The sequence below is a fragment of the Sabethes cyaneus genome, chromosome 2 (genome assembly GCF_943734655.1).
Source record: "Sabethes cyaneus chromosome 2, idSabCyanKW18_F2, whole genome shotgun sequence".
NCBI lineage: Eukaryota > Metazoa > Arthropoda > Insecta > Diptera > Culicidae > Sabethes > Sabethes cyaneus.
In genome coordinates, this window is record NC_071354.1 from 109942895 (window position 1) to 110013988 (window position 71094).

At 38.2% G+C, this 71094-nt stretch overlaps 1 protein-coding gene across 1 annotated transcript; it reads left to right on the forward strand.

Annotated features, from left to right (window-relative positions):
• Positions 1-33937: 33937 nt before the first annotated feature.
• LOC128738315 (26S proteasome regulatory subunit 7) lies at positions 33938-60652 on the forward strand. Its single transcript, XM_053833353.1, has 5 exons — positions 33938-34260; positions 34321-34358; positions 34433-34606; positions 34657-34796; positions 59721-60652. Exons 1-5 carry the CDS (start codon positions 34188-34190, stop codon positions 60598-60600), a joined length of 1305 nt encoding a protein of 434 aa, XP_053689328.1. The 5' UTR covers positions 33938-34187; the 3' UTR covers positions 60601-60652.
• Positions 60653-71094: the final 10442 nt, after the last annotated feature.

Below are 71094 nucleotides of genomic sequence, written 5' to 3' on the forward strand. Positions count from 1 at the left end.
CGGTGCTGCCACCTTCCCAAGTTTGTTCTATTTGTGAAGTCTGTGCACAGGTTTGTTAAAGAGTGAAAAGGATAGACAAAACTTTGCACCAAATCTTCACAAACTTTCCATATGGCAGTTCCATGAGAGTACAAGAGATCGATTTGTGCTTACATAGCGAATTGTTGGCCCTCAGCTGATTGAATTGAAATACTTCATCGTAGCGTTTGGCGATATTTACTATCAGTTTCTTACTTTTTTAAAAGCCCTCGATGGTTTTTTTTTCTTTTTTTTTTATTGGGGCATATATTCGATTACATAAAATACTTAAGGGTATCGCCAGAGTGCAAGCGACATGCGACGCGACGCGACATTTCTTGCTGTAGTTATACGCGCAGCCCTTTTTCGCCCGAAGCAGGATTGTGCACTTAGCAACATGAGAGCGAAGTCGTGTCGCGTTTACTCTGTACGGGGCCTAAGAGTAACTATCCTATATCATATTGTGTGTTCAATCACAAGTGGTGACTTTTCAACACTATTAGAATTGCATTATATACTATTATTCTGATTTCTTATGATTTGTTACGACAATTAAGATTATTTAGCAGTAGGGATTACAACCTAAATGTAAGAGAAAAAAAAAATATAAATCTTAACCTAATATCTAACCTAGCTAACTTATGATCTATAAAGAGACCTAATCATAGCAATAGAGGATTGCAACGATTTTTGTCGGAAATTTGAAATAATTTTGTTTGACATAGTTTCTAGGGTTTCAACACCAGTAAGTCTATGTAATTCTAATGTAGTAAGCCAAGGAGGACGCTTCAAAATCATTTTCAAAATTTTATTTTGAATCCTCTGAAGACTCTTCTTCCTTGTAATACAACAACTTGACCAAATCGGAACGGCATATAACATCGCCGGTCTAAAAATTTGTTTGTAAATCAAAAGTTTATTTTTCAGACAAAGTCTAGAATTGCTGTTAATGAGAGGATATAAATATTTCATATATTTATTACATTTTGCTTGAATACTTTCGATGTGGTCTTTAAAAGTAAGTTTTTTATCATAAATTAATCCCAAATATTTAACTTGGTCAGACCAACTCAAAGCAACTCCATTCATCTTGATAATGTGATTGCTATTTGGCTTAAGGGAAGAAGCTCTAGGCTTATGAGGAAAAATAATTAATTGAGTTTTACAAGCATTGGGAGAAATTTTCCACTTTTGCAAGTATTTGGAGAAAATATCCAAGCTTTTCTGCAGTCGACTACATATGACACGAAGACTTTTTCCTTTTACGGAAATGCTTGTATCGTCGCAGAATAACGACTTTGTGCAGCCAGCCGGTAATTTAGGAAGATCAGATGTGTATATGTTATACAGGATTGGGCCCAAGATCGACCCTTGAGGCACACCTGCTTTAACAGGAAATTTATCAGATTTAGAATTCTGATAGACAACCTGTAAAAATCGATCAGTTAAATAATTTTGTAAAATTTTTACAATGTAAATTGGAAAGTTAAAATTTAGCAATTTCGTGATTAAACCTTTATGCCACACACTGTCGAATGCTTTTTCTATGTCTAGAAGAGCAACTCCAGTAGAATAGCCGTCGGCTTTATTAGCTCGTATCATATTAGTAACTCTGTGCAATTGATGAGTAGTGGAATGCCCATGTCGAAAACCAAATTGTTCATCTGCAAAAATGGAATGTTCAGTAATATGTGACATCATTCTGTTAAGAATTATTCTCGCAAATAATTTACTTATGGATGAAAGTAAACTAATTGGCCTATAGCTTGAAGCCTCCGCTGGATTTTTATCTGGTTTCAAAATAGGTGTAATCTTAGCAGTTTTCCATAAGTTAGGAAAATATGCTAATTTAAAACAGTTATTAAATATTTTAACCAAAAGTTGATAAGCGATTTCAGGGAGTTTTTTAATTAAAATGTAAAATATCCCATCGTCGCCAGGAGCTTTCATATTCTTGAATTTTTTGATAATTGAACGAACCTCATCCAACCCAGATAACACAAAATCGTAATAGAAAGTTCACATTAAATCGTTTTCATGTCAAATTCACATTGGAATTATATAATGATTAGAGTATGTCAAATCGAAGTGAACAATAAGTTGTTTTGCAGTCGTGCGTATCTTCATATACAATTCATGACTGTGAATTATAAAGCAGGATAGACAATTGCAATATTTGATTATATCTTAACCATATATTCAGGAGTATTTAGTTGCGTGTTATAAAAACTGCGCAAAATAGAATTACAAATAGTTGTCAAAATTTTCGCACGTATATCGCCTCCACTTAGGTACATATATGCTCTTATATGGCGTGAAATATAACTTTTTCGTTCAGATATGATAAAGGTATACGAACCTCAGTTGCAATCGAGATATACAAACCAAATGGTTTACTGGGAAGTCAGTTTCAAATACTTCATTAGGTGAGACGTTATAAGTAGAAATTTGATCATATTTTTGTGAGACATCGTTTTCAACTGAGCTCACCACGTTTAAATTAAAATTATGAACATTTTCAAACTGCTGACCAAGTCTTTGAGCCTTTTGTTCATTTGTTAATAGAATATGATCGCCATCTTTAATTGCTGGAATAGGTTTTGATGGTTTCTTCAGAATTTTTGACAATTTCCAGAAAGGTTTTGAATAAGGCTTCAACTGCTCAATCTTATTCGCAAACTTTTCATTCCTCAAAGCAGTAAATTTTTGTTTTATCTCTTTTTGTAATTCTTTATAAATAATTTTCATAGCAGGGTCTCGAGTTCGTTGATATTGACGCCTACGTACATTTTTCAGCCTAATAAGCAATTGAAGATTGTCATCAACAATTGGAGTATCTAATTTCATTTGGACCTTCGGAACAGAATTGTCCCTGGCTTCAATAATAGCACTTCTCAAAGCTTCCAAAGCTGAATCAATATTGGTTTTACTTTGCAAACTTACTTCATGATTCAAATGATTCTCAATATGAGACCTGTATCTTTCCCAATTGGCCTTGTGATAATTAATCACAGATTTAATAGGGTTTAAAATTGTCTCATGTGATAAACAAAAAGTGATTGGGAGATGATCCGAATCAAAATCAGCATGAGTAATTAACTCGCTGCACGCATGACTTTGGTCGGTTAGAACCAAATCAATTGTAGAAGGATTTCTTGTAGAAGAAAAACATGTAGGCCCATTTGGACATAAAATGAAATAGTATCCAGATGAGCAATCATTAAAAATAATTTTTCCGTTAGAATTACATTGAGCAATATTCCATGATCGGTGTTTAGCATTAAAGTCACCGATAATTAGAAATTTTGAGCGATTCCTTGTAAGTTTTTGCAAGTCGCCTTTCAGAAAATTTATTTGTTCGTTTGTACACTGGTAAGGGAGATACGCAGCCGCAACGAATAATATTCCAAGTTCCGTTTGAACTTCAATCCCCAAAGCTTCAATAACTTTTGTTTCAAGATGAGGAAGAGTGCGATGTTTAATTTCACGGTGGATAACAATAGCAACTCCACCGCCAGAACTATGAATTCTATCGAACCTATGTACCACGTAGTTGGGGTTATATTTTAGTTTGATATTTGGCTTTAAAAAAGTTTCGGTAATAACTGCAATGTACACTTTATTGACATTAATTGTACATAATTGTAAAACTCATCTTCGTTCGCTTTTAATGAACGAGCGTTCCAATAAAGAAATTTTATTGAATTATTTAAAGTCATTGCTGAACTTCAACTTCATTACAATTTCATATGTATAATTTGTTCCAATTCGAATAGCTTCGCTCATGGAACTTGCTTGCAACAAAGAAGTCATTAGAGTAGACATTGCTTGTTGCAAAAATAAAAGTTTATCCTGGGTAATCATACCTAGGTCGTCATTAATGGCATCGTCCCTAGGTAGCCCAGGATTAATGTTTTTTGACGTAGGACTACGTCTTACGGCAAGTTTTGAGATAGGGTGTCATTCCAAAAAATCAAAAAATGCGAGCGTCACGAAAAATGAAAGGTTTTAAGCGCTAATAGCTCAGCGGTTTTCCGATCGATTTTCAATATTCTTACACCAATCGATCGGAAAATCTTTTAAGAATTGACCCAAACGCAGAAAAATATGGATTCTTGATGTTGAAAATTGAAAATAATGAACCTATGTTTTACAAGAATTCTCGCTTCGTGATTAGTGATGTCCGATTTTTTCAATTAATCGATTAGTTAATAATCGATTACTTTTTAGGCAGCCAATAATCGACATCGATTAATCGGCGCTGCATAATCGATTAATCGAAATAATCGATTAGTTATAACCTTTACGTCCCCGACACTAGAGTGGCTATATACAGAGTGGCGACAAGTCATCCCAAATGTATGCAATGCGGGTTTTCCAAGGTTTTTCTTTCTCTTTCCTGCATACGCGTTGGATAGGTCGTCTGCTCGATTGGAATGACACTGACAGATAATTATCATTCCAATTTTGACATTGTCGCCACTCTGTATATAGTCACTCTACCCGACACCAAAAAATAACTTTGCGTCCCGTAGTACTATCCACGAGTGTTTTGGAATGTGCCAGACTTAGGCTAGTTACATAGAAAACGAGAAGACCGCATTTTTTAGGTTTTGTATAGAAAAAGTCGCAGGGTATTACCCAGTTTTCTAAAAATTCCTTACAAAATTCCGTGTCTGACAGACTGACAAATTTCGAATTATTTTTTGACGGTGGCACGGTTAATATCTAGATTAAGTTTAGTTTGGTTTTTAGGCTTCAGCGTAGTATTTAAACCGACCCTCTGCGTGCAAACTGGATGATTAAAAGCAAAGCCTTTGGGTTAAACATCCTTTCTAAGATTTGACCCATCTTTATCGACAGACTTCACAGCCAACTATTAGAGTACAAGGCAGTTACGGGGCTATTGCAACAATCCTACTGACTCTATCTAGGAGCACCACCTAGCTGAGATTTGAACATACGACTGCTGGTTTCTTAGATCAGCATCGTACCTCGAAACCAACGAACTGGCTGATTGTGTGTGGTTAATTTAGAAGGTAAGCGCCTGCCACTGTAATAATTAAATTTGTTAGAAATTGTCAAATAATAAAATTTTAAATAATCCGCCATAATCGATCGGCCAGTTAATCGATTATCAAATAATCGGAACATAAAGCAATCGATTAAAAATTAATCGATTATTTTAGCGGATAATCGATTAGTTCGATTAATGGAGAAGTAATCGGACATCACTATTCGTGATTGGTTGAAAGATTCTTTACGATGATCTAAACCTATACCAACTTGATATCTGTGCTTGGGAAGTAAGCCAAAACAAGTGACAAAGTTTCCTCATTTCAACAAGATTTCTTAACACCGCTGTTCAACCTAGACCATTTTTATGTCCTTGCTTGGGAAGTACGCCAGAGAGAGTGACAAAGCCCCCTCGTGCCAACAGATTTCTTACCAACGCGATTAAACCTAGTCCAATCTGATGTCTGTGTTAGGGAAGTGTGCCAGAAAAAATGACACAAGTTCGTTGTCCCAACAGATCACAAATTCTTTACTGCGTGACGATTAAACCTCGGCAAATTTGATATCTGTGTTGGAAAAATGTGCTACAGCTGTAGCGTTCGGTTATAATACGGCTCTGTATGAATACGCATGCTTGCCGTTTCATTAGAAGTGTAGTGAAAAGATGTGCTGTTGATAAAATAGGATTGAATTGGTAAAATTCCTTCAACGTGGGAAATCATGGATAATAAAAACAATCTTTAATTTCAGTAAGGCAGCAGGAAAGTAATAGTTTGTGTTCTTGATTTTGTTAAATTGTTTTCAAATGCACAATCTTTTGAGAATTGAACGTATGCAATGTTACTACTTTGATAAATGTTACATACAACGCATGTAGCATGTATACATGAAGAATCGAATGATTAAAAGCATGAATACATACTACTATCACTACAAAGAGACTTACGTAGTCCTGCGTCACCTATATATGCGGTCGTGTCTTGTACACAACCCCTCTGATTTTTTCGAACTGCCTGGAATAACAGGTATGTCTAAGTTTCCGGCTAAGACCGAAGCATATGATTTACCTGACCTAGCTTATACGGGTAGGTAATTCACAGGTTCTGCACTCACTACCGGTGGAATTTTCTCACGCTTAGGATTTTATTTACCCTGATTTCTTCGCTGTAAAATAGCGATTCTAACAGGAACAGGGCAATCAAAAGAATTACTTTTATGATTGTTACTACAATTTGCGCATTTGTGTTGGTTTTGCTCCTTCACTGGACAATCGTCCTTTTTGTGTGAAGGATTGCTGCAAATCATGCACTTGGAGTCCAAGTGACAATTTTTTGTGCCGTGACCATATTTTTGACATGAGCGACACTGAGTTAAATGAGGAATATTTCCTCCAAACTTTTTGTATAGTTCCCACTTTACACGCACGTGAAATAAAACACGTGCCTTTTCTAAAATATTTAAACTATTTATCTGATTTCGGTTAAAATGAACCAGGTAAAATTGCTGTGAAATGCCCCCGGTTTCCCGAATTTGACGTTTTTTCTTCATTTGAATTACTTGGATAGGGGAAACGCCAAGTAATTCTGTTAATTCAAATTTGACCTCATCAACGGATTGATCGGTTGATAGACCTTTTAAAACAGCCTGAATGGCCTTTCATTCCGGCTGTCGAATGTATAAAATTTATACAACTTTTCAGTTAAATACTGAATAAGCAAATTAAATGAGTCTTCCGTTTCGGCCAGCACGCGACACTCGCCTCTACGGCCGATTTGATAATTGACCTTAGCGGTAGGAACTCGCAAAGAAAGCTCCTTCCGAAAATTTTGAAATTCGGTAATTCTTGCTCGGAGAGAACGGAAAATTGATTTTCACTAGCAACGCTAGAATTTAAAAAGGGTATATCCCTCTTTCTCTTCCCGAGGCGAGCTTTCTTACTTCGACCTGACATTTAGAAGAAATAAAATAGTTTTTCAAAAATAGGTAGACAAAAATAGATACACTAAAAATTTTTAGCCTTTCGGTAGCCTTTAGAAAGACTGATTACACACGTGGTGAATTTATAGGTAACCTAACCAACAGGCACCGCAAAAGAAATAATTTTAAACTCTGGGTAAAAACCAGGAGCTAGTAAAATATTGTAACGTTGTGCCGAAAAAAATAAGTTTTTTTGTTTGATAATTAAGTTATTTAAAATATGAGATCGATAGTATTTAACTATAAACCTAACGGTTCATGTCTTGGCTGAGCATGAGAATGCCACCCAAATGGTTTGAGTCCCGGCTACTCCTAGCGGAAAATATATTCCTATGAGTACTAAAAAAATACGTTAAAATCTCGCGATTTAGATCTGTAGATTTAAGTAGCCATATTTAAATTAAAACCCGAAATTCAATTGAGAACAATTGAACGGAAAGTCGTTTAAAAGAAAGGGAGCGAGATGGAAGCGGACATTTTCGCAACGGATCTAACTGCGCAGAGACGCACATTTAAGTTCAATTTTATAGTGAATAGATTCAAAGGAATTGAGCTAGTGCTATTCAAATTATTTTAAAAGGTGTGTAAAAGATTAATTGTGTGAATTTGTTCTATTGTTTTATAATTGTTAACGTGCTATTTTAAAATTTTATAGTTTGGCGGTGCGTAAGCAGAATTTCGACTGGCGTCCGTATTCTTAATACGGTTTATAGCAGAACAAGGTAAATTTTTGTTTTTCCTTTTTTATTATATGATTGTAATTGTATGTACGTTCGGTTTGGACAGCGCTCGTCCAACGGGCGTTTTATTCTGGGTTTCTACGTTCGGCCATTTCTTCGTTTGAGTTCGTGTGCTAATAAAAGGTCCGCCCTGAGGGGTAGCCAAACGGAGGCGTTGGTAAGTTCGCTCAATCCGTTGCGAAATTTTCACGGCGGTCGTCAATTGCCGCTCGTGGTTTCCGACCCAACCATTTACGTTACAACCTTTCGTGGGTCGAAGTCCGAGAGTCGGTCCTCGTTTCGTGCGTCGCCAATTGCGCACCGAGGTACCGAGTCCGAAGCAAGGGTTCATTTCATTCGCGGCGGTCGGCAGCGGAATCTTCCCAGATAACACAAAATCGTAATAGAAAGTTCACATTAAATCGTTTTCATGTCTTTTTCATATTGGAGTTGTATAATGATTAGAGTATGTCAAATCGAAGTGAACAATAAGTTGTTTTGCAGTCGTGCGTGTCTTCATATACAATTCATGACTGTGAATTATAAAGCAGGATAGACAATTGCAATATTTGATTATATCTATATCATATATTCAGGAGTATTTAGTTGCGTGTTATAAAAACAGCGCAAAATAGAATTACAAATGGTTGTCAAAATTTTCGCACGTATATCGCCTCCACTTTGGTACATATATGCTCTTATATGGCGTGAAATATAACTTTTTCGTTCAGATATGATTTCGTATACCTCAGATGCAATCGAGATATACAAACCAAATGGTTTACTGGGTTAGTACGCGAGGGCCATCAGCGAGTACGTTCAGCCCTTGCGGAAGACTGCCCGGGAATCACGCGACAATTGCGTCGTCGTGAACACTCTCGTTGATACAAGTCGATAGCTATCTGTCCAACCACGCCACCCTCCGCAACTTTAGTTAGACCATTTAGCACACGAACAGACCACACGCCCACCGTCTCGAGCAGCGCCGACTGGCAACGTCAAACGCCACTGAAGGTTCGGTGGTCTACCCGGATCACACCAGGCCGCCGTCGTCGACTACTACAAAACCCTGCGCGCAGGTAGGTGGAAACCCTCCCTGAATAGTGTTGCCTGTACAAGAGTAATGTGCAATTCGAACGAACAATAAAGCTAGGTTAAAGTTAACTTGAGTTGAAAGTTGTGCACACGAAAATTTGTCTTTTGCTGGTATACCGCCATAATTCCGTTTAGCGGCCATACGAACTATAAATCGCATTCGATAAGTTAACTCTAAACGATAGAATAAACTCACACACCGAAGCTACGTTTTTAAATTCAAATATCGGTAAATCCCCTTTGTGCGTTTCCGTTCAGAAAGTCGTCCGTTGAGTCTGCAGTTGAGCCGTGCGAGTCGTCCCTGGAGAGTTCTCAAAATAATAGTCGGGCAAACACACGACCGGTGGTCTCCCCTATTCGGGAGTGGCGCAAAAGCCACCGAGTTAATCATAAAACTTTCTCCCGATCTCGTCACGGTTACAATATGCGACCGATCTGAACGACAGCTCGAATCGCACTGAAGCCCTCGATGGTTGTTTCAAACTCATCAAGGCGTACAATTTGGCATTTCCTTATGAATCAGCAAGCTCGTGGAGTCTGCTGAGGCATACTGTTTACAACTTTGATCCCGAAGGACATAGTCAGGCCAAAATTTTGTCGATCAAAAAGGTAATAACCGTTAAACATTAGCATGTACCGTTGTCGAACATTGGGATGTACGTGGGAGTCTCTTTCCTACGATCATTATTTTCGTCATCTTCAACGAACGCATGATTCATTGAACAGATACGAGTGTATTTTTGATTGCGGTCGTAAAATGACGTCGATACACAGTCTTCGAAATCATATGAAATCTTGCCAAAAACAAACTGAGAACGTAAATGCAATGTGTTTGGATGAACCTATTGACAATAAAGTACACACACAGTATCTCGCAAAACAATTAGAGTATGAAACAGCGATTAGTATATGTGACTCATCTAGCCCAAGCAAAAATAGTAATACTGTTTTAGAAATACCTGATTTCATGAATACTGTCATTGCAACTAACATAAGCAGCAATTTAAGTGATGCGGTTTTGAAAATGACGATGAAGTGGTTGAGTGATAGCACAATTCCAAGAAAAGTTGCGTTTGATATTAATAAAGATATTCACTTGAATGTTATCCAGCCACTGAGTGAAGCAATAAATCTGGCATATAGGGTAAAGAACTAGTTTTAAGCAGTCTAAGCGGGTCACTGATTGTTTTACCTTTTTACAAGCGATGGGTTTACTAAGTGGGGGATATCAGCATACCAATCTTCTTGCTATCTTTAGTTCTTCAAGCTTTTACCATTGGAAGACACTATTGTTGAGCTAAGCTTTTGATATTTCGCATTAAAAGTTGGAGCGGTGGAACTAATTTTGAACACACCGAACCCATTTTCACCCGCAAGGTGCTATTTTAAGCAATCCTGAAATCTGAATTTTTTTACGTCCCGTTAAAAAATCCCTCGAACTTTTCCCTCTATTCAGTAAGTTCGCGTTCCTATTCGCGACCTACTAATCGGCATCTGATGCGTAATCGGCATAGCGTATCGGCATAGATGCGTAAAATACCATCTATCTAAATTGTTTATCGGGGCATACACTTACCGCACCGTTCGGCAAACGGTATTCGTCGTCTCTTTCATTCTCTAGAGTTCTTATGGGAAACTGCGAGTTTGACCTCTCACTCGCTGTTCATAAGGATGGTGGGAGAACAAAAGAGGCAAACATAGAAGTGCACACGGTTAGTGATGTCCGATTACTTCTCGATTAATCGAACTAATCGATTATCCGCTAAAATAATCGATTAATTTTTAATCGATTGCTTTATGTTCCGATTATTTGATAATCGATTAACTGGCCGATCGATTATGGCGGATTATTTAAAATTTTATTATTTGACAATTTCTAACAAATTTAATTATTACAGTGGCAGGCGCTTACCTTCTAAATTAACCACACACAATCAGCCAGTTCGTTGGTTTCGAGGTACGATGCTGATCTAAGAAACCAGCAGTCGTATGTTCAAATCTCAGCTAGGTGGTGCTCCTAGATAGAGTCAGTAGGATTGTTGCAATAGCCCCGTAACTGCCTTGTACTCTAATAGTTGGCTGTGAAGTCTGTCGATAAAGATGGGTCAAATCTTAGAAAGGATGTTTAACCCAAAGGCTTTGCTTTTAATCATCCAGTTTGCACGCAGAGGGTCGGTTTAAATCACCCCATCGGCAGACAACCATGTTTTCGCCGCCAACATCTCGTGTGTGCGAAAATGAGATAGCATGTCAGCACTGCGTTTCACTCAACTGCCAGCAATTTGATTTGGGCCCGCTGTCAAATTTTGAGCCCCGGACATGCTGTCGCTGACGTTTACTGCAGTTTGATATAGAGATGTCGATGGGGTGGTTTAAATACTACGCTGAAGCCTAAAAACCAAACTAAACTTAATCTAGATATTAACCGTGCCACCGTCAAAAAATAATTCGAAATTTGTCAGTCTGTCAGACACGGAATTTTGTAAGGAATTTTTAGAAAACTGGGTAATACCCTGCGACTTTTTCTATACAAAACCTAAAAAATGCGGTCTTCTCGTTTTCTATGTAACTAGCCTAAGTCTGGCACATTCCAAAACACTCGTGGATAGTACTACGGGACGCAAAGTTATTTTTTGGTGTCGGGTAGAGTGACTATATACAGAGTGGCGACAATGTCAAAATTGGAATGATAATTATCTGTCAGTGTCATTCCAATCGAGCAGACGACCTATCCAACGCGTATGCAGGAAAGAGAAAGAAAAACCTTGGAAAACCCGCATTGCATACATTTGGGATGACTTGTCGCCACTCTGTATATAGCCACTCTAGTGTCGGGGACGTAAAGGTTATAACTAATCGATTATTTCGATTAATCGATTATGCAGCGCCGATTAATCGATGTCGATTATTGGCTGCCTAAAAAGTAATCGATTATTAACTAATCGATTAACTGAAAAAATCGGACATCACTACACACGGTCTAACTTTAGAACAGTGTTGTCAAAGCAAATAACATTGAAACACATCGTTGCTTTATTAAATCACTGAGAAAATCTTCGAAAATTATTGAAAAAGCTGTCTTTTGTGTTGTTTTTAATAAAGAAAAATTAATTATGAACATACATTTCTCTTGAAAGTATTGAACCACGTTTTCACCATAGGAGGTTTCAGTTAATTTCAAACTTAAAATTCTTATTTCCAGAACCGAAACAGTGTCTTGGCAACACGATAGTTCATCAGTTGTGCTGCAGCTGCTGCTAGTGGTGAACAGGCTCCGTCAATTCAGAATTTGTTTTCAGTTTTGTTAGAAAATAATAAAACTTTTGGCTAGTGACAAAGCCTTAGATAATAGAAAAATCAGAGGGGTTGTGTACAAGACACGACCGCATATATAGGTGACGCAGGACTACGTAAGTCTCTTTGTAGTGACAGTAGCAACATATATACATGCTACATGCGTTGTATGTAACATTTATCAAAGTAGTAACATTGCATACGTTCAATTCTCAAAAGATTGTGCATTTGAAAACAATTTAACAAAATCAAGAACACAAACTATTGCTTTCCTGCTATCTTACTAAAATTAATGATTGTTTTTATTACCCATGGTTCTCCACGTTGAAGGGATTTTACCAATTCAATCCTATTTTATCAACAGCATATCTTTTCACTACACTTCTAATGAAACAGCAAGCATGCGTATTCATACAGAGTCGTATTGTAACCGAACACTACAGCTGTAGCACATTTTTCCAACACAGATATCAAATTCGCCTAGGTTTAATCGTCTCGCAGTAAAGAATTTGCGATCTGTTGGGACAACGAACTTGTGTCATTTTTTCTGGCACACTTCCCTAACACAGACATCAAATTGGACTAGGTTTAATCGCGTTCGTAAGAAATCTGTTGGCACGAGGGGGCTTTGTCACTCTTTCTGGCGTACTTCCCAAGCAAGGACATCAAAATGGTCTACCCAGGTAACCAATAAGCATTAAAATAAGCAGTAAATCAGTCGTTTATTAGCATCCCTGGCGTTTTATACTGCAGGTTGTTGTTTATCAGCTTTTTGACTGCATAACTGTTGTAAATTGGCATGCACAATTCTATTTAAATTCTTCTTGTTGGTAACTAACTGCAAATAAGCATTGTCAGCACTATAAGAGGGCTAGCAGTAAAGTAGCCGCATATTTTGCCAAAATAGCATTTAAGTAGCATTTAAGGCAACTTAAATACTTATTGGCTTGCTTTTAAATTGCATTGGAAATGCTTATTGGTTACCTGGGTAGGTTTAACCGCGGTGTTAAGAAATCTTGTTGAAATGAGGAAACTTTGACACTTGTTTTGGCTTACTTCTCAAGCACAGATATCAAATTGGTATAGGTTTAGATCATCGCAAAGAATCTTCCAACCAATCACGAAGCGAGAATTCTGGTAAAACATAAATTCATTATTTTCAATTTTTCAATAGTTCATCATCAAGAATCCACACTTTTCTTCATTTAGGTCAATTCTTAGAAGATGTTCCGATCGATTGGTGTAAGAATATTAAAAATCGATAGGAAAACCGCTGAGCTATTAGCGATCAAAACCTTTCATTTTTTGGAATGACACCCTATCTCAAAACTTGCCGTAAGACGTAGTCCTACGTCAAAAAAGAGACTGAATAATATGGTATGTGACAATTGAGTGCTTGACTTTCAGAGTGGTTGTAATCAGTGCTGAAAATTTGATGAATTCGTTAGTAGCGAGGTGGCGATTGCTGAAGAGCAGCTGAAAAATGTACGTTTTTGGACAACAATTTTTAATTCATCATATTTCTTGTCGGAAACCCAGTAAATTGTGTTTTTGTGAATCAAATGTATGGTTAAGTGATTTGTGAAGATGATCCTATCAAAAGATCTTGAAAATATGAATAAAAAAGTGCATTTTCGGATCATTTATGTTCAACTGATTAAAATAGGTAACACTGCTTAACTCGTTCCTTACCCTACTAACGATATAATGTCAAAAGAATGTAATGAATTGCTTACCAGTGTGTTGCAAACATATGATTATACTACAGAGTACAAATGCAAGCAGCAGCTTAAGAAACAAGGACTTTTTGAGGATCCTGTATTTTTTACCTTAAACGTTGATGTTATTTCTGAACATAAACAATCAATTAGGGTATACAGTGGACCCCCGTTCGTTTGAACGATTCCTCATGCAAACTAACGGAGTTAGTTTTTAATTTGAACAACTGGTAACCCTAAATATGCTGGAACTTGTGTGAACTGGCTGCCCTGCTCTTTGTTATTGTTTTGGTGGTTTGATTCAGTTGGCAGTTGCAAGCAGCGAATATTCATTCTCCGATCAGATTTCTACCATAACCGTTGGGAAAACGCAATGTGAAACAGATTAAACACGCTAGATCAGCACAAAAAAACCCGATTTAATCCACCTAGTGGTGAAAGGAACCTTTGTTATACGGTCTTACTTGCTATTTGAGATAGAAATCGACACGTCTTCGGAACATAATTCATCTATTGGTTATCGTTGCGTAGTGCGTTGATGTACATAAAATTTTTGAAAATTGAATAAGTTTTCAAAATTTGAACAAAATAGGACTTTTAAATTTTGATAGATCCTTTTTCCATGAAATTGATGAGTAAGGATAAGTAAGTTGTTATTAATCTGAGTAAGTGCAAATAAAAGTAAGTTGTAAGTGGAAATCTTATCCTTTAGCATATACATTGTCTAGTAAAGGTCTAGTTTATAGGTTTTTGAACTATGCATAGTTTCCTGTAATGCCATTCTATTTGACTCACATCAATAGAGTTTTCTTGAATAATTTTCATCAATTTTTATTAACTCATGCTGTTGTATTTTATACAACACGTGTAGGTTTTTCAACGCCATATTGTTATAAAGTTACAAATCGTTGTTTATCTAACGTATATTCTTCAACAAACTTATTGTGAGCAAAATATCATAATTATTCAATGCATTAATAATTTAAATTTTTGGGAAAATTTATGCAGCAAAACTATCAGCAAATGTAAAATGTTTAAAATGTATCCGTCTGCTGGTAGTCGAGTAATGCGGAGTCAAAATTAGGGTATTTTTTATAATCAAAGTTCCGCAGATCCTAAACAAGCAAACATAGAGGTATAGTATTTTCAGCAAAGTTGTGTATTTTTACTATTTGTACAATTTTGTAGTACATGAAAAAGTCATACAACAATTACAAAAGGAGCAAAAATAGAAAAACTGATTTTACAAATTCATATACAATAAATAAGATATTTCTATCTTCGCTGCAGAGATAGAAGGTTACTGTCTTTAGCAAAATTTCTTGTAATAATATGCTCTATAACTTTGCAGAACACATCAATGTGTTATATTGACACTGAAGAAAAATATTTTTTTTATTTCACTTTTAGGGGGATTAATCAAAATTTAAATTCCACCAGACGATAGAGCTTTCAATTTCAAGAAACTCTTGCAAAGGTTCGATAAACCTAAAACCAAGTTTTCCCAGTCAAAACTCTAGTGCGCATCTTTTCTTTGGTTTGGGGCTATTGTGCGCGCGAGTAACTGTGTTACAAAAGTTGGCGCGAGTGTTCGAGGGGTAATATCTTTCAATCGGTAAAACCAATTCTTATGCAATTTTGCATATATATTCGTAGTGTCAAAACCTCTCGTTTGATATTAAAATAATTTAAATTAGGTAAATTATCTTGGTTAAAATCATTATAAATCATTGTTAATTTTGGTGTGGTGTATACGGTTACTCATAACTTTCAAATTAAACGTCCAATCAAAAAACCATTCAATAGTGATCTATTAGGATATATTATCTTTCAAATGAGACTAATAGCGCATAAATCGGTTTGGCCATCTCTAAGAAACAGGCGATAATTATTACCTTGTCAAAACAGGTTTTTTAAGCATAACTTTTAAACTACTTGTTTGTTTTCAATTAAAAATTCCTGAACAATTTAGCTTTAATAAGGGCTTTCATTTGATTCTAAGATCGTTGAAATCGGTCATGTAGTTCCGAAGAAACCCGTGTCACGTATTTTTCACATTTTTGCTTATAACTTTTTAACGGAACGTCGTATCACGAAACAACTCAATAGTGATCTACTAGACAATAACACCTTTCAAACAAAAGTAATAGCGAACCATTCGGCTCAGCCATCTCTGAGAAACAGGCGATAGAAAAAATCATTACATACATACACACACACACACACACACACAGACATTGCTCAAATCGTCGAACCCTATCGATTGGTATATGTGACTTGGCCCTCCGGGCCTCGAATCAATTTCGTGTTTTTCGACCAATTTTTAAACCTTTGTTATAGTATAACAAAGGTAAAACGTGTTTATGTGCATTGTCTGCATAAGCAAACGATGTCATATTGAGTATGACGTTTGAACCATTTTTAATTTGCACGTCGTGCAAACCAACGGGGTTCAAATTAAAAAGTGTTCAGATTAAAAACGGTCAAACGAACGGGGGTCCACGGTATCTATAAAATCAGTGTTGCGTATCGACCTTTTCGCGTGCGTAATGGCGGCTAGTGGGTACAGCTTTCGGAAAACGTTAGCATGGCTTTGGCAACTTTGTTCACGTCAGATTGATATTTCCAGCCTTGATTGTTGTTCTAGAACTTCCAAGCGTACGTGAGCGGGGTTACCAAAAGCAAATAAACGTTGTCGAAAAGTGTCCCCACTAGCCGCCATTAGGCACGCGAAAAGGTGGATATGATCAGTAATAGCTTTTATATTTTTTCAGGACATCGACTGCATTATGGGTGTTCTAATGCCAGTGAAGTTCATGTTGAAATAATACATGCAAGCTGATGGCGTAATGGACCAAATTTTGAGCAGTCTTAAATTATCCAATGATAGTATTAGGGTAACCAACCTATTTTGGACCCCATCAGCAGCTGTACATAATTTGGACACTTGCATTTGATTTTGCTGTAAGTGTCCAAATTATATACAGCTGCTGAGGGGGTCCAAAATACGTTGGTTACCCTATTCGGTCTTTGATTGATGGCTCCATATGGCAAGAAAGAACGGCGAGAATGTGTGATAAAACCGTTATTCCGATAAATATTTATTTCGATGACTTCTGCACTGGAGATACCGTATCCTGCCATTCAAAATCTACTTTGATTTGCGCCATATACCTTAGTATTCCATGTTTGCCTAGTTATTTACTTGCTAAACTAAACCACATTTTAACAATAGGATTTATCAAAAGTCAGGATAGGAAAAGCTTCAGTAATGACAGAACTACTAAAAGAACTAGAGCAAGATGGTATAGAAATAAGTCATAACGGTGTTAATATGACAGTGTATTTTGTAATTGGCTGTTTTGGGTGACAACCTTGGCGTAAATGGAATTTTAGACTATGTTGAAAGTTTCAGAGCCAATTTTGACGTAGGACTACGTCTTACGGCAAGTTTTGAGATAGGGTGTCATTCCAAAAAATCGAAAAATGCGAGCGTCACGAAAAATGAAAGGTTTTGAGCGCTAATAGCTCAGCGGTTTTCCGATCGATTTTCAATATTCTTACACCAATCGATCGGAAAATCTTCTAAGAATTGACCCAAATGAAGAAAAGTGTGGATTCTTGATGTTGAACTATGTTGAAATATGTTGATGTTGAAAATTGAAAATAATGAACTTATGTTTTACCAGAATTCTCACTTCGTGATTGGTTGGAAGATTCTTTACGATGATCTAAACCTATACCAATTTGACATCTGTGCTTGGGAAGTAAGCCAAAGCAAGTGACCAAGTTTCCTCATTTCAACAAGATTTCTTAACACCGCGGTTCAACCTAGACCATTTTGATGTCCTTGCTTGGGAAGTACGCCAGAGAGAGTATCAAAGCCCCCTCGTGCCAACAGATTTCTTACGAACACGATTAAACCTAGTCCAATTTGATGTCTGTGTTAGTGAAGTGTGCCAGAAAAAATGCAACAAGTTCGTTACTCCAACAGATCGCAAATTCTTTACTGCGAGACGATTAAACCTCGGCGAACTTGATATCTGTGTTGGAAAAATGTGCCACACACTACAGCGTTTGGTTATAATACGGCTCTGTTTGAATACGCATGGTTGCCGTTTCATTAGAAGTGTAGTGAAAAGATGTGCTGTTGGTAAAATAGGATTGAATTGGTAAAATCCCTTCAGCGTGGGAAACCATGGATAATAAAAACAATCTTTAATTTCAGTAAGGTAGCAGGAAAGTAATAGTTTGTGTTCTTGATTTTGTTGAATTGTTTTCAAATGCACAATCTTTTGAGAATTGAACGTATGCAATGTTGCTACTTTGATAAATGTTACATACAACGCATGTAGCATGTATATATGTTGCATATAGCATGTATACATGAAGAATCGAATGATTACAAGCATGCACTATCACTACAAAGAGACTTACGTAGTCCTTCGTCACCTATATATGCGGTCGTGTCTTGTACACAACCCCTCTGATTTTTTCTGTAGAGCTTGTAAAAGAATGCGAGTACAAACTGAAACCGATTCAAAAGAATATACAAATTTTTTTAGCACTACCCAGATAACACAAAATCGTAATAGGTGAACAAAAGCTTCATTCGACAAGTAGTTGGCGCCGCGGTAAAAATGATGATATTTTTATTTAAAACTGTCAAAACACATAGAAAATTAAAATCATCAGAAGCGAATTTGAATTTTTTTTAAAAATATGCTCTTTGGAATCAATCAGATATTATGGTTGGGTTAGAAAATAACATATATACTTATTATAATTTTTATTTGCCTGCATCTTGTTTAAAACTATTAAAATTTTATTACATAATAAATACTTAACAATAACGACATTAATTCAGCATGCTTTGGATGAAATATTGTTATAATTTTGCTTAAAACCATTAAAATTACCTTAAACAATTAAGTAGAACACTTTCATGAATATATCTGGATCTAAATTTTTCGGTCCCGCACCTATAAACATAACCATACACACCTAAACTAAATCCGGATCTCAATTTACTTGTCCTAAGTACACATTTCATTTGCAACCACCAGTGCGCTAGATAGTAAATAAGATTTCTAACCCGCTGCTGAAAATTTAATGTTCGCAATATTCATTTTACTGAGATTTAAATAAGAAACGTTTTCATTTGTATATCCGTCCAGCGAAAAATTGTAACTGATCATCATTTTCCTAGTTCGGACAACCAAATGTAGGAGTCGCATGGGCTTCATTAGTTTTGCGTTTATTCGCCTATAGAAAGTTCACATTAAATCGTTTTCATGTCTTTTTCATATTGGAGTTGTATAATGATTAGAGTATGTCAAATCGAAGTGAACAATAAGGTGTTTTGCAGTCGTGCGTGTCTTCATATACAATTCATGACTGTGAATTATAAAGCAGGATAGACAATTGCAATATTTGATTATATCTATATCATATATTCAGGAGTATTTAGTTGCGTGTTATAAAAACAGCGCAAAATAGAATTACAAATGGTTGTCAAAATTTTCGCACGTATATCGCCTCCACTTTGGTACATATATGCTCTTATATGGCGTGAAATATAACTTTTTCGTTCAGATATGATTTCGTATACCTCAGATGCAATCGAGATATACAAACCAAATGGTTTACTGGGTATTTCTGGTTATGAGAAAGACGTTCAACTTAATATTACATCAAAAACTGGAATTAAAGGCCGTAGTATATTGAATAGCATTCCATCGTATCATGTAGTCTACAATTTTGTGTATGACGTGATGCATGACCTCCTTGAAGGAGTGTGCATTTATGATATTCAACACATGCTTTATTAGGGCTGCCAAGTAGCCGGCCCGACCGGTTTTTCACCTGCAAAGCCGGTGGCCGGTCAATCCTGCAAAAAGGCCGGTTTTCTGACATATGAAGCCGGATTGGCACTTTTTGCCGGATTTGTTAAATTTTCTGATAAATTTATTAGCAATTCTGAGTAGTGGATCGATGTAGATAGCCAATTTTGCAGTGACAATACTTTCCTTCTGACGGTAATTGAATTGTCCACCAGCACCAGAAGCAACTAGTTGTCACTCTGAAACTATAGCTATGCTATCTTCAATAATCCATTTAATGTTCGTTGTGGTTTCGATTCCGGCGACTACCCAAATAATATGTCAATAACGCACATTACACATTCCAGGCAAATCCTCTAATAATAGACTGCGACACCCCTCCCCCCCCCGCATTTTTTGAAGGCAGGACCGAGCGGCCGGTTTTTGTAATTTTGAGACTTGGCAACCCTACCAGTGCGGCGTGGAACAACTTCGGCAAAATAAAACGCCGCTCCTGAAAAACCATGATTTTTAAACTTTATATACCTTTTTCTCAGAAACTACACAACGTATTGGAACAAACTTTTTTTGTTTTGTTGGTAGTAGCTTGGCAAAGACTTTTATAACTTTTCAGTGTCGTAAACAAAACACAGTTTGAGAAAAACAAAAAAGAAGAAAAATAGATGCCTGAAAAAATAAAATTTTGTCTTCTTTTTCTTTTTTCTCTAGCTGTGTTTTGTTTACGAAACTGAAAAGTTATAGAAGTCTTTGCCAAGCTATTACCACAGAGAACAGACATCCAAGCGAAAGGTCCCCACTTGGATAAAACTTATGTCAAATTAGTAAGGAAACTATAGTGATGATGTCGCTAAAGGCGCATAAAATTCTACACTAAACTCACAACAGCTAGCTTCTGGCGCTAGCATAACGGTTACAGTCCATATATACTAGCGCCTGAGGAGCCAAAGGTTGTCAGTGTGCAAATCAAAAGAATCATTTAGTTGGGAAACTATAGTGGTGGTGACGCTAGCATATTAGGTGGTTTTAATTAGAAATTTTATCCAAGAATTCCCGAAAAATTTGTTCCTGAATGGATGTCTGTTCTCTGTGCTATTACCAACAAAACAAAAAAAAGTTTGTTCCAATACGTTGTGTAGTTTCTGAGAAAAAGGTACATAAAGTTTAAAAATCATGTTTTTTAACCAAACCAACAAGCATTTAAGTTGCCTTAAATGCTACTTAAATGCTGTTTTGGCAAGATATGCGGCTACTTTACTACTAGCCCTCTTATAGTGCTGACAATGGTTATTTGCAGCTAGTTACCAACAAGAAGAATTTAAATAGAATTGTGGATGCCAATTTACAACAGTTATGCAGTCAAAAAACTGATTAACAACAACCTGTAGTTTAAAATGCTAGGGTTGCTAATAAACGACTGATTTACTGCTTATTTTAATGCTTGTTGGTTACCTGGGTCTGCCGAAGTTGTTCCACGTCGCACTGGAATGCTTATGTGTATGATCGTTTTTCGACCGCTTCCCATGGTCGGATCATTATAAATTTAGTATCAAAATAAGCGGAAAAGATTGCAGAATCAAAATCTGAAATAAAAAATTATGAATAAGAATTTTTAGTCGTTCATGTCCCCTTAACTGTTAATTGTGTATGACGCTTGATCAGTTTTTAATGTGAACGCATTCATACCAACGGGGTTCAGATTAAAAATGTTCAGATTAAGGAAGGGCATTCCAGCGGGGGTACACGGCAGTTTCCATCAATGTAGGTTTCGTATATTGATAAGTTGTACGTGTACAACTGTCGGCTGTAAAACGCTCGACCGCATGTCAGGTAAGGTGTGGCTAGTTGTTTTTGGAGGTCGAAAGATACCGTCCGCACTAACATATCCTGCAATGCTCGTTTCTTATCATCTCGTTTTTCATCGCAGGTCCTTTGAGCCTCCAATTGGTTTGCATCTCTGCGGTCCATTATCTCCTCCTTATTTTCGCCGTTCTTCTCTGACTGAATTTCGATCTTAAACATATCACAAGTATTACAGCCTGAATTCGTTAATTGGGCCACGACTGCACTCTAGCTGATTCGCTAATTGGGCCGACTGACAGTTGTTAGAAATTTCTAAACTCGAAAATTCCATACAATTTTGACATTCAAGTTGTCACATCGCCCAATTAGCGAACACCCAATTAACGAACCGCCCAATTAACGAACCACCAATTAACGAAACTTTGCTGTACATGTGTCAACCTTTGGTTTTCTAAACTTAAGGTTTTGCGTATTAAATGCACGCCGATATGTATTATAGTGTACATGAATTGGATTGTTCCGCACTGATCCTGGTACAGTTCATACATACGCTGAACATTCAGATCAGAGGACAGGTAACGGCGTAATGATTTCTCCCGACCGTAATGGGTTTCATTAGCTGGGAATGATTTTATGTGCCTCATGATGTATCTCGCGTGTTCTGGGGTAAGCTGGAGTTGAGAATGGTTAGTTTCCCGCAAATCATCACTGGCTACTCCTTCTCCCAAAATCAATTTATTTGCAAGAGTACGAACCCTTCGCTCCGTTGGACCAAACGTGGCCAGAAAAATTCGTTTACAAACCTTTACGGGACCACCAACACCTTAGCTTATAGATCCTAGTCCGAGTACGTCGTGAAAATAGAACCTGCAGAAGTTGATAAAAAAGTTTAGGCGATAATTTGGTTAATAGAATTGTATAAACAATACCTTTGGTCGGACAGTATTTATAATAGCCATATGATTGGATACAAATTGATTCTGTCCAGATTTTGACAACGTAAGCAGTTTACATAGAAGGCTCTTTCGGACAGATTCAGAAAACTTTTTACTGCACCACATTTTGCACTCACACGGTGGTTGTATCTTCCTTGCTGGGATAATAGTTCCATTTTTACGTTTGTATGCAAGACCTTTTTCTTCACAAATTCTCTTTCTTTTGCGTTGCTTTGCTTTTGTTTCTTGAGGCTCATTGTTATCTACTTGCTCATCTTCTCCAACGGATGAAGTATCCAATCCATGGTCAGACAAGATATAAGTAAATTTTTCGAAATATTCGAAAATGGTCAAGTCATTTAGCTGACTAGCGTCGCCATCTGGCATCCACTCTGGGTCACAGATATCATCGATGAAATCATTTTCAGTTTCCGACTCGGACAATTTGTCTACATTTTCAACTAGTTTCGGCTGCGTTAGTGTATCGTCTGCATCAAGCAATATCGTTCTCACCTTGCAGTAGCAGGCATGGTCGTGCGATACAACGTGGCGCTTTGTAGAGTCCTTGGAATTGTTCGGCAGGTATTGTCAATTGCAAGGAAAATTGTACCGCCCAAAGTGCGATATCGCTCATAAAAGTGCTATTTTGCATTAATTCGTTTCGGTATCTTCGGCGCACTTATTGCTTGGAAGATAACGAATAAGTGCGCCGAAGATACCGAAACGATTTAATGCAAAATAGTATTTTTATGAGAAATATTGCACTTTGGATGGTACAATTTTCCTTGCAATTGACAATATAATTCTCCTAAAACTGATCGATGATTTCTGGTTGCTAGAGTCAAGAAAGCATTTAGTAGTTCCGGTTTATTTGTACGTAGATCAAGCCGCGCAGAAGATAAATCGTTGAAATTGGTTTTACCTATCCTATCCTATCCTATCCTAACATTTCAACCATAATACATAAAGTCGTCGATCGCAATCTCTTGCGGAAATTCACCACGCACAAGTATATTAAACGATCGTAATACCACAGAGAACAGACATCCAAGCGAAAGGTCCCCACTTGGATAAAACTTATGTCAAATTAGTAAGGAAACTATAGTGATGATGTCGCTAAAGTGATAACTAAAGCAGCGAGGCGCTGCAGGGCCTTTTCTTTGTAGTGCTAAACTAGATGGTGGACGTCATCATTCTTCGCTTAGCAGCGTGAATCGAAGAGATCGATCGTTGATTTGCCTGAAGGAGGCAAGATTGAGACACTCAAACCTGAGCGCAATCGAGCGGGCACACTAGCTGCAAGGAACTCACTGCAGTACACCAGAAGGCAGTCTGGACGATCGGGGCGGTACCTTGACAACGAGCGCTCTCGCATGCTGAGATGCACGTAGCTATGCAGCGATTGTAGGAGTACTTTCAACGTTGGTGCAACGCTGTGTGGATGCACCCAGTATTAAGGCCGGTATGCAGTAGTCGACGTGCGTGACATCGAAGGTGATAACCACAGAGAACAGACATCCATTCAGGAACAAATTTTTCGCGAATTCTTGGATAAAATTTCAAATTAAAATTACCTAATATGCTAGCGTCACCACCACTATAGTTTCCCAACTAAATGATTCTTTTGATTTGCACACTGACAACCTTTGGCTCCTCTGGCGCTAGTATATGTGGACTGTATGCGTAATGCTAGCGCCAGAAGCTAGCTGTTGTGAGTTTAGTCTAGAATTTTATGCGCCTTTAGCGACATCATCACTATAGTTTCCCAACTAATTTGACATAAGTTTTATCCAAGTGGGGACCTTTCGCTCGGATGTCTGTTCTCTGTGGTGATAACACAGAGAACAGACATCCATTCAGGAACAAAATTTTTAAGAATTCTTGGATAGAATTTCAAATTAAAATCACCTAATACGCTAGCGACACCAACACTATAGTTTCCCAACTAAATGATTCTTTTGATTTGCACACTGAAGCGGGGTACGCTGCTGAAAAGTAATGGGTAAAAAGATAGGACAAGAAATGCTCAAGAAATCGATTTCGTTTACGATTTCTTAAGCAGTACGCACTTCATAAGAAATATTATCACAGAGAACAGACATCCAAGCGAAAGGTCCCCACTTGGATAAAACTTATGTCAAATTAGTAAGGAAACTATAGTGATGATGTCGCTAAAGGCGCATAAAATTCTACACTAAACTCACAACAGCTAGCTTCTGGCGCTAGCATAACGGTTACAGTCCATATATACTAGCGCCTGAGGAGCCAAAGGTTGTCAGTGTGCAAATCAAAAGAATCATTTAGTTGGGAAACTATAGTGGTGGTGACGCTAGCATATTAGGTGGTTTTAATTAGAAATTTTATCCAAGAATTCCCGAAAAATTTGTTCCTGAATGGATGTCTGTTCTCTGTGATATTATTTCACGTTCAGATGGCGCAGTTTTACATGCAGGTGAATTAAAACGTCACTTTTCCGTACGGAATAATATCCGGCGCAATTATTACCACAAGAAAAAATGACAGGTGGTTGCTTGCATTGGAGTTGTCAAAATTTCTTCGGTAAATAGCAAGATTTTTTCTTGAGCTGTTTTCTTTTCAGCAGCGTACCCCGCTTGACAACCTTTGGCTCCTCTGGCGCTAGTATATATGGACTATATGCGTTATGTTAGCGCCAGAAGCTAGTTGTTGTGAGTTTATTGTAGAATTTTATGCGCCTTTAGCGACACCATTACTATAGTTTCCCAACTAATTTGACATAAGTTTTATCCAAGTGGGGACCTTTTGCTTGGATGTCTGTTCTCTGTGTTTCAACCTCGTTTTTCTCAATATGGTGGAATTGTTACATTGGACTAAATGAAAAGTAACGCGAGACTTGTATAGAAACGTCACCGGAAAATTTTTCCGTGCCAAATCCCGCAGCGGGGTGCTATCCCTATCTTAACGAACGGTGTTTGACAGTCGACTTAACGAAGGGCGCTATTGCAGAAAAACCAGAAAAAGCGCCCGCTTGACAAGTTAATTTGCTGCCTACCTTGTCGAGTGAAACGTATGCAGTGACTTGTTGTTTCTTTCTCGCTTATGCTGAGATGTTGGCAACAAAAACATGGCATTGCGATAGATGCCCCTGAAATCCCGTGTCAAAATCCCGCGCCGAATTCCGTGATTCGTTTTCCGAACTGTAAACTACCCAGGTAACCAATAAGCATTAAAATAAGCAGTAAATCAGTCGTTTATTAGCATCCCTGGCATTTCATACTGCAGGTTGTTGTTTATCAGCTTTTTGACTGCATAACTGTTGTAAATTGGCATGCACAATTCTATTTAAATTCTTCTTGTTGGTAACTAGCTGCAAATAAGCATTGTCGACATCATCACTATAGTTTCCTTACTAATTTGACATAAGTTTTATCCAAGTGGGGACCTTTCGCTTGGATGTCTGTTCTCTGTGATTATAGCCTATACAAAATCACCAGTCACACTTTTCTCTGTTTAATGGTTGATACAAAGGTCATTGTTCTGGGTGCTGTCACCGCGTACTTGAACTGGTTTCTGTAGGCCAAGCGTCTCATCGCCGTCGTCCGTGCTGCCAGAACAATAGTGGTGGTGTCGCTAGCATATTAGGTGATTTTAATTTGAAATTTTATCCAAGAATTCTCGAAAATTTTGTTCCTGAATGGATGTCGGTTCTCTGTGGTAAAGGGGAATTCCCAGCAAATTTTTTGGTTCCTGTCAAAATTAACATTATGCGTGGGTCATCGAAAATGTATATGAATTTGACAGCCACTTCACCCCTTAGGTTTATTCAAGGGGTTTCCAGTAATACCCTAGACAGACATACAATTGTACCAGCGTTGTACGTGTACAGCGTTGTACATGTACAACGGAAGGGTGACAGACATACTGCTGTACGTTGTACGTGGTTGTGCTCATCACCGATAATCTCTAATTGCATGGTCTAAGCGTTGGTTTTTGTTCCTATTCACGAAATGTTAACACAAATTTTAAGATGCCGAGCGTTTAGCGTTAAATCTTTGCCAAAATCTTGCAAAATAATAATTAATTTAAAATTCTGCCTAGTTTTTGTTATCACAATTACCAGTCATTGGCGCTGCGCGCAGTAAAAATCAAGCAGTTGTAGCTTCGTACAACGGTGAAAGAGGTAGGTACAGAAACCACCGTTGTACCACTTTGCTTGCGTGATTCTATCGTTGTACACGGTGACAGACATACAATTGTACAGGTACAACCACAGAGAACAGACATCCATTCAGGAACAAATTTTTCGGGAATTCTTGGATAAAATTTCTAATTAAAACCACCTAATATGCTAGCGTCACCACCACTATAGTTTCCCAACTAAATGATTCTTTTGATTTGCACACTGACAACCTTTGGCTCCTCAGGCGCTAGTATATATGGACTGTAACCGTTATGCTAGCGCCAGAAGCTAGCTGTTGTGAGTTTAGTATAGAATTTTATGCGCCTTTAGCGACATCATCACTATAGTTTCCTTACTAATTTGACATAAGTTTTATCCAAGTGGGGACCTTTCGCTTGGATGTCTGTTCTCTGTGGTACAACGCTGGTACAATTGTATGTCTGTCAAGGGTAAGTCGCTGAGAACATTCCGTTCACCTCTTTCATGGAAATTTTGTTCAGTCTGTGCCTTACTGTGCTGCCGAGGTGCTCATCATGTGAAACCTGTCAAATTCGTCTGCGCTCAGCTTGACCGTTTTGACATTAACAAACATTGGCAGGGCTGCCAATTTCTCACATTTCAAAAATTAATTGTCAAAAAGGATGGCCACAGTGTGCCATAAACTGTGAAATGAAGGTACCGCAATTGCAATCAATGAGGTAAGCTGTTCCCTAAATTGAGCCTGCCTCAATGTTTTAAGCGACTTACCCTTGATGTCTGTCTAGGGTATAAGGCGTGTAAGTGCGTAGTAATCAGAGATTACTTTTGTAATCATTTACGAATTAATTAGGTAATCAATGGTAATCAGTAAAGTAACCAATGATAATCCTACACACTTAAAAAACTCAGCAAAATTTGCCGAGATTTGGACAGCCGTGCGTTCGGTAAAAATTTCAGTTTTGCAATTCGACGTTTACCAATCTTTACTAACGTTTGGCATCATAAAAATTTTACCGAACGCTCGGCTGTCCAAATCTCGGCAAAATTTTGCTGACTTCGGCACTTTTTTAAGTGTGTAAGTAATCATGATTAATTTATAGTAATCACAACAGATTGATTACTGGTAATCAGAAGTAATCAGTAAAGTAATCAAAAGTAACTTTTTTCAAATGTGCGTAGTAATCATTGCTGTTGGAAAACCCCTGGGTTTATTCGCCTATAGCGAATAGTAATCACTGCTGTTGGAAACCCCTTGCTGGATATCAATGACATTAGGGTGACTATACACGCTTAAAAAATTTAACCCGCGAATGAATAAGATTAACTCAGAAATGAGTGACTTTCAACTCAAAAATGAGTAAAAACCGACTCGCTATGACAAAAAGTGGAACAGCCCAAAAATTTGAGTAATGGCAATTTCTAAATTCTGAGTAGTTTAGGTCGACCTCATAACTGAGTTAAATTTACTCGTAATTTGTGTAAGTACTACAACAAACTATACAGACACCACGCGTGGAACAAAAAGTATAAAATTTTAGGGACCAGATTCATTTCAAGTGAGTGAACCTCGTCCTTTGCATATCTCATGATTTCATGCGGTACTCAGTACTCAATACTCGCGCATCAATCTCAGTAGCCCAATCACTTACTTATGTTTTTCTGTCAGTCCACATGTGCAAATTTGATTCAGCAAAACCAATATGAAATTTTGAAGTAAGTAAATGATATTAAATTGGCCGTACCTATTTCTCATATAATTTTCTTTAGTCGCTGCTTCGGCTTGGATTTTAATACACGCTGCTGAGTATTTGTCCAATGATATGGCTGAAGAACAATTTGCCAGTCAGTTTGGATAAGGTTGACGTCCGTGATATTATGGAGGTCGCAAAAGAATTACGACTAGGCACGACCTGTTGAAGGTTCGATTTCTCCTGTTCAGAATTTTTGAGGAGTTCGGAATAATCACCACAATGGACCTGAAATCTCGTATAGTGCCGTTGCGCAAACTAACGAATCAACTAAGGAGATGTGTGAGGACATTGGAATTGTAGAAATCAGAGTCCCAGAAAACAACATTCATTCCTTTAGGAACATTCAATGAAACAAGACGGAAGAAAATTTCCAGTTCTGATTCCGTGAGCGCGCGGTATTTTGCTTCAGTTACGTAAAATGTCCAATTGATTCAGTTTTCAATGCCCTCAGATATTCTAAAAATTATTGTACTTTTGATAAAATAAAGCTTTTTGAAACATATTTACTCGTATTTTAACTAACTGTTATTATTATCCGGAGCAACGTCGGCAGGAGTGGATTGTAGGTATTTATATTCTTTTCTTAACATTGATAATGAGAGTTCGAAACTTTTTAACCAAAATGGGCAACGTAACAATCACAAGTAAAAATCTACAATCGAGAAGGAAGTTCCTGCATTTTTAGCAAAATGCTTCTTATATTTTATTGTAGCAATTATCCGCCTAAAAGATAACGATCATGAGCTTTCGTCTTCGCTTCTTATCACCCGCTGCTACTACAAGGTGTGGTGATTTCGCGAATTGACGGACATTTTGTTAAATGCGAACTGTAAATGCGAAATAAAATACGTCTTTACGCGACACGATCAATCACAAGACTGAGTTTATTTCTCCTTTCTCCCTATTCACACCAGTACCCAGTAAACCATTTGGTTTGTATATCTCGATTGCAACTGAGGTATACGAAATCATATCTGAACGAAAAAGTTATATTTCACGCCATATAAGAGCATATATGTACCTAAGTGGAGGCGATATACGTGCGAAAATTTTGACAACTATTTGTAATTCTATTTTGCGCAGTTTTTATAACACGCAACTAAATACTCCTGAATATATGGTTAAGATATAATCAAATATTGCAATTGTCTATCCTGCTTTATAATTCACAGTCATGAATTGTATATGAAGATACGCACGACTGCAAAACAACTTATTGTTCACTTCGATTTGACATACTCTAATCATTATATAATTCCAATGTGAATTTGACATGAAAACGATTTAATGTGAACTTTCTATTACGATTTTGTGTTATCTGGGTATTACTCTCTCAGTGCGGAGAGTATGTGACCCTATCTCTACTGCTTCTAAGTCCTCAACCACAGACAAACAAACAATATTTTTCTCTTATCGCCCCGCTCGATCCCTACACAACCCAGATAACACAAAATCGTAATAGAAAGTTCACATTAAATCGTTTTCACATCAATTTCACATTGGAATTGTATAATGATTAGAGTATGTTAAATCGAAGTGAACAATAAGTTGTTTTGTAGTCGTGCGTGCCTTCATATACAATTAATGACTGTGAATTATAAAGCAGTATAGACGATTGCAATATTTGATTATATCTTAATCATATATTCAGGAGTATTTAGTTGCGTGTTATAAAAACTACGCAAAATAGAATTACAAATAATTGTCAAAGTTTTCGCATGTATATCGCCTCCACTTTGGTGCATATATGTTCTTATATGGCGTGAAATATAACTTTTTCGTTCAGATATGATTTCATATATCTCAGTTGCAACCGAGATATACAAACCAAATTGTTTACTGGGAAGGGACTATTAATGCTTCAATCGAAGACCTTTCTCCGGAGGAAGTATATACGACTTTATCACTGGCTTGATCCTCGACCCCGGGACTCAAGCTCAGATGAAACGAATACCCGGAAAACATTTAATCGGTGGTTTTATACCATCTGGCGGGACGAAGAGTGCTCGGAACTGTAAGCGACCTTGGCGTAAAAGGACTTTCGAAATCATGGTTCGATAGATCTGCTGTGGAAGTACGAGGTACTTGAGAAACAGATGAAGAGCTTGATGAAACCAAAAAAACGCGGATATTGGCGCCGGCTTATCGACGGAAACTGCTATGGGTAACAATACGAACGAAGGTGCGAAGTATTCCTACCGATGGATTGTTGATTTTGTTAGGAATCCGGTTTTACCGATTGGACATGCCTTTACTAAAGCCGGCCTTGGCATTGCCGTGGTTTGGGATCCGTCGCCAATAATTTCTCTAACGAAGATTGGCACCAAATCCATTGTGTCGCCAAGTTCTGTAACAAAAATAACAGTACCTTCCGTTGCTATTGCCCATAGCTTGGTGTTGGTAAGGGAATGTTGTTGTTTCACATGGTTACCAAAAATGTTTGTTTCGCGTTGCTATAATGACCTGTTGATGAACTAAATAGTGAGATAAATGAGTACTAGTGAAGGGACCATGAGTGACTTTCTCACGTCCCTTCTGGTACCTGGAAAAATCGTTCGCGTGTTGTCTGTATAGTTTGTGGTACTACTCAGTTTTGGGTGAAATGGCACTCATTTTTGAGTAAATATTGCTCATTAATGAGCTTCTACGGTGGAACTCATAAAAGGAGTAAGAGTTACTCAAAATAGTGTGTAAAATATACGCATGTTTTGAGCTGTTCCACTTTTCGTGAAAGTGGGTCAAATTTTTTAAGCGTGTACAGAGTGGCGACATGTCATCCCAAAAGTATGCAATGCTCTAGCAAGTTTTTTTTCTCTTTCCTGCATACGCGTTAGATTGGTCGTCTGCAAAGTAAATTGATATATACCAGGGATGTGACCATCGAGAGTTGCATTCCCAAGTAACCAAGAGTTCGAATAATGGTGTCTAACAAGGGTTAAACAGCTTTATGTATATCAATCTATAACTTGCTAAGCAGCGTCACTTTTAAGTAATTAACCGAACTTTCAAGCTGTCTTGGGTTCACTGCATAGAACGCTAAGCAGCTTCGAAATAAACTGTCAAAAACTAAGAAAAAACAAATTTAGCAGCACTTTTATGTTCTATTTTTATATTTCTACCTAACTTCTATATTCGTTGCATTTGCCTGCTGTTGGGTTTGAACCCGGGTGTTCCGCGTTGTAAACCTATACCGATCCACTGCGTCATCTTTGTCGTATACAAGCGATGTGAATTTTGCCAATGAGTTGTTAAGTAAAAGTTCGTTTTAGAACTTGCAGCAGCTTTATGCAGCGCGAGTTAATTATAGAACATAATGTTTGGAACCAGGCAATTAACTATAGTAGTGAGATACCGACAGCATATGCTACACAACACAACACAATAATGAAGAGCATTACATTCTAATTTATATTTGTAATTAGAAATGTGCGAGGATTAAATTTATTCAGGTGAAATAAAAATAATTAATCTCCAATAGTTTCACGTTCTGCTGGTTTGATCACCAGAAATATAAACAAAAAAGCAACACGCAGAACTTGTTAGCAACTAAAGTTACTTCAGAACTTCATATACCCAGATAACACAAAATCGTAATAGAAAGTTCACATTAAATCGTTTTCATGTCTTTTTCATATTGGAGTTGTATAATGATTAGAGTATGTCAAATCGAAGTGAACAATAAGTTGTTTTGCAGTCGTGCGTGTCTTCATATACAATTCATGACTGTGAATTATAAAGCAGGATAGACAATTGCAATATTTGATTATATCTATATCATATATTCAGGAGTATTTAGTTGCGTGTTATAAAAACAGCGCAAAATAGAATTACAAATGGTTGTCAAAATTTTCGCACGTATATCGCCTCCACTTTGGTACATATATGCTCTTATATGGCGTGAAATATAACTTTTTCGTTCAGATATGATTTCGTATACCTCAGATGCAATCGAGATATACAAACCAAATGGTTTACTGGGTAGCATCCTAATAGCTTTGAAGTATCTATGAAGCACTCGCAGCACTTCTTAAAGCATTTAGTTCCACGTATACTTGATATACACTACTAATCAGCAAGAAAGTTCAACGGAACTGAATCTGAACTAATTATGAACTTTCGAGTTCGCGTGTCAAGTAATATTCGAACTTTTGGTTGCTTGGGTTAGTGTGTGTAGAAAGAAGAAGAAATAGTTCTGAAATATGGTGGAACTTGCATGAAAATTAAAACTAAATTAATTGTAATTAATGAATGCAGCTATATTATTCCAGAGAAATATTTGAACATTTACAATAAAATGTAAGGAATATATTTTAAAGTCATTTGCACTTGTAGCCTTCTTTATTATGCGTAAAAAATTTGAGAACATGGGTGACTAACTATTTCGATGTGCAATTGAAAAATGAATTAATGTTAATGTAATACTTCACGATCAATGCGGTATACGGTTGCTTGAATTAAAACACTTTCCATCCAACATTTTGCTTGCATGATGCTCTTGAATATCTGCCTTTGATGTCTTCTTTTAAAAAATAGTTTTATTCGAATAGATGCTTGTGCTACTGCTTGAAAATCCTTAAGTTGAAGCAGTTGAAGTCACTGTTCCAAGATGATACCTTTTTATCACAAATTGACCCGTCTCAACACTACGTAGAAAACCATAAAAAGTAATCTTAGATTGCTACAAAACGGTCTTAGAAGATAATTAACACTTTAAAAGCTTACCAGAAATCAGACGAAAAATATCGCGGGCGGATAACAATGTTGCTCATGCTGCTTATTGAACAATCATGTCCGAGCATTTTAAAAAAAATCTTTTTTGTTTTACTACTTGTAGGAAAGTGATATAACGACATTTCTTTGAGACATCTTGATACCGCTTTGACGAAAAATTTTCCGCTTGCAATTTGGAATGTTGCACTTCATTGTATTCATGAAAATACATACTAGAAATAATGTTCTAAGCATAAACATAAAAGCTGTAAGAAAAAAAAACAAATCTTGCGTATCCAACGATTTTTTTAAAAAATTAACTAATTTTCCATACAAAATGCTCGAAATCTCAGAACTAGTGTAGATGTGTTAGTGCAAAGTGTATATGACAGCTCGCATTGTCATATACCTGGTATATATCAATTTACTTTGGGTCGTCTGCTCGATTGGAATGATATAGAGTGACTATATATAGAGTGGCGACAAGTCCACAGAGAACAGACATCCATTCAGGAACAAAATTTTCGAGAATTCTTGGATAAAATTTCAAATTAAAGTCGCCTAATATGCTAGCGACACCACCACTATAGTTTCCCAACTAAATGATTCTTTTGATTTGCACACTGACAACCCTTGGTTCCTCTGGCGCTAGTATATATGGACTATATCCGTTATGCTAGCTGTTGTGAGTTTAGTGTAGAGTTTTATGCGCCTTTAGCGACACCATCACTATAGTTTCCCAACTAATTTGACATATAAGTTTTATCCAAGTGGGGACCTTTCGCTTGGATGTCTTTTCTCTGTGACAAGTCATCCCAAATGTATGCAACGCGGTTTTCCAAGGTTTTTCTTTCTCTTTCCTGCATACGCGTTGGATAGGTCGTCTGCTCGATTGGAATGACACTGACAGATAATTATCATTTCAATTTTGACATTCTCTGTCGCCACTCTGTATATAGTCACTCTATAAATGACATGTAAAAATTATCGATAGTATCGGTAACTCTCGATCTCGACCCGTACTTTCTTGATTATTCGATTTTTCCAATTTTGCTTGTAATCGTCATCGTCAATACGATTGAGCATTGAGCCGAAACCGTCTATCCGTGCACCGTGCCCCGTGCATTAAAAGCAGAATACGAGTTAGTAATTTTACATATAAAATTAATCAAAATGCCTGATCATTTAGGAGATGATATGCGGAAAGTGAAATCCGATGGAAAGGAAGCCGAACCAGAAATTGAAGGTAATAGACAGATTTGAAGCCGACAATTTAAAAAACTATTTTTTCATTTTGTAAAATTAGCATTGGACGATGTGGATATCGAGTTATTGAAAACCTATGTAAGTATTCAGTTACGCTAAACGGCATAATAATTCAGAATAAAAAAAATATGATTTTGGCTTAACATTTACAGGGTCAAGGCCAATATCATAAGGCAATAAAGCAGATTGATGAAGACATTCAAAAGGCTATCAAACAGGTTAATGAGTTAACTGGAATTAAAGAAAGTGACACTGGTTTGGCTCCTCCTGCTCTTTGGGATCTTGCAGCTGATAAACAAATTTTGCAGAATGAGCAACCATTGCAAGTATGTTTTCCTTATTCATTTTACGCGGTTTAATTGAGCATATATTTAAGGTTGCAAGATGTACCAAAATTATTAACGCCGATTCTGATGACCCAAAATATATCATTAATGTTAAACAATTTGCTAAATTCGTCGTTGACTTAGCCGACTCCGTTGCGCCAACCGATATTGAAGAAGGAATGCGTGTCGGGTAAGTTAATAAAAAGTACAAACTACATCTTTTCACCTTTCTACTACTTAAATATATAGTTATAAAGGTATAGGTATAGGTCACTCGGCAAACCGAAAATAGAAAGAAGGCCCAGCGGGCCGAATATCATTAATAATATTTTCTGCGTGCGTCTATATGTGTAACGTTTTGAGTATGAGCCTATGAGCACACTTTTCTCGGAGATAGCTGGACCGATTTTAACCGTTATGTGTGCGACAAAAAAAACCTTTAGCAGGGCGACAAGGATACCCGGGTACCCAAAATTGATATTGTTATATCATCAACGATTCAACATCAACATCAACGATTTTGATGATATAAGTGTCATTTGATTTGTTAATTTATCTAGTTTTGTATTATCTGGCCCTTTGGCCATTAAAAGACATACGGGGCCCGAAAATCTAGAATTCCGACAGAGTGTCCGCTGTGAGGTAGAAAACTGATAAATTTGCAGGATCATGCGGAAAACTCTAGAAATTAATACAGCGAACAATTTCATTTAATGAGATGAATCAGGTTCCTGCGCCAGTCTAGGATTGGAGGTAAAACCTAGCAATATGGGTATCCAAGTTCTTGGAATTAGTTCGGTAGGTGATATTTTTTGCATTTCGATGTATTTTGATTGGTTATTTCGAAAATGGCTTCTACGGGGTCACATATGATACCGTAGGATTCAAGATAATGCTTAGCAAGCGTAGCAAAACGTTGAACCATCTGTTATACATTTGGAACCAGTGCCGAAATTATCAATTAGTACTAAACTGGCCATATCTGCTCAAAACATCTAAAAGATCCGCTAAACCAATTCTTATATTGGCTAAGGCACCCAACTGGCCATCTGTAACCCTACAACAACCCAATTCTGGAATGGCCAATGCGATCTAAAGTGTTCAGTTTATGTCGTTAGGTGAAAAAGGGTCCACAATGTCAAGTTCAAAGCTAATAGCTTTGCTGAAAGCTGATATTCTTTCAAAACAAACGGCTTCTTACCTTTACCGGGCATTGCTCCGGAATTACCGATTCCCGCGAACTGCTTGTCATTTGATGGCCAAATGCTTTATCTATTCAAAACTATATAAATGTACGAATCAAATACCACTGGTTTCATGCAAATCGGTTCAAAATACCCAAAGTTATGAACATAGCAAATCATGGGTATCCGGGTACCCTTGTCGCCCTCCTACGTAATAAAAAAATTCAAGTGCCCCTCATTGCTAATCCCCAATCTGGATATGCACCAAATTACCTCATTTACTTAAGACTAACGAGTTTTACGATGTCACCAAATTTCAATGACGTATGTTTTAAATAGAATGAGTTATAACTATTTTGAAAACGGGAAAGGTACCCGGATACCCTGTCACACACATAACAACAATTTAAAATTAACTAAACCCATCATGTGCCACCTAGAATCACACCAGAATTTAATGACAAGCACAAATAAAGTCAAGTCATGAACCTAGAAATTTAATGATCAGATCCCAATAAGTACCCCAAACCTCCGGGAAAGCGGCCAGTTTTCTGATTTGTTAATCAGACGATAACCAAAAATACGGTATATGTACGGCAGCCATAATGAGGGTTTACCACAACTATGGATAACAACTTTTTTCTTATAAACTTTAAATAAGTTCAAGATGATTTAGGGCGAGATAAACGCAGGATGAGCGTTACCGACGACCTGCAAGTAGCCTGTTTTCGAAGGATGCCGGTGTTACCCCCATAGCACATGTTTTCTTAAGAAGGCGGTTTTCATACATTTACCACTCTAATTTATTTCTACTGAAATCTTAATGATGACAAACAATGCTAATAGGAATATGTAGAATCATAAAACTTAGTTTGAGACTTCTTCTTAGAATTAAAGCTTAAAAATTACTCGCGAAACGTTACATCAAGCTGCGCGTCGGTGGCACTCGCGTATGTTTTGTTTATTATTTTGACATTTGATGATTCATGATAAACTCGAACTGTTTTTAAATATCTGAAATAATGAATACTAACATGTTCAGTGTATAATAACACAATTATTTAATGCTGTCTAGTAAAACTCTAGGGGTGCCGGTCTTACCCGCACTACCCCTACGTGTGTCTCTGAATTTAGTGGACCGATTTGGCTGAAATTTTTTTTCAGCATTTAAAAATGAATTATCTAAATTGTTACGTAACCGTTTTTGGATATCTCAATTTTTCAATTTTTTTGCTTACTTAATTGGCCTAACGTCTTACGACAAGGCTTGCGCAGCATAATTTCTCCATCTGTTTCGGTCCATGGCAACTGATCTCCAGTTCCGTGGGCACCCAGTGCTCGCCAGATCTCGCTCCACCTGGTTTTGCCACCTCGCTTGCTGTGCTCCTCTTCGTCTTGTTCCTACCGGATTTGATGCGAAAACCATTTTTGCAGGATAGTCGTCCGGCATTCTAGCAACATGTCCTGCCCAACGTATCCGTCCAGCTTTAACCACTTTCTGAATACTTGGTTCGCCGTAGAGACGCGCGAGCTCGTGGTTCATTCTTCGCCTCCATACACCGCAGTGGCGACTCGTCCGCATGTTCAACCTGTTCATAGGACAGGCAACAAAATTCAGCCCGACAAAATTGTTTTTATCACTCGTTCATGATTTCGTTTGCACCGACGCATATGCAATACGAATTTAGTTTAGTTACGAAGCTGATAAGCAAACCGTTCAACACGACAGTCACGACGAGCGCAGTTGGCATGCATTATTCGCAAAATGTTCTCATTAACTCGTTCATCTTTAGCATTGAACAACTTACGCATATTGCTTGTGGTGCGTGTGGTGTGGGCTTGTGCGCGCATCGCAGGAAGGTAGTTATTCTTGAATTTTGTTCAATAGGTTAATTGAACGAAAAGTTTTCGGTTCGTAGTTAAAATTCAGTTTGCTGGTAAAGTAAACCGTCGTATTCCGTTATTTAAATAATAGGGATATTCACGTAGCGCTTGCTATGATGCGTATACGGAGTATTGCGTATTTATGCTGCCGCTACTCGCATAACAGTTCCATCTCCATAGAAACCGGAACTGCAATGCGAATTGCGGCAGTATATACACGAAATACACCGTTTTCGCAACATAGCATGCGCTCCGTAAATACCCCTAATGCTTGTTTTATGATTAAAATATAGAAATGCGATAATAAAAAAAGCTGCGTATTAATTTGTATTTTTCGCTGGTTGAACAAGTAAGCTAAGACCCAAGAGTCGCCACTGATACACCGTTCTCTTGCACTCCGCCAAAGATGGTTCTTAGCACCCGCCGTTCGAAAACTCCGAGTGCTCGTAGGTCCCCTTCTAGCAGTGTCCACGTTTCGTGCCGGTGTAATTAGCGTTTTGTACAGTGTGCACTTTGTACGGGGGCTCAAATTGTTCGACCGCAAGTGTTTGTGGAGTCCGTAGTAGGCCCGACTTCCGCTGATAATGCGTCTTTTAATGTCACGGCTGGTATTGTTGTCCTCTGTTGCCAGTGAGCCAAGGTATACGAACTCGTCGACTACCTCGAACTCATCCCCGTCGATTACCACGCTACTGCCCAAGCGGGCCCTGTCGCGCTCGATCCCGCCCGCCAGCATATACTTCGTTTTAGACGTATTTATCTTCAATCCATTCTTCTCTGCTTAGCGTTTTAGTCTGGTGTATTGATCTTCCACCGCTTCAAATGTTCTGCCGACAGCATCCACGTCGTTAAATTGACTGGATTTATTGAAAATTGTGCCCCGCATTTCGATCGCCGCTCGTCTTATAACACCTTCAAGCGCAATGTTGAATAGCAGGCAGGAAAGACCATCTCCTTGTCGAAGCCCCCTGCGAGATTCGAATGGGTCCGACAATCCACCCGAGATTCTCACACAGCACTGGATCCCATCCATCGTAGCCATGATAAGTCTAGTAAGCTTATCCGGAAAGCCGTTTTCGTCCAAAATTTTCCATAGCTCTTGTCGGTTTACGCTATCATATGCGGCTTTGAAATCGATGAATAGGTGGTGCGTGGGGACTCGGAATTCGCGGCACTTCTGGAGGATCTGCCGCAGGGTGAAGATTTGGTCCGTTGTAGACCGACCCTCCATGAAGCCGGACTGGTAACTTCTCACAAATCTATTGGCTATAGTCGATGAAAGATGACTTGGGACAGCACTTTGTAGGCGGCATTCAGGATCGTGATCACTTGGTAGTTCTCACAATCCAGCTTATCACCTTTTTTGTAGATAGGGCAGATAACCCCTTCTTTCCACTCCTCCGGCAGTCGTTCCGTATCCCAAATCTTAACAATCAGTTGATGCAGAAAGCCGGCCAATTAGTCCGGGCCCATTTTAATAAGTTCCGCTCCAATGCCATCCTTTCCCGCTGCTTTGTTGTTCTTCAGCCGCTGGATGGCTTCTTTAACTTCCCTCATCGATGGGGGTGGCACATCTTCGTTGCTTGCTACACCAATGTGGTCACTTCCTCCGTTATCATGATCTTCCGCCTGCACTCCATTCAGGTGTTCATCGTAGTCCTGCTTCCACCTTTCGATCACCGCACGGTCGTCAGTCAAGATAGTGTCGTCGTCCTGAAAGTAAAAAGTAGTTAGATTAAAACTTCTCACTCGGTGGTAATCTGCAATTGATATAGGAAGCGGCACAATATGTGTCGATAACCCAACCAAACGCGTCGCTATTCTTGAGAAGTGGATTTTGCGGTCTCCTTTTGTCCAGCGCCTCTATGGTTCAAAGGTACAAGTACCAGCGAACCACATGCCCTGGCGGGTGTTGTGGGTTCGAATCCGGTTATAATCTCAGACTACAGCTTGGTTCGACTCATGCACCCTCCAGCATTGGACAAAAGGTAGGAGTCAAAATGACTACTTGTCAAGCATAGCTACCAATACCCCCCCCTTCCTTTCCGCTCTTCCTCCTTCACCAAAAAAATTTTCATTTCTTTCCCCTACCGTCCCTTCATCAATTGTAGAACCATCGTTTCAAAAAATATTAATATATATGTATGACCGCATTTCAAGGTCAAGACTAAAAACTTGAGATTAGTCCATAATAATGATGATAATGATGATGATGATGATGGTGATGATTTTGATGATGCTGATGATGATTATGATGATGATGATGATGATCATACCACGCAACAATTTAAAAATTAAAAAAAGCTTCCATTATCTGCATTACTCGCTGATAAAAATATGTAGGAAAGGAATTTTATACCTTTAAGGAGATGAATCAGTATTTATCGTGCTAGAATCATTATCTAACATGATAACTATAACATTTGAGTTTAAAATAAATTATTTAAAAAATGTTTTTTTTTTTACCCTGATCGTGTCTAAATACCCGGATAATGGAATCCCCGGATTATCAAAACCCCGGGTAATCGCATCTGCGGATAATCGAGTCCGAACTGTATTATTAAATATTTAGAAACCAGGTAAATTTTTCCTGTAACCACAATTGTTTTTTCTATCTTATGACGCAAATTGGGTTTTGATTGACCTCAATTTAGATTTGCTATGGACAAACTAACTTAGAATCGTTTTTAAATGAGCGGTAGATGGCGACCTTATGGTATGTCTTTTTGTATGTTTTTATACAGGTTTGAAAAAATCTTCAAAGACACCTCCGCGGTGCCGAATAGGATTCGCAAGGTGTAACTTGCGCCGACCTACTAAAAACTCTTCTGCTCCCCGCTTCCTGGACCCCTTCCGGAACTACCGTGAGTTTTACTTTAGGAGGGAGGACGTGCATAAGCACTCAATAGTCCATCGTACCCGTTGTTTGGTAAAGGTTCAAACAACACCACTTGTCACGTCATACCGTCACTACTAGGGCTGTCTAACCGGTAGTACCGGTAGTACCGAAACCGGTAATACCGACCAATTTTTGGATACCGAAATACCGGTTTTGACAAAGCAAAAAACCGGTATTTCCGGTATTTTCTAATATCTTAGTTTTTTCACACTGCCTTATTCGAAGAAGAACTAAGTTTGATGGGAGATTGTAAAACTCATAGAAAAACAATTTGGAGTTAATGCTGAAGAGATTCTGCTGCGACTACTAACAATGAAGAAGGTGAAATTGTGGGTCAAATAATTATAGCTCTTAAATCCGTTTAAGGCACAGTAGAGCATCTTTGCCGTAAAAAAGTTTCGTTGTAAGAACTAGATGTAGCGTTTCAATTTATTTTTGAACAACTTGATATTTAAAAGCCACCAAATTATTGGAAGTTCTCAAATAACGAATTTAGGAAACAAATATCAGGGCCCAGCATCGTCACTTATAAGTAAATCACTATTCAACAATGAAGTAATGAAGGTTTAGTTTCAACTGAAGCAACGTCGCTTCGTTTTAAAACTGTCTTCAATCAGCCTCTATAAAACGGTTTTCACTTCATTATGTCGAACGATTTTAAAGTTTCATTTGTTAAATCAAATGTCTATCAAATATTCAGTAGAAGGCCAGCAACTTTGAATACAATTGAATTGAATTTAAGTAACATTTCCTACAATTTAGCGCATATTATAATTAATCTACTCAACATCGACAAATCGTGCCTGACTCAATCGTCGCCATTTGAAATAGTCACTAATTTCAGCTGAAGCTTGCTTAAAACGTTCCGTTCATCAAATGAAACAAATCGCTTCATGTATACAGCGAAGGTAAGAGAAAGTCTGCTTCATTTATTTGTTTCGAAGATGCCGAGCCCTAGTCAGAATACGGGACTATTTCCACTTTTTGGGCATTCTTGCCATTAAAAGATCTGCCAGGAAAGACTTTGGAATATTTTCGGAAGTATTTCGAGTGATACATTGATTAAACAAGCAGATAAAATTTCCAAGCTCTGCGAATAGTGGGATTGATAATAGAGAAGAGAAAATATCGGTGAACGATGATGAAGAGGATGACGCTATGCAAGGATTCTGCTCTGGGAATGCAGGAAAATTCGTGAAGAGACAATAGGAGACCGGGGCATTTAATATGCTGAAAGCTACAATACCGGGACATTTAAAAATAGTTAAAAGCGGGTTTCCCTACTATAAATCTGAAGAAATGAAAGTACCAGGAATTTGGTGCGCTTAGAGCCGTTTGTCAGACTTCGGTGAAAGCAGAACTTGTTTCAATCGTTGGAAGCGCTGGTTATAAAATCTAGCAAGGGAAATAAATCACTAAGCGTATTATATCTGCTTAAATTCTACTTTGCTAAGGAACAATACTGAAACTAAAGTTTGAAAATAGAGACATTTACTGAAAAACATCGACATTTCTATTGATTCCGAATAATCTGCCAATACCGGTATTTTACCGGTATTTTCAACGCCAATACCGAAATACCGGTTTTCACCAAAAGCACCCAATATCGACAGCCCTAGTCACTACCCCTCACCTAGGGCGTGGGCTGCTCACTCAGCCCTTTATCTGACGCTAGCTAAGCTATGTCAGGCCCTGTCGTTGCAAACGTTCTAGCCATCATCGGCCTATCGACGGCGACCCACGCGCGCTTATCCGCGCACATTCTCTACACGATATTGTCGGCGTTGGTGTCTTCTCCAAGAGCCGAGTGGTTCCGAAACGCGGACAGTGAAACATCACGTGCTCCTCCGTTTCCCCGGTTACTGTGCATATGGGGCAAAAGGGCAATACAACCCGCCCACGTGTATGTAGATACTTCTTAAAGCATTCATGCCCTGACAAACATTGAGTGAGGTAAAACATTACCTCACCGTGTCTTCTACCGATTCAGCACGAGCTGTTCTGGATCAACCTATGGGTCCTCTACCTATGGCACTCGATGTTCTCACCTAGAAGTATGCATATGGGGATCATGGCTGCAATGACCCCGATCGCATCCAACGATATGTACGATACCCGCATGCTACACGCAGAGCCATCAGGCTGAACAATTTGTTCAGACATGCCTGATTGCGCTTACTACTCAAAGCCGCTGTCTGTCCAAGAATGTTAATATCGACATGACTGATATTGATGCAAACTTCAATACCTACATCTAGGTCCCAAGTAACAAATTCAATTTTAAGATGCACTTGAAGAGGTTTCCAGCATTTGCTCCTTAAAACCGATCAAAAAACTTGTAATACTACAAAACTTCGATAAAACAGCCATAAAACCAGTATAAGACTAGGAAGGCACACACTAAAGAAGGATCTTTCCCAAGGTCCTTTCAAAACTTGTAATTCTTATCGATATCTATTTATAGTGATTTTCAAGAGTCGCTTAAAACTAAAAAAACACCACAAGCGTTGATGATTTTATGGTTATCTTCTCAAAGAACACTTGCAAGACAACATACACTTTTCACAGCATTGAATTTTTTAAAGTGACTAAGGGCTAGGGATGGGAAAACTATCATTACCTAGCATTACCTCATGGTTACCACATCCCTCATCCAGTCTTCGATTCATTTGATACCCTGATGCTCCCTCCCTCCCTTTACGATTTTAATAGATATATAGATTTTTATGACTATGAATTGGTCAATATGTAAAAATATTATATAATAATGTAAAACTCATATAATCATATATATTACTATATTAAGAACAATAAAATCATACACTGTAATTTATTACGTATTGGAAACTTAAAGTCAAGTTGGTTGCGCTGCCATAGGAATTTGTGTTCAAACAGTCTAAAGGTCATTATTTTGAGGTTCACTGTTAATTCATTATGGTTCATTTATCGTTCACATTCAATATCACATCACCATTTTATACATGTCCACTCCATCCAAGCAGACAAGCGCCCATCTGCTCCTAACCCTGATTCACATCACAGCATGCACTGCTGCTAAATAAAAATCACACACATTGGTTGCCGACAAACGCTTACTACAAAGGTCGTCATCGTCAGCTCGATCTACCTCAATGCGCATACCGCTCAGTTCACGCACGAAAACAAATAAAAACTGCCATCACCAACACACTGTCAACATTCGGGGCAGAAATCAGATAACGCCTTACACTACCACAGTCTAAGCTTTCTCTAGATGAAATGCAGGTATGCACAAAAATTTCTCTAGAAAATTGAAACCAAATCCTACTGAAACATATACACTCGTGTGCATATACCGCGGACCCCTGTTCGTTTGACCGTTTTTAATCTGAACACTTTTTAATTTGAACCCTGTTGGTTTGCACGGCGTGCAAATTAAAAATGGCTCAAATGTCATTCTCAACATGGCATCATTTGCTTATGCAGACAATGCACATAAACACGATTTGTTTGTACCGCTCTAGCATGTTTAATCAGTTTCACAATCTGTTTCCCAACGATTACGATAGAAATTCGATCAGAGAATGAAATATTCGCTGCTTGCAACTACTAACTAAACCAAACCATCAAAACAATAACAAAGAGCAGGGCGGCCAGTTCATACGAGTTTCAGCATATTTAGGGTGGTCAGTTGTTCAAATTAAAAAGTAGCCCCGTTAGTTTGCATGAGGAATCGTTCAAACGAACGGGGGTCCACTGTATACATGTGTATATTATATACACATGTATGAGTGTGCATGGGTGTATAGGTATGTATCAATATATGTTAGAGAGTTCTATGATGAGTCGGAATTTTCTCTTATACTTATGCTGCCAAACTACAATTATTAATGGGCAGGAAGTTATAGTCAGTAGCTGTTTCCTGTGTTGTTATTTCATTATTATTATTGTTTTTGCTACTAATGTTACAATTATAACCATCTTCACTATTGTTAACATTTCTGTTACTGTCACCTCTATTGTATTGTTTTAGATAATTATTACTGTTATTTTCTCATTTCCTTTCCATTATTAGAGTAATTTGTATGTCTTGTGACTAATCGCGTTTACGGCATGCAACTAACAATACAAATTTATCATGAATGACGCTGCTTATCTCCCAGGGGCCCTTCTGATGCTGATGTACTATTGTAGGAGAAACCATCAAAGTCGGATGGTGGTAACACGCCACGGTGCTCCAAATAGCGTTATTATCAAAAAAAAATTCTCCATGAAATCTGAGTACACCATCCGATTTGTAGCACTTACCACTATATTTGGGTGAAATTTAAAAAAAATCGTAGGCACGGTTTTGGAGATATGCCCTTTTAAATTGAAAAGAGCATAAATCATAAGAAAATTGACGCAATAGCTATACAAGTACGCTTGTTTAGTGCGCACAAGAGTACCAAATATCGGTAGAAGTATTTCAATATTTTTGAGATATGCTGCATGCAATATAACGGAAATATGAATGACTTCATGAGTTTTGAATAATAATAATAAAATATTATGTAAAGTCGCTTGCCATTCACTAAAGAAGGCTACAAGCCATTTTGGCTAGGACTTGTAGCCTTCTTTAGTGAGTAGTAAGCTTTAGACATAAAATATTGTAGTATTAAAGGGAGTTTTCCAATTTTTTCTCGAATATTAATGAATTTTGCTTTAATTAACTGCATATTTGTGAATATGTGTAGACTAAAGAGGGGCAAAAGTGTGATTCAATGGTTTATCAGTGCAGATTGCGCGTAATTTGACAATATTAGTATGAATAGTCGAATACTGAGATAGCTTGAATTTATCTCGTAAACATGTGTTGTTTATGAAGCATAATTGCTGAATTAAGTGTAAATGTTACTTTGGAGCGGTTTTGATGTAATATTTCGTTATATGGCAAATACGGCTCCTGTTAATATGAAGGCTATTGCTTGATGAAACATTGCAGCAGCGTTTCGCATCACTCAAACACCTTTTTACCTTTGTTATACTATAACAAAGGTTTAAAAATTGGTCGAAAAACACGAAATTGGCCCGGAGGGCCAAGTCACATATACCAATCGATAGGGTTCGACGATTTGAGCAATGTCTGTGTGTGTGTGTGTGTGTGTGTGTGTGTGTGTGTGTGTGTGTGTGTGTGTGTGTGTGTGTGTGTGTGTGTGTGTGTGTGTGTGTGTGTGTGTGTGTGTGTGTGTGTGTGTGTGTGTGTGTGTGTGTGTGTGTGTGTGTGTGTGTGTGTGTGTGTGTGTGTGTGTGTGTGTGTGTGTGTGTGTGTGTGTGTGTGTGTGTGTGTGTGTGTGTGTGTGTGTGTGTGTGTGTGTGTGTGTGTGTGTGTGTGTGTGTGTGTGTGTGTGTGTGTGTGTGTGTGTGTGTGTGTGTGTGTGTGTGTGTGTGTGTGTGTGTGTGTGTGTGTGTGTGTGTGTGTGTGTGTGTGTGTGTGTGTGTGTGTGTGTGTGTGTGTGTGTGTGTGTGTGTGTGTGTGTGTGTGTGTGTGTGTGTGTGTGTGTGTGTGTGTGTGTGTGTGTGTGTGTGTGTGTGTGTGTGTGTGTGTGTGTGTGTGTGTGTGTGTGTGTGTGTGTGTGTGTGTGTGTGTGTGTGTGTGTGTGTGTGTGTGTGTGTGTGTGTGTGTGTGTGTGTGTGTGTGTCTGTGTGTCTGTGTGTGTGTGTGTCTGTGTGTGTGTGTGTGTGTGTCTGTGTGTGTGTGTGTGTCTGTGTGTGTGTGTGTGTGTGTCTGTGTGTATGTGTGTGTGTGTCTGTGTGTGTGTGTGTGTCTGTGTGTGTGTGTGTGTGTGTCTGTGTGTGTGTGTGTGTGTGTCTGTGTGTGTCTGTGTGTGTGTGTGTGTGTCTGTGTGTGTGTGTGTGTGTGTCTGTGTGTGTGTGTGTGTGTGTCTGTGTGTGTCTGTGTGTGTGTGTGTGTGTCTGTGTGTGTGTGTATGTATGTATGTAATGATTTTTTCTATCGCCTGTTTCTCAGAGATGGCTGAACCGAATCGTTCGCTATTACTTTTATTTGAAAGGTATTATTGTCTAGTAGATCACTTTTGAGTTGCTTCGTGATACGACGTTTCGTTTAAAAGTTATAAGCAAAAATGTGAAAAATACGTGACATGGGTTTCTCCGGAAGTACATGACCGATTTCAACGATCTTAGTATCAAATGAAAGCCCTTATTAAAGCTAAATTGTTCAGGAATTTGTTATTGAAAACAAACAAGTAGTTTAAAAGTTAGCCTTAAAAAACCTGTTTTGACAAGGTAATAATTATCGCCTGTTTCTTAGAGATGGCCAAGCCGATTTATGCGCTATTAGTCTCATTTGAAAGATAATATATCCAAATAGATCACTATTGAATGATTTTTTGATTGGACGTTTAATTTGAAAGTTATGAGCAACCGTATACACCACACCAAAATAAACAATAATTTATAATGATTTTAACCAAGAAAATTTACCTAATTTCAATTATTTTAATATCAATCGAGAGGTTTTGACACTACGAATATATATGCAAAATTTCATAAGAATTGGTTTTACCGGTCAAAAGATATTAACCCTCGAATACTCGCGCCAACACAGTTACTCGCGCGCAAAATAGTCCCAAACCAAAGAAAACGTGTGCAAGGGAGTTTTGACTGGGAAAACTTGGTTTTAAGTTTCTCAAACCTTTAGAAGAGTTTCTTGAAATTGAAAGCTCTATCGTCTGATAGAATTTAAATTTTGATTAATCCCCCTAAAAGTGAAATAAAAAATTTATTTTTCTTCAGTGTCCATATAACACATTGATGTGTTCTGCAAAGTTATAGAGCATATTATTACAAGAAATTTTGCTGAAGACAGTAACCTTCTATCTCTGCAGCAAAGATAGAAAAATCTTATTTATTGTATATGAATTTGTAAAATCAGTTTTTCTATTTTTGCTCTTTTTGTAATTGTTGTGTAACTTTTTTATGTACTACAAAATTGTACAAATAATAAAAATACACAACTTTGCTGAATATAGTGTACCTGTATGTTTGCTTGTTTAGGAACTGTAGAACTTTGATTATAAAAAATACTCTAATTTTAACTCCGAATTACTCGACTACCAGCAGACGGATGCATTTTAAACTTTATAACAAAATTGAGTTGGAAAACCTACACGTGTTGTATCAAATACAGTAACCGAAGGTTAATAAAAATTGATGAAAATTATTCAAGAAAACTCTACTGATGTGATTCAAATAGAATAGCATTACAGGAAACTATGCATAGTTCAAAAACCTATAAACTAGACCTTTACTAGACAATGTATATGATAAGATTTCCTCTTACAACTTACTTTTATTTGCACTTACTCAGATTAATAACAACTTACTTATCCTTACTTAGCAATTTCATGAATAAAGGATCTATCAAAATTTAAGTGTTCCTATTTTGTTCAAATTTTGTAAACTTATTCAATTTTCAAAAATTTTATGTAAACCAACGCACTACGTAACGATAACCAATAGATGAATTATGTTCCGAAGCCGTGTCGATTTTTATCTCAAACAGCAAGTAAGACCGTATAACAAAGGTTCCTTTCACCACTAGGTGGATTAAATCGGGTTTTTAAAAATGCAGTGAGAGAAATTCTCAAAATATATTTCTATTTCCATAATTTGATCAAACCTCTTAAAACGTCTTGTAGGGCAAAAGTGCGATTCATGGACAAGTTTTTTTTGTCACTTTAACCAGCTTGGGTCATTTGTGACTTCTGCGGGGTTGGGATTTGAACCCAGGTCCTCGGCGTGAGAAGCGTGAATGCTAACCACTACACCGAGACTGACCCCTCATGGACAAGTAAATAATGCGTTGCTAATTATGAATTGGATTCAAACGAACTTTTGCCACGCTAGTGGACATTTTTAGTTATCGTAAAACTTTCCTACGATTTTCTTCGTGATTATCCATTAGAGTAAGATGGGGCATAAGTGCGACATTTAAAGTTGTCTTCAATGTTCATGAAATGAAGCACAACAGTAAACTATATTTAATATTGATGTACCAACTCAACATCTTCACATTCAGCTATAAATCATCTGGAGCATTAGTATTAAAATTCATCATTTTTCTGATCAAGTGCCGAATCGCACTTTTGCCAAATTAGCACGGAAAAAGTGCGTTGACCGCGAGGCAAAAGTTCGAAGTTTGAATTTATGGAATTAGTGCACTTGTGCACTAGTGTATTAGACTAATTGAATTGCACTTTTGTCCCATTTGGTGCTTGGCGGGATTTGATTAAATTATGTAAAACAAGAACATATTTTGTAAATTTTTCTCACCGCCTTTTCAAAAGAGATGCTTGAGTAATGTGAAATGCTGCTTCAACTATGTTTATATCGCGTTTCCCGTACTTCGAAATAAAACATCCAAACTCGTTTAACACTAACATTTAACTTTTAACGTTTAACATTTAACTCTGCAATTATGATTCGTAAATAGTAAATGTATACGATGGACTTTAAGCTGTCAAAGTATGTCAAGTCCATATCAATGTTGTCAAATTATGCGGAATCAGCACTGATAAATCCTTGAATCGGACTTTTGTTAGAGTATATCCTCAATATACCATCGTTCCCATTTCTTAAAAGATGATCATAGTGCTTAAAATATGGCCATGGAATTCAGATTTTGTCGCTTCAATCCTCACAGAGGGTTATCAACTTCGCTAACATCTTATTAAGTCTTTAGTGACAGTTTGCAATTAACACGGCATATATACATATCTCCAAGTGAAGTTCTACATGATCTACCATATCCTTAGTTACAGAAATGCTTCAGTTTGACGATTATCTGAAGAGCATACCGACAAACCGGTTGGCTACCGCTACAAATAAGCAATTACTGTCACCGGGAATAATACGAGCGAGTGCCAGTCCCCATTATACCGCATCTGCTCTATTATTCGGAAGTTCAAGTAGTTTTTCGATAGTGCTGAGCGATAATATTGCTCTTGAATAATATTCCACACAAAATATTCGGTAATTAACGTCAACAGCTACAATACTGCAATGATGGCATGTAAAAAAGCGGCTGTAGCTTTTAATGAGCGTAGGTGGTTGAACAGCGCTGGTGTTGCGAAAGCAACTAAAGACTTTTCCAAATGTTTAACCGTTTATTTTAATAATATTCGTGTGAAGAACGTGGAGGTTAAATATTTCCTGTCAATTAAAGTTGGAATCAGAATCATACGTTAGCTTTACATAGTGTAAGAAAGTTTAGTATAGTATAACAATCATTTCTGCCGTTAATATTTGTTAGTTTAGTTTAGTGTCTTTAGTGTATAATTCATCAACTTTACTGGGAATTGTATCTCAACACGTGAGTGCTGCAAAAATAGTTTTTAAGTAAGCTAGGTTAGCTTTTAAGTTCAAATCACTCATATAAATTCAATCAGTTACCTGCCGTAGGTTTAACTTTACTTTAAGTAATTTTAATTTAAGTAATTAGTTGATTTCACTTTAGGGTTTTGTAGAATCTAGATCTAGATCTAGAAATATATTTAGGGATAATTATCGAATTTTAATTGCACGTACTTTCAGGAGAATTTCATTTACTTTGTCTCATCAGCTATTCTATAAGCAAACAAATTAAACAAGATTTTCTGTGGCAGTTGTGCATGACAGATAAAGGCAATTCGTCTAGACAATAAAAGTACGCGTTTATACAAATCTGAAGCAGTGTTGGTGAATATGGTATGTCGAGTCAATGAGGTATGGCACCTCATATCTTCACTACTGTTTTGGTGTTGATTCGCTGCGGCCATGTTCGCAACACTCCGCCCCAGTACGTCGCGATCATTGATCCGACTTACTTCCAGTCGAAGCAACATCAAATATGGCTAGTTTACCCGCTGGCCTCTCAAGAATTCCAGTAGCTGTTTGAACTGACGCCCGATGAACTTGGCCGTCCTTCGATCTGGTGACTTCGATGATTCGTCCTTTTGGCCACGAATTTCTGGGCTGGTTTTGGTCGACTACGATGACAATATCTTTTTCAGCTAATGGCTTGACGGGTTGGAACCACTTAGTCCTTCTGGTGAGGGTTGGGAGATAGTCGGCGACCCATCGTCGCCAGAACTTGTTCGCATACACCTGCGACATCTTCCAGGAACACGTCACTACGGCAGCAATATCGTTAAACGCGATCGAAGGCTTGAAACCGTTCGATGATCCCATAAGGATCTCGTTCGGGGTGAGCGGTGACGCTTCATTATAGTCGAGTGGTATTTCGGTCAGTGGTCTATCATTGATGATTGCTTCTACTTCAAGGAGCATGTTTCGAAGCATTTCATCGGTGGGTGTTCGATTGGGTTTAACATTGTTCAAGGTCTTTTTTATTGACTGGATGAATCTTTCCCAGCATCCTCCAAAGTGTGGCGCTGCGGGAGGGTTGAAAGACCATTTGGTCTGGGAGCTTACGAAGCTCTCGATTAACTTGTTTTGGTTTATTTTATCCAGTGCGTCCCGTAATTCGCGACTAGCACCTATAAAATTTGTGCCACGGTCGCTGATTATTTCTAGTGGCATTCCTCTTCGTGTAACAAAGATGCGAATAGCGAATACACAGGATTCAGCTGACAGTGAGTAGGCGATTTCGATGTGTACTGCTCTGATGGTCAAACACGTTATCAGTACGCCCCATCGTTTTTCTACTGTACGGCCTACCATTAACGGCATTGGCCCGAAATAATCGATGCCGACGTACGAGAATGGTCTAATAAATGCTTTCATACGCGTCGACGGAAGATCTCCCATCATCGGTGGCTGGGGTTTCGCGTTTCTTACGCGGCAGAATTGGCAATTGTTTCGAATACGACGGTAGACGGCTCGAAGACTTGGTACATAATACTTCTGCCGTACCTCGTTCAAAACTGTTTGGTGATTGAGATGACAATATTGTTCATGGATATGCGATATAATTAAATCGGTCACGTGATGGCTTTTGGGAAGTATAATCGAATGTTTTGTCTCATCTCTTATGAATTCTCACGCATCGATGCGACCGTGTAAACGCAGTACACCTTCCTTATCGAAGTTGGGACTAAGCGTGTAGAGGCTACTATGTTTAGGCAAACTCCGCTTGCTCGTCCAGGGCTCCTGGTTGGCTTCTTGAAGTATCCGTATCTCTTCCGAAAAAACCTCAGCTTGGACGATCTTGTAGATGCAGTTCTCTGCTCTTGCTAGCTTTTCCTGAGTGAGCGGGCCGATGACGAGGCTGTCTTTCTTCATCTTTCTACGTATATTCAACGGATACCGCCAAACGAAGGCCACATGTCGCACTAGACGCTTCCATCGGGAGAATTTGTCCATCTTAATTGTCGACTCCAGGCAGTTGTGATGCAACGTGTGTGGTAGGTGTGATCCGTTATACAACGTGCGAGGCGTACTCCTATCACTGCTGCCTGTAGCTCGAGACGAGGGATTGCGCATTCGACGGTTTCTCCTTCCTCAAAACGTAGATAGGCCACTGCAGCATTACTATTCTCGGATGCGTCGACGAAAACGTGGAGTTGAATGTTCGATTCGGTACTGGTATTTTTGCGATAGCATCTAGGGATTCGGATGGATTCGACTCTGGGTAGGATTTTCAACCAGAGCCGCCATTTATCCCATTCCTTGGTTGCGATTGGATCATCCCAGCCTACGCCCGAACGCAAGATTTCTTGGAGCATGATCTTTAGGAACATGAGAAAATTACTGATTAGCCCCAGCGGATCGTTGATTTTCATAAGTGTGCTGAGTACCTGCCTTTTTGTCGGAACAATCTGTCCTGATAGCAGCTTGGAGTCTTGTCGAGGGGACAATTTAAACAACAACGTATCTGTCGAGGTACACCACCACATCCCTAATACTTTATCCGACGCAAGTTCTTCTCCTTTCCATCCTTCACTCCTAGAGTTTCCAACACGTTCTTGGAGTTGGATAACCAGTTATGGATCTGAAAGATAGCCTGTCTGTGAATGTATTCTACCTGCTTCGTTAACTGTCCTGCTTCAGCTTCCGACTCAACGCTGGTGAGCATATCATCCATTTAATGTTCATGAACAATGGCTTCTACCGCTCTTGGGAACTGCTCTTCGAAGCGTCGAGCATTTACGTTCTTTACAAAGAGCGCACAACTCGGGGAACAGGGTGCTCCAAATATCATCACGACCATGGCATAGACATCTGGATCACGACTCTGATCGCAGCCTCTCCAGAGGAACTTCAGAGATTGTTGGTCCGTTCCGTTCATCATCACTTGGTGAAACATCTCAATGATATCACCGGCCACGGCAATCCGAAACTCCCTGAATTTGAAAAGCACTATCACGATAGAAGTAAGCAAGTCTGGGCCCTTCAGTAACATTGCGTTAAGCGATATGCCGTTAACCGCGGCTGCTGCGTCCCAAACTATGCGCAATTTTCCGGGTTTATTCGGGTTTTGAACCGGAAATATCGGAAGATACCACGATCGTGGGTGTCTGGCATCGCACTCGGTTGGCGAAAGCTTCTTAGTGTATCCTTTGCGCTCGTACTTACGAAGCTTCTCAGCGAAGGCCTCTGCTAAGTCTGGCTCCTTCAACAGCTTCTTCTCTAGGCATACTAGTCTCTTCATAGCCATCGCCTTGCTGTTAGGCAGACGTGCGTCGTCGCACTTCCAGAGCAAGCCTGATTCATAGCGGTCGCCTTTCTGTATGATGTGCTTCTCTAGTAATCGGATTGCTCGATCGTCTTCTTTCGATAGTAGTGGTTTATCTGTCTTCGCTACGCCTATGCTTTCCAATGAAAAGTAATCCTTTACTATCCTATGAAGCTCAGTATCGCGCTGCTCACTACATGGACATATGTGAAAACTGTGACACGTCGAATAACTTTCGTTCGCTGATCCAATTGTTATAGAGCACGGTCCGTAGATTAGCCAGCCGAGTCGTGTCTTGCTAGCTACAGGTTCGTCTTCTTTACCTTCACGACTATGCAAAGCGTGACCCAACCTACAGTTATCAATACCAATGAGTAATCTTGGGGAGATGCTTCCGTACGAGTCAATAGGCAGATCTTTTAGATGCTTGTACTTCGACGCTAGCTCGTCCATATCCACAGATTGATTTGGCAACTGACTGTGTGCACTTTAATGATCCAGAATTGCTTCTTTTTGCCACAAGCTCCTGAAATCTAGTGAAAGCTTCACTGAATCCTTCTCTTCTCGTTTCTGCTTCGCCGTCCAGTTCAGACAGAGGGGGTAGGGCTCGCCGTCCAACTTAAGTTCCCTTAGTAGACTAGTCTCCATAAATGTTGCTGACAAACCATCGTCATGGAACGCGTACGTCTTGACGGACACACCGCGTCCATGCACCGTTACAGGAATATATCTGAAGAGAACTTTCCCGAACTGGCTAACATGCGTGTTACAATTCTGCGATGTCATTCCTTCACTTGGCTGGGTTGACTTGGGGTAGACATCTGCTTTATACCTCGAGTCATCGTGTAGTAGCTCATGGTGCATGTATGTGCACCCTCGTCTGCCACACGGGGTTTTCACCTCACAGGCTCCAAAATGCTTTTTTAAGCACTTGCGGCACTGCTTGTGTTGTTTTAAAGCTGCCCAGCGTCCACTAATATCGAGATTTCGAAACCTTTTGCAATCCGGTGGTGCTTCTACAGTTTTCCTGGTAGATGAGACACGCTTTATTTATTGGCTTATTTATTGGCGCTTGTTTTGGTGGTCAGTCGCTATCCGCTTCTAAATGCACGTTTACGTCTTCTCTCCTGCCCCGCTTCTCCGTTTTCACCGCACTAAATGATGAGCTGGATAGTATAGTGACTACCCAGGTAACCACTAAGCACTGAATTAAGCTTGAAAGCTGCTCTAAATTTGCAAGTTACATGCTGCCAGATATAATTCAGCATTGTCAAAGCATAGCAGCTTTAAAATGGCATTCTCAATGCTGAATTAATATTTACTTGAAGCACTATGAAAAGCTGATTAGATGCTCTAAGCAAGCTTTATTGCCGTTACCGGCATCAAAAGAGATTTTGAACACTGCTCACACTTGCAGGAAATCTCCTTGCGAACGTACGCGTGATAACAGAAAAAATGCTTCCCTCTCTTTTTGTCTTACGCAAAATCCTGCACCGCCGATTAAATAAACATCAACACGAATCTATAGGGCATATGCATACGGATAATATGCAAGAAATATTTCTATACATGTATGCCATCACATAAAAAGAAAATAAAAGGTAGGTAATTCTCCCAAAGCGCAACTTATGGAAGATATGTGAAAAACAAAATCTTTCCCTCCATTCCGCCTTGATAAGCAAATCAAACATCCGAGTTAAGAATTTCGGTAATTTAAGTAGAGCTATTGGCAGCTGACTCGCAACTACCGTTTACAGATCAATTGGTAAAGGCGTTGTCCTACTCCTCTATTCCTATTCCTATCGACAGATTGGCTGGCGGTTCAATTCTAACCGAAAAAGAAAATAACAAAAAGCAATCTTGAAACGTCAACAAAGTACGCCATATAAGCATAACAGAGAGGGAAGATAAAAAAGGATGTACAATATATTTTTCGCATTTTTTTATGTTTGACGTTTTACCGTTACGCAACAGGCGTTACGTTTTATGACTTTTGTAAAGCTCCAAGCACCAATGTAGCCGGATATTTCGCCAAAACCGGCTTTCTAGCAGCTTTTTATAGGCATATTGAACTATGCTGCACGATATGGTGTGCACCATAGGCTAATAAAAAGCTAGATTTCTGCTTCTTTAAGTGCTCACTGGTTACTTGGGTACACACGCTGCCTCTACAAGCTTTTCTAACCACGTTTCGTAGTCTGCAAGTGATACAGATGGTAATGTTTGTCGATGCAGCGCCCAGTTAAGTTTAATCGTAGGCGGCAACCGATCAACCAGTTCTTGAAGCAACGCAGTATTGCATAGTTGCTCTTCCAATCCGCAGGCCTTAATAGTCGCACACAAGTTCTGAACAGCGACACCGAAGTCGATTAGCGTTCCAAGCCTTTCTGTTTTCGGTGGCGGCATATTCCGAATCCGGCACACCAACGAATGGATTATCACCTCCGGTCGTCCAAATAACGTACGCAGCGTTTGAATCACTCCATTTAGTCCTGCCGGGTACACAGCTTCGGTACGAACTACCTCCAAAGCTTTTCCTCGTAAACTACGCTGCAAACGAAGCAAGTTCTCTTCACCGCTGTACCCGCACATGCGAGTGGTATTCTCGTAGGTGGCAATGAACAAGGGCCACTCTTCCGGTGCACCCGTGAAGGCTGGAAGCTCCTTGGCGGTAGCGATCTTCATTCGTTCATCGAAATGCCTCATTTCAAATGCCTACTTCTCGGCCAACAATGAAAGCTGCAGTTCTACATTCTTCCGGGCTTCTCCGGGCGTTTTCCGAAGACTTCCACCTGCATCACCAGTAGGATTAATGGTTGTCGAGTTCGCGTTCGGTACCTCTAGCCGCGATGCAAACTGCTGCTCCATTGCCTTCAGCTGCTTCATAAATTGTTCCTGTTGCTGATTCAAAACTGTTTGTTGCTCTTGCTTTCGCGTTTTCAGCAAACGCTCGTATGATTCCTTTTGTTTCCCCATTTGCTCCAGTATGTTGTTCATTTGCCTCTGCAAAGTCTGCACTTCTTCTGACCTTTTTGGAATTGTGCCCAGTGATGCAGGATTTGTGTCATTTGATGCTTTCGAGGTTGACAAGCTAGCTGTGTTCCGAGCTACACGTTTTGCTTCGCAATCCTCGCAGCTCCAATCCACTTCCTCTATGCCTTCGTCTACGCCTACGCACTCAAAATGATACCAATCACCACAAGTTTCACAGTACACCATCCGACTGTTTTCCGAACAACCACAAACTTTACAGTTATCGCTCAACATAGCTGCTACTTCGCCTTGCTTGCAAGCTACTTCCGACTCGGAGTCTTTTCCGGAATCTTTACCACGATTTGACCGTTTCAACATATCTTATATTGACAGCACTTCCCGATCGCTTTAAACGAAATGTTTAAAATGTTGCGAAAGCAACTAAAGACTTTTCCAAATGTTTAAGCGTTTATTTTAATAATATTCGTGTGAACAACGTGGAGGTTAAATATTTCCTGCCAATTAAAGTTGGAATCAGAATCATACGTTAGCTTTACATAGTGTAAGAAAGTTTAGTATAGTATAGCAATCATTTATGCCGTTAATATTTGTTAGTTTCTAACTACTTACGTTTAGTGCCTTTGGTGTATAATTCATCAACTTTACTGGGAATTGTATCTTAACACGTGAGTGCTGCAAAAGTAGTTTTTAAGCAAGCTAGCTTAGCTTTTAAGCTCAAATCACTCATATAAATTCAATCAGTTACCTGCCGTAGGTTTAACTTTACTTTAAGTAATTTTAATTTAAGTAATTAGTTGATTTCACTTTAAGGTTTTGTAGAATCTAGATCTTAGCTTTAAGAAATATATTTAGGGATAATTATCGAATTTTAATTGCACGTACTTTCAGGAGAATTTCACTTACTTTGTCTCATCAGCTATTCTATAAGCAACTAATTAAACAAGATTTTCTGTGGCAGTTGTGCATGACAGGTAAAGGCAATTCGTCTAGACAATAAAGGTACGCGTTTATACAAATCTGAAGCAGTGTTAGTGGATATGGTATGTCGAGTCAATGAGGTATGGCACCTTATATCTTCACTACTGTTTTGGTGTTGATTCGCTGCGGCCATGTTCGCAACAGCTGGGTTGCCGACCGTGATGACATGGGTAGTTAGAGAGATGAGTAGCGTCCTTCCTAGCGTGTAGTTAGTAGTAGCATAGGATATGGGCAGACAGAATTTTAGAATCTTCATGATATTACTAACCTGAAAACTGCAATCAACTTGTTAACTAAAACCACAGAGAACAGACATCCATTCAGGAACAAATTTTTCGGGAATTCTTGGATAAAATTTCTAATTAAAACCACCTAATATGCTAGCGTCACCACCAATATAGTTTCCCAACTAAATGATTCTTTTGATTTGCACACTGACAACCTTTGGCTCCTCAGGCGCTAGTATATATGGACTGTAACCGTTATGCTAGCGCCAGAAGCTAGCTGTTGTGAGTTTAGTGTAGAATTTTATGCGCCTTTAGCGACATCATCACTATAGTTTCCTTACTAATTTGACATAAGTTTTATCCAAGTGGGGACCTTTCGCTTGGATGTCTGTTCTCTGTGCTAAAACTTCCCCCTTTTCTTTTTCTTCTCTTTTTCCTTGTCTGATCTCTGCGTCGCTTCCCACGGTGACCCGAACGTTGTCCTGGGGGCAACAAGGGATCAGCCATAGGTTGAAGACGTTGGTGCGGAAGAAGTGAAGTCAATGTAGGCCCTAAGTTATTACGAATATACGAACAAGACTGACACATGCAGAGAAGCGGATAAACAAAAGGAAGTAGAAGATCAAGATAAGTACATCCATTGTTATTGTTTATACAATTGTAGCGGGTCTGCATAGAGTCAAGTTCTGTCATCTCTTCTTCCTCCTCATTAATTCATCATCATCAACGCATTATGGCGCTAGCGTTGTCCGCACGGGCTCTTTCATCATTATCACAACCACCTTCTCTCAGCCTTGGACAGACTTGGCTCTAACTGGCCCACCTCGTGCTGCAAACGGAAACGGAATATTTTGTCATAGCCTTAAGCTTGATAAAGTTAAACAAAAACATTCAAAATGCCTAGAAAAAATGAATTGTTCTAAATATTTCTATTATATTTACCCAGGGCCATCTTGCCCCACATATGAAAGCAGTACCCAACGTAACTATCATTTTTTAAATACAGTTTTTTGCTATTTAATGTTTAATTCTCAAGGGTTCTTTATAGAAAAGACGATATAATAGACATAAGGATAAATTGACGATATTCTGATCAATTTGGTTGCCCCACACGCCCTTCCGCTTAAGGTATTTTCGCTATAATTTTCCGAGATATTGAGCTTTATTGGTAAAAAAATAGTACTTCTTTAAGGTGAAATTAGTCGTCATCAATTCTGCCAATTTTAAAAGCAGTTTTTTTGTTTGAAACAAAAATTCTGTTCATAAAAATGTATTCGCTGTGTTCAGATTAGCAAGAAGAATGCAATACTTACATTTTTATAAACAGAGTCCCGCTTTTGGGTCCAAAAACTGCTTCCGAAATTGGGCTTTTCGACGAAAAGTTAATGACTGCTAGTTTCCCGTTAAGCTAAATTATTTCTCAAGGTGGCAAATGGTGGCAGATCAAGCAACTCACACATAAAAATAAAACAAAAAACCTGTAAAAGCAAGTATCAGTTGTCTGTATATGATTGTATCCTCAAAAGTTATTAATTATTGACACAAATAGATTCTTAAAGTGGTTGTTGCAAACAAATCATTATATTTCGACAATCATAAGAGATAGTTACTATATTCAACAAAGTTACTTATTTTAGAATGTTCTACAACTTTTATAAAGGTATCGAATTTTAGGTACGCATTTAAAACTTCCTTTTTTTGAATCAACCTATAAGGCCGTATGAATAAAACAGTTTGCTTTGCTTTTCTCGTGTAAATCTTATGGGAGAGTTTGCTATAACTCTTATTCATACAGCCTTATGTGTGGAAACAAGACCACCCTAATAATGCAAAAAGATAGAACATATTGCTGATTGCAAGAAAAATTGTACCATCCAAAGTGCGATATCGTTCATAAAAGTGCTATTTTACTTTAAATCGTTTCGGTATCTTCGGCGCACTTTTTCGTTACATTCCAAGCAATAAGTGCGCCGAAGAGACCGAAACGATTTAAAGTAAAATAGCACTTTTATGAGCCATATCGCACTTTGGATGGTACAATTTTCTTTGCAATTAGCAATAATTCATTAGTAAACTTGTTTTGACCCTTCTTTACCGACACACTTCAGCCGGCTATTAGAGTACAAGACAGTTTTACAAGATTAGTGCAACAATTTTACTGACTCTATCTAGCGGCACCACCTAGCCGAGATTCGAACATACCATAAACATTTAAATGTAATTTATAACAATTATTTCAATTGTAAAAATGTGATAAATACACAGTATTGAATAATAATTTATTTTTTAGGGTTGACCGCAATAAATATCAGATTCACATACCTCTTCCACCAAAAATAGATCCAACAGTGACAATGATGCAAGTTGAAGAAAAACCTGACGTGACATACAGTGATGTAGGAGGATGCAAGGAACAAATAGAAAAATTACGTGAAGTTGTTGAGACTCCACTGTTACATCCGGAAAAGTTCGTGAACCTTGGTATTGAACCACCTAAGGGCGTCTTACTTTTTGGCCCTCCTGGTACTGGAAAGACATTGTGTGCTAGAGCAGTGGCGAATCGTACCGATGCCTGTTTCATTCGTGTTATTGGATCGGAATTGGTCCAAAAATATGTCGGAGAAGGAGCGCGCATGGTGCGTGAGTTATTTGAAATGGCTCGGTCAAAGAAAGCTTGTCTGATTTTCTTTGATGAGATCGACGCTATTGGAGGTGCTCGCTTTGATGATGGTGCTGGGGGTGACAATGAAGTACAAAGAACCATGTTGGAACTAATCAATCAGTTGGATGGATTCGACCCTCGTGGAAATATCAAAGTTCTTATGGCAACAAACAGGCCGGATACGCTGGATCCAGCATTAATGCGACCTGGTCGATTGGATCGTAAAGTAGAGTTTGGTCTTCCAGATTTGGAAGGACGAACGCATATTTTCAAAATCCATGCTCGCTCAATGTCAGTTGAAAGAGACATTCGTTTTGAATTGCTTGCTCGCTTGTGTCCAAATTCTACCGGTGCAGAAATTCGTTCTGTTTGTACGGAAGCCGGCATGTTTGCTATTAGAGCTAGACGTAAGGTTGCAACAGAAAAAGATTTCCTCGAGGCAGTGAATAAAGTCATTAAAAGCTACGCGAAGTTTAGCGCTACTCCGAGGTATATGACTTACAATTGATCGATTTTCTTAACAAATATCAGTCTTGTATCGCTTAAATAAAAGTTTTAGAAATGTCTAAGGTGTTAACATCATTCCTTATCAATATCACTGTATAAAATTTATATAGGGGTAATAGGGGCATAATGAGCATACGGGACAAAATGGGCCACCGTTCATTTGGGCATATTGAACAATCAATTTTGCTAATTTGATTAATGAACTTGTTGATAATGTTCTTAATAAGCATCTCAACAAAAACTGCATCCAAATTCATTGCCATGTCTGAGATATTGAGAAAAAACTCGAGCCGACTCAGGATTGTAAAAATACTATAAGAATTGCAACCTACAAAATAAGCTCTATAGCTATTTGTTGCGTACTCTGGACTTCTCCACTCCATATATGGTTACTATTACCATATATGAACAATCACTTTGAGTAATTGAGATATTTTTTTGTGTTATCGCATTATTATAATTATTTTTGATTATTATTTTAGCATAGCTATAAGAGGCATAATGAGCATACCTGGCAATGTATTTGTACATAACCAATAAACGCTGGAAAATAATATAAACATTAAAATAACACAGTCAAGTATAATGCTGCGTAACTGTACGCAACAATCAACCCGAAAATAGAGGTTACACAGCAAAAGTTGTGTCTTTCACTGCCTGCCACTTGAACCGCCATGTTGCCTATGTTGTTCAACTGAAAAAAAAATTGGTAAATAGAAACAATCATAAAACAACCGCTAAATGAAATGAAAATAGTCACCATTTCTCTTTTTGTTTATATTATATAATCTTTTATGTTATTTTCTAGTAAAAACTGGCTAAAATGGTAACTTTAACTAAAGTGCCCATATTGCCCCATATAGTGGCCCATTATGCCCCGTATGGTTTTTGAACGAAGCAAAAAGTATCGTTTATTAAACATTCAAATTTGATGGTTGTTCGTAATCAATCAATATGCTAACATTGTTAGTTTATCAAAGACATGTCAAATCGTAAGTTTATGTTAATTATTAGAATTTTGATTACGCGCTACATGATGATGAGTTTTGCTTAGGTGGCCCATATTGCCCCTACCACCCCTACCTACCTATATGTTTTCTGAAAAGATTTGGGACCTCTTTTAGGTTGAGGGGCTTGACGGTTTTGTAAGTACCATAACGTGTGCCGGAATATAGAACTTGTCAATTTTCCAAACAAGAGTGATCTAATCAGTCAACTCATTTCCAGATATAAATAAAGATAATTTTCATTTAGCATCGAGTATTATTTCTTTCAAAACACCTTTGACGTCGAAAGGAAGCAATTCGGAGTTTGATATTGTCGACAGGGTCGCTCCACACGAATCCCTAAAACAGCGCCCTCAAAATTTAGTCGTAAAAATAAGGTAGATTTATTCGGATAGATATTACATTTATAACGACAATTACAAAATTGTTTATTTGACGCATTCTATACAGTACCGTCATCCGGGGCGAGATTGTTCCAAAAAAGCATATGATTTTGTTCTTTAGCTCAGTATACACACAATTTAGAAACTAAGTTGATTTCAAACCTGTCAATATATACTAAACTAGAAGACCCGGCAAACTTCGTACTGCCACAAATTGGACTAAATATACGATATGTAAACTTCAGATGAACTCCTACTGCGTTTTAGAAATAGGGATATATTCTAGGTATAAGTCAAGTTTTGCCGTTGTCTAAGGAGTTCTGCGTTTCGAAACGCCGGGATTTCAGAGAATGTCTAAATTTAACAACTGTATTAAGTCATTAGTAAGAAATGCATATCGGTGTAAAAGTTGGTTTGCCAATCCCCGCAATATCATCAGTCGTGTTGGTTGTAGTTGCATTGAGTCTTGTTTTAAAAACTCTGCTGGTTAAAAATAGTAATACTGGATGTTAATATACTTGTTGTAAAATTTGGTACGACGGCTAATATCGTCTGCTGCAACGTTGGAATTTCTCGATAATTTAAGGGTCAATTTTATATTCTGATATGTATTCAATATCAATAGTCATTAGATTTTTTTTTTTGATTCATAAATCTATAGATAAGAATTACCCAAAGGAATTGCATTGCTGAATCTCGATAACTGTTATTCTCAAAACAAACTAAATTTTATTATTCCACAAAATCAATTGATCGCTGTAATGTTTCCTTTGGTAATTCACGCACTAAAACAATTTAACATAAAAGCGTCATTTTATAAACCTTTTTACTCTTCTGAAGAGTCTAATACGAAATGAAATCGACTGAAAGTTAAATACATTTTTTTTTTGTTTTGATCATAGTCACTTTAACCAGCTTGGGTCATTCCTGATTTCTGCGGGGTTGGGATTTGAACCCGGGTCCTCGGCGTGAAAGGCGAGAATGCTAACCACTACGCCGGGACTGATCCCTTAAATACGATGTATAATAGTTGCTTCGTTCACTTTTTTTTTTTTAATTTCTAAATCATATGCTCTTACTGTTGATTTATTAGCTTGATATTCTGTTAAACCGAATATGCTCATAATCCGTTAACATATGCAAAATGTATTCTTCTTTTGATGATTGGGAAGTGGCAATTTAGTGAATTTAGTGCTTAAACCTTTTGTTAACCTGCACTGGATCTTCTGGCTACGCATCCGATGTAAAAAGGAATGAAAATGATTCGTGTTTGTTTCATAAATTTGATAAATGAATGAACGAATGAATGAAATTAACAAATTTTATTGTTGACGCTTTAGGCTTGAGTTTAGGTTGATTAATAAGTTGGACCTATTGAAATGGTTATTTTCTGAAATTGTAAACCCCCAAAATGTTTAATAGCATTGTTCGATGTGGCGATTTCAATGAAGGTAACCACGTGTTTGTTTGAATACGACAACGGTGCTGTAAAAAATCGTACGATGATCATAGCAGCCAATGACATGGCGCATACAATGCGTTGCGGGTTTTATATGGAAAACTAATTTTTCGAGTTTTCCTATCTTCCCAGTAAATTTTTCAATTTTTCTCGCCGTAAAAACATAGCGGTGGTGGAAACGAACACAATAAAGAAAAGACGGCTCAAATCGGACGCTCCGTTCTCAAGTGATGCGCGGTCGAACTTTTTCACTTCCATTTTTATATATAAGATTGTTCAATTAACAACTACCGTAGACATGGTTTAGTTACAATGAAACCTAATTTTACTGGAAGTGCATGAACTTTGGCACAATCTCACCCCTTCTAGGGGGTGACATTGTGCCAAAAACATAAAGTCGAGGTAAATGCCTAAACAGTGAACATTAGCATGTTTATAAACAATACACATAAATGTCAGTATAAAGTAGTTCGTATGGGGCCGTCCATGAGCTAAGTGGACTGTTAAGGGCATTGGGTCGCCCAAAAACTACGCATCATACAAAAACTGTGAAAGAAAATAACCCGGAGCTCTGAAATAACTTAAAATGAGTTCGTAGTCAATGAACAGCCTTTATATAGCCAGTAGCATTTCTAGGGTTAACAAGGGGGAGATATATGGAGGGCGTGAATCCTAAGGTGGCATACCTATTTGATCATTTAACAAAAGTAACCATTACTCCGTTTGAGAACCCGCGGCCGCGGAACATGTGGCCCATCCCACCCCCCTCTTCCTCTTAAAACTAGCAGTTTATACACGGTATAATATATTCGTCTTATATTTGAGTGTTTATTCAAAGCATCTGAAATTTCCAGAGAAAAAGTAAAAATTAGTTTAAATTATTTAGCAGACCTATGACGCCGTTTGCTCCAAAATGGATGAGGCAATCTAATCTGTCAAAATATTGTGCTCAATAGATCATTTTGCGATGACGTCATTTTGCCGTCAAATGACACCACTTGGTGGTTTGTTTGCATGTTTTTTGTCACATCCAGCAGTTTCGATTTGAAATTTCGTGAAGGATTACTGCATCAATTTCTGTAAAACGCATGTAAGGCACTTTCTCTTCAATAAAAACTATAAATTTCTATCATTATCTGCCGGACAAAGATAGAAAACTCAATTCAAAATTTAACACCGCGTAAACAAACCACCAAGTGCTGTCAAAAAAGTGTGGTTAGGATCTCCCGTGTAATGATCTATAGACCAAATCAAGGTGACGTCATCTGGCAGATACTGGCGCCCTTGTTTACAAACAGACCGCAGAGTCCAAAAAAGTTTCACCTGTTTAAACGGCAAGTTTGTTGTTTAAACCGAGTTTAACCAGCATTAGGACTAAATTTAAAAGCCAATATGCCTATAAACTGTTAAAACACTCACTACATTCGCTATAAACGAAAAGGAAAATTTTCCAAAACGTAAACAAGGGCGTCAGTATCTGTCAATTGACGGTATAATGATTTGGTCTATAGACCAAATCAAGATGACGTCATCTGGCAGATACTGGCGCCCTTGTTTACAAACAGACCGCAGAATCCAAAAAAGTTTCAACTGTTTAAACAGCAAGTTTGTTGTTTAAACCGAGTTTAAACAGCATTAGGACTAAATCTAAAAGCCATTATGCCTGTAAAATGTTAAAAAACACGCTACATTCGCTATAAACGGAAAGGAAAGTTTTCTAAAATGTAAACAAGGGCGCCAGTATCTGTCAATTGACGGTATGATGATTTGGTCTATATTGTGCTTCCCGAGAAAATATTTCGTTTTTCAGCTTCATATAGTTGTGCGCAAAGGTAAATCATGTATTATTGACAGTGTAAGAACGTGTAAGTTTTCTATGTTTATGCTCTTATTCTTTGCTTAGAAACATTTGTTTTGTTCTATTACGTACAGACTTACAAACAACATAGTTACAATGTCTTACGTTAACCGAAAATGATAAAATTTAAATGCTGATTGCGTTTGTAAAAAATTTGTCCATGTTTGAACGGACAAACACGAAGCAAGCTACCCTAGCATTCAGCTGATGAGCGAGAGAGAAATATTGTTGCTTTTCTCATCACTCTTCCGTTGACAGTTTCTTACGAGATTTCGTGAGAGTGTAAAAGAGATACTTTGACTGCGAGCAACCAGAACAGAGCTGCGCGCAACTGTTAGGCGCACAACTAAACCTACGAAAGAAAAATTTTAGATAATACCGTGGACCCCCGTTCGTTTGACCATTTTTAATCTGAACACTTTTTAATTTGAACCCTGTTGGTTTGCACGACGTGCAAATTAAAAATGGTTCAAATGTCATTCTTAACATGACATCATTTGTTCGATTCGTTTGTACTAACCTAGCGTGTTTAATCGGTTTCACATTTCGTTTTCCTAACGATTAAGAGAGAAATCCGATCGGAAAATGCAATATTCGCACTTGCAACTGCCAACTAAAACAAACCACCAAAACAATAACAAAGATCAGGGCGGCCAGTTCACACAGGTTTCAGCATATTTCGGGTTACCAGTTGTTCAAATTAAAAAGTAACCCCGTTAGTTTGCATGAGGAATCGTTCAAACGAACGGGGGTCCACTGTAGACCAAATCAAGATGACGTCATCTGGCAGATACTGGCGCCCTTGTTTACAAACAGACCGCAGAATCCAAAAAAGTTTCAACTGTTTAAACAGCAAGTTTGTTGTTTAAACCGAGTTTAAACAGCATTAGGACTAAATCTAAAAGCCATTATGCCTGTAAAATGTTAAAAAACACGCTACATTCGCTATAAACGGAAAGGAAAGTTTTCTAAAATGTAAACAAGGGCGCCAGTATCTGTCAATTGACGGTATGATGATTTGGTCTATAGACCAAAGGGCGCCAGTATCTGCCAGATGACGTCATCTTGATTTGGTCTATAATCGCAATATAAGCACATACTAACAGACGTAACACTGAAGCCTCATTCCATCGCCAATAAAAACGATCATTTCAAATGTTCACTTCAGCCAAGACTCAAACAACAGTCGATGCGCGAGAACGCCGCTCACTTGCGCTGGCGCTGTTGTCAGATAATAAACAAGTAAATTTATAGCATAGCTAAATTTATAGCATAGCTAAATTTATAGCAAGCTGTTTTGCGTAGCGCGAAGACTGCACCAGGTGATGCTAGTGTTTTTTCCAAGTTTTAGGGGTGTCATTGAAACGATGTTTTGTTAGAAAATTTGGTCGAAATGTTACGTCTGTTAGTCTGTGATGTAAGTGTTCTGGTGTATACTGACGTATTTTTGTTGTGTATGTGAAATCCACAAATTGGATCAATCATTATGGCTTGGCACAATCTCACCCCCTTGAAGCTCGAAAAGTACAAAGCTTCGAAAAATATCATTTTCGTAATCAAAACTTATCCAACGCATAATAAACTTTCAATACATTATAAATGATTAGTTTATATATCTTCAAAATAGCAAGTTGATGCGATTTCTTGTTTGGGATGGTTTATACGGAATATTTTTTACAAGCGTTTTTTCCGAGTATTTTTGATCGCGAACTTTGAAACCCTGCTTAGGCAAAATACTTTGCTAATATTATCTAAGATTCTGACTAAAAACATTATTATTCATGCTTCCAACATCACAGAGAAAACTGAAAGCGCTTTCTGTTGCATGTTTAACTGTTCGAATTTAAATTCCAAGCATATACAATCAGCGATAGTTCGATCATTTTGACTTAATTTTGATTCATTTGACAGTACCGTCTCAGGCGAGCAAAATTTGACAAAGTTGTATATGGTACGTTTCTAGAATTGGTTATCTACAATTTTACTGAATAGAATTTTGCAACTTTGTCAAATTTTGCTAGGCTGAGACGGTACTGTCACAGAGAACAGACATCCATTCAGGAACAAATTTTTCGGGAATTCTTAAATAAAATTTCTAATTAAAACCATCTAATATGCTAGCGTCACCACCACTATAGTTTCCCAACTAAATGATTCTTTTGATTTGCACACTGACAACCTTTGGCTCCTCAGGCGCTAGTATATATGGACTGTAACCGTTATGCTAGCGCCAGAAGCTAGCTGTTGTGAGTTTAGTGTAGAATTTTATGCGCCTTTAGCGACATCATCACTATAGTTTCCTTACTAATTTGACATAAGTTTTATCCAAGTGGGGACCTTTCGCTTGGATGTCTGTTCTCTGTGGTACTGTCAAATGAATCAAAATTGAGTCAAGGTGATCGAGCCATCTCTGCATACAATATATGTATAAATGTTAATTTCTAAAACAATCCCAACAAATGTTTCAATAAAATATTGCCATCAAATATCTAAAACAGAGTTAAAACCTTCTGCTTTAAATTTCAGAGTAGAATCGATTCGTCATCTGCTTTATATGAAAAAGGTTTCTTTGTGTGGCAGGAGAAGATTCAATCTTCGGAAATAAATGACGCATCAAAGTCACAGTTAACCGCCATTCCTCTTGCATAATTATCGGTTTCTTGAAACCCATTATCACAATGATAACCCTTCATAAACAAAAACGTACGGTTCAGAACTCCTGCTGCTTCAGAAACTTCGTCCTCATACCTTGCTGCTTCATCGAAAGATGAATCTTCTGGTTGCTGATTTTGAAGAAATCCGAAAATTTCTCCCGAAAAATATCTAGATAATTTAATAGCGTCAATACGGCTTTCTCACCACGTTTATCTGAGTGTTTTAATTGTTACGTTTTGTTGCAAATAGGTTTTCATCAGAAGAATCAGGCCTGTAATTTTGTAACACTGCAATACGAATTTTTTAAGGCGGAGTACAAATGGAAAGCGGAGAATGGTATATAGATGTATGAACCATGAACTGTAGGCACTAGGGTAACCAACGTATTTTGCACCCAGCAGCAGCTGTATGTACATAATTTGGATACTTCAGCAGAACAATATTGCCATTGGAGATGCTTTTGGTGATGATGTGAGCAAATTGAACTATAGAAAAATCGATTTCGCTGCCCTGAATGAATACTTAATGTGCACTAACTGGAGTTCTCTATTCGTTTGTGAAGATGTTAATGAAATGGTTTCACCACAGATAACAGACATCCAAGCTAGAACAAAAAGCTTCGTAAACCGTGTGTAAAATGACTCTAGCGACATCTAACTGCTTATTGCCACTTGCATTCTCTTAAGTGATTGAAGCGCCCGCTTGCGATACCTGCAGCTGGTGTTGGGCAGAGCTGCCAGATATCCCGCTTTTTTCAGCTTACCACATATTGTACACATATATTATAAATACGGCATGGTTAAAAGATATGTTTATATTAGAAATCAATATAAATCCAAATAGATGAAACAGAATGCACAAAATCATTGTTTCCGTGATTCGGCTTTAAAATTCGATAAAGAATAATTCTTTTAAAATATATCTGGCAGCTCTGCAAAGTGTTGCTGATATTTTGAGGTTTGTTCATGACAAAAAAGGAAGGAAATATTTTTTCCTTTTGTTTATCTTCCCGTTTAAGATTTCGTGCAAGTGCGAGCAGGCTCTTCCGCGAAACTAAAAAAGGATGTTCAATTCTTTTCGCACTCACACGAAATCTCATTGTGGATTGGCAATGCGTGCGTGATGTCAAAAGCAAAATATTTCCTTCTGTTTTTTTCTCGCTAAAAAGCTAAACATCGATGATTCGCGGTTTTGCTGATATTGTTCAGGCGTGAGAAAAAAAGAGGGAAGTATATTTTTGATTTTTTCGTTACTCACACGTTGACAGTAAGTTACGAGGTTTACTGAAAGTGCGAGCAGCCACAAAATCTCTTTTACTGCTTTCAACGCGAATTCGTGACTACAAAAGTGAATGAAATTTTCAAGCCTGTTCGCACTTACACGAAAACCCATGCCGAATTGTCAAAACTTGTGGGAAAACAATAGCAAAAATACTTCCTTCTCTTTTTTTCTTACAAAAACCACACAAATATCAGCAACTTCGTAGTCTCGAATATGTATACAAGAGATCGTGTAGGGTGTAGCATCGTAGTCGCGAATGTGTACCTTATGGGGTTTCCTGTATGAGCGAGCGGGTGTCGATTTCTTTTAATATACACTAGGGCCCCCAGCTATATAGGATTTTGTGTTAGTGTGAGCAGGCTTCAAATTGCTTTTGCGCTCATGTCTTCGAATGAACATTTTAGATGATCGCAGTGCCACCATACTGCTTATTGCCACTTGCGAAAAACCGTTGCAAGTTTTTACACACGGTCCAAGCCTAGCTTGGATGTCTGTTATCTGTGGTTTCACTGTTTTGCAATACTATAGCCCAGTGGTTGAGTTTGCATTTTTCGTTTGTAAGACGGCCAGCCACTCCCGCATGGTGCACACCTCGCCTCCGACAACTGAAACGTTTACGCAACAGCGCCCAGCGTGCCCTTCGCCTTGGAGAACAGCTTTGACTCGACGCAATTTTAAACTTGTCAGTGATAAATACCGCCGTCTGAATGCTTCATTGTACAAATTGTATGTACTGCGTGTGCAATCCGATTTTCAGAAGCATCCGAAAAAATTCTGAAACTTTGTCAACTCCAAAAGAAAATGTTCCTCTATCCCTTCCAACGTGTATTACGACGACGTTGTGTCGAACTCAATCTCTGACTCCTGCGAGATGTCTGCGAAGTTCTTCGCCTCAGTTTTCGCTGATGAAACTACTCCAGATAGTATTGCTGGCATTGCCGCTGCACCTGTTCCGGCCGATTTGGTGGACTTGGGTTTGTTTACCATTACTACTGACAAACCATTACTACCATTTCTACTAAAAAAATCAGAGGGGTTGTGTACAAGACACGACCGCATATATAGGTGACGCAGGACTACGTAAGTCTCTTTATAATGATAGTAGCATGTATTCATGCTTGTAATCATTCGATTCTTCATGTATACATGCTATATGCAACATTTATACATGCTACATGCGTTGTATATAACATTTATCAAAGTAGTAACATTGCATACGTTCAATTCTCAAAAGATTGTGCATTTGAAAACAATTTAACAAAATCAAGAACACAAACTATTGCTTTCCTGCTACCTTACAGAAATTAAAGATTGTTTTTATTGCCCATAGTTCCCCACGCTGAAGGGATTTTACCAATTCAATCCTATTTTATCAACAGCACATCTTTTCACTACACTTCTAATGAAACGGCAAGCATGCGCATTCATACAGAGTCATGTTATAACCGAACACTACAACTGTAGCACATTTTTCCAACACAGATATCAAATTCGCCTAGGTATAATCGTTTCGCAGTAAAGAATTTGCGATCTGTTGGGACAACGAGCTTGTGTTATTTTTTCTGGCACACTTCCCTAACACAGACATCAAATTGGACTAGGTTTAATCGCGTTCGTAAGAAATCTGTTGGCACGAGGGGGCTTTGTCACTCTTTCTGGCATACTTCCCAAGCAAGGACATCAAAATGGTCTAGGTTTAACCGCGGTGTTAAGAAATCTTGTTGAAATGAGGGAACTTGGTCACTTGTTTTGGCTTACTTCCCAAGCACAGATATCAAATTGGTATAGGTTTAGATCACCACAAAGAATCTTCCAACCAATCACGAAGCGAGAATTCTGGTAAAGCATAGGT

Excerpts from the sequence above, each read along its gene's own strand:
- LOC128738315 (XM_053833353.1), top strand. The coding sequence starts at position 34,188 with ATGCCTGATCATTTAGGAGATGATATGCGGAAAGTGAAATCCGATGGA. Across the intron at positions 34,359-34,432 it reads TCGAGTTATTGAAAACCTAT|GGTCAAGGCCAATATCATAA; the intron begins GTAAGTATTCAG and ends TAACATTTACAG. Across the intron at positions 34,797-59,720 it reads GAAGAAGGAATGCGTGTCGG|GGTTGACCGCAATAAATATC; the intron begins GTAAGTTAATAA and ends TTTATTTTTTAG.